Consider the following 72,089-nt stretch of genomic DNA (forward strand, 5'->3'; position numbering starts at 1 on the left):
CATCAATTACTGAATACAGAAAGGAAACGAACATCCGTATCAAAATCAAGCTTGTTAGTAGCATCCCAAATTATTAATGAAGTTATGATGGTGATTTAGAAGCAACGTGTCAATAAACATTGATAGGAGACTATAAATTCAATTCAGGACAAGTTGAACAGATAAAATAATACATGAAGTTTAGAAGTTCAATTTGAAAAATTTGCAATCCATTCTCAAATTATGGACTAAAAACAGACTTAAAGAATACCGATCTATTTAATTCTGGGTACATATCAATCCAGAGTCCTCGCAATAAACTGCATCAACTCGTATAAATAAATAGGAAACATACATTTTCAAGTTATTAATTTAGCTCGATATTGATAATAATATACAACTTAGCTCCTCAGGGGCATGTGAGCTGTCAGATGCGCTCATGAAGCACCAAAAGAGAACCAAAATCATATAAAAATACAACCAAAATCATATGGTAAATTCTAATAAGCTGAACCCCGTGCTGAATGTCGGTAAACATGAATCTGATTCATGTTGTTTTATCAGGATTCAACTGCAAAAAATACACTGCGTATCTAAACGGATAGTACCCAATTCAGATTAAAAGCCACATATAGAACGTGGACCATATAGTGATCGCTACTGCTGCCAATAAATAGGTCCATAAAAAAATGACTGAGCACTCACTTTCACCGACTCCAAACAACTGTGTCATTGTTCCTACATCAATTCAATCTATATAAGACAACATAATAATTACAGAGTTATCTCAGTACAAAACAACATAAAGAAAAATGTCAGGAACGATTAGTGAGTTTGATTATTGCATATGCTTATGAGATCTAGTACCTTCCAATGCATATACAATTTGCTTCTAAAATCAAGTATTTATGTTTCTAATACAAATAATTTCAAAAGCAATCTTTTAAATATGATATGAACTCTGCAAAATTATTGCCAACTATGATAATAGACTTTCTGTTGGATACAATTTAAATTAAATGTTTTATGTTTCAGCCATCCAGCCCTAATCCTGCTCACCCCATAACCTTCCACTTCCCACATTGGCGCTCTACCTTTCTACCATATGTGCCTTACGTGTACAATGTGCAAAGCTTATTTAATACGTAATTAGCACACCAATAACAATATCAGATCTGGTATTTTGTGATGCAGCAATATATAACCCGTGTTCCTTAAATCATTGAAAACTACTATTTGACGTTTGTCCTCTAATTGAAAATTGTACCACATATAGGTTCAGCATAAATAATTAGTTTTTCTCTGGTTTAAATGAAAGAAATTATCAGCACACAATATCAGAGGAAAAATTAGGTTGAATGATATACCGAGGTTCATGGCAGGTGGCAGTGCAAATTGTATCAACAAGATGAATCGATACAATGGATCTGCTGGCACCGCCCCAAAGTAGATCGCAGCTTTGACTACACCTAGTCCAACCAATGGCAGCATCAAAAATCTCACAAGGATGATCCCTATAATAATTGAAGGTTTTACAGTTGCAGATTGTAGCCCTGCAAGTAAGCAGAAAATCTTAAAAAGAGAGATGATGGATACCATCATACAAGCAACTGAAATATTTCGTGATTTCCTCCTCAACTATTTAAAGTAAGGAAGAGATTACATCTAGACTTGTAATTTTCATAAACGTGTTCGTATGGTACACTAGTATATCTTCAAACACCAAGTGAGTACCTTTGGTTAAATTTCCTCCAAGTAGAAGAGTAATACTTGGTATTGTTCCATCTCTGCAATGCAAGAAGAAAATTAAATCAGCATTTGTAACTCTTGAGAATGTTGGAATCTATAAATTATCTTCCTAAAGCATATGGTATTAACAATAGTAAAAGAGCATCTAACTATGTTCCATGACGTTTTAAAGACAGGGATGGGGGGATGGCAGGGGACATGTTTCAGGGACAGTAGTCCGAGGGCTATGCTTCTAGCTTTATACCAGTAGTATAACCAGATATAAAAGCAGTATAATAGTAGAGATAGAGGAGAGATTCTCAAATTAAATCATGATAGCAAAATAACAGCAATAAAATTTAACCATGACAGTGGTATACCAGTAGTTTTTCAGTAGTATAACAGTTGTTCAAGAGTATATTATATAACAACAATATTTGATTATTTACATTTAAAGTTTAGAAATTAAAATTTAAAGTTTAAATTCAAGTCTCAAACAGTCAAACTTCAATATACAATGATGCCTCATCTGGGCTATCAAATCAAAAGACTTTCTATGTCACTTTCTAGCTGAAGTTGCGGTTTGTCCAACAGAATCCTGACCAATCCGAACACACCTCAGGCAGCCAGGCTTATTCTATTATTCATTGTAAACAGTCTAAAGTTTAAGACTTAAGTGTGTCACTTGGGGAGGCATCCACACAACTCAAACCCCCATCCCAATAAGTCAAAACAATGAAAATTGATATTGATATCAGATATTTTATCCAGCAGCAATGGTGCAGACACAGCCTCTAGTAGAAGCACAGTAAATAAAAAATTAAAACAGAATGTATCTTTTCATTTTGCATATTTGGGTGAATAAGGGACCCTTTACAATCCAATAACTATTTGCAAAGTCCTTTTTTCAAAAAATGTTGAAATATTATTCTTTACTGTAGGGGATGCCTGGCCATCCCTGGGACAGTGGCGTTGTCTGACACTTCTGAAAGAGGCAATTGATTTGAGTGACAAAATAATTTCCATTAAGATGATGGTTTCTCCTTAAGACAGTCACCTTTTTGAGGTCAATGTTGCTTTAACAGTTATCAAATCGAAAACTGTCATATGTAGCTGAAAAGTTTAAAATTTGCTCCAAGTTATTCCCTCGCATAGGATATCAATTTTTTTCAAACAAAATGCTCCACAACACCAAAAAAAATACACAATAAATTGATCGAAGACCCTAAAGTTCTAGAGTCCAAAACAGTTCTTCAATGAGTTCCACTATATAACAGATATACTTTCCACTTCTTGGTGGGAGATTTGTAACAAATCTTTTCAAATTCCCAGGTAAATTTTTTTATTTTCTATTATAATAATGTCACTCCCACCCAATATAACTATAGAGGAATTTTCATTTGAATGCAAATTCAAAGTGTTAGAGCTTCACATGCCTTCTAAGATATTGCTTCTTTTTTGCAGATAAATCTAATTTTCAACTAAGCTTTCACTTATATTGCAATGTCAAATGTCATAATTCTATGCAACAATAGAGAAGATAGGGATTGAATAATGAAAGGAGGCACTTGGTTTATAACATATTTAGTTTGTACAATTTAGCGTGTTGCATACTGGATTGCCAAGTAAACCCAGATCATGGACAGATGTAAGATATGGAGTTAATATTTTGTTATCACTGATTTTCCACCTTTGAAGTTATCATCAATATGGAAAAACAATTGGAAGCAATATGCAAGATGAGTATGATATATAGACAAACAGGGAACAGAGCCCCAATAATCATCATGAATCCATTGTTAGGTTTCTTGATGGTGTAAGTCGTTATTTGGGGAAAAAATCGTCAAAAACAAGATTGATGAATCTTTCAGAGCATGGTAGTAGTTAGTTCCCATGATCAAGTCGCCATTCTACAGTGATACCCTTGTTACCCTACCATCAATCTAATCATTTAAGATATCTTTTATTCTAGTTGTATTGTAGTTTCTGCCCTGCCTATGTGTTTAGGCATCTCAAGTGAGTTCACAATCAAATCATACTTTCAGAGGCCTATGGACATATAAGTTCTACTCACCTCTATTCCCCATTGCTGACACAATATTATATCCTTGAGAGAGCCTATGCATGATAAACAACTAAAGGGTTGTATTGGGGAGGTTGCAAGATACACGTGTATGATAGGTTAAGGGGATTCATTGAGATGACAAATTTTTTCTTTCATTGATTTTGTAGATGCATGCTTGTTTGAAATCTGCTTGTTGGTGAGGTCCAGAAGGTTTGATCATGGTTGCCATTGGGCATGGTCAGCCAAGGCCTAATTCTTATTTCTTTTATTTTTCTTTAATTGTCTCATGGCCTCATGGGAAACTCCCTCCTAGATCTTGTAAAGCCTAAAGCAAAAGAGGAGAAGCCCTACTTCTATGCATTGGCCTCAAATTGTCCTGGTTGTTGGTCTACCTCTTTGGCCAAAATGTGTTGCCCCTCTTGCCTTGGTTGTGAATAGTGGACCGTCACTCCTAAGGTAAAGAAGCCTGTAGTTTTGTGAGCCGACATAGGCAACAAATTATTTATAGAATGAAGAATAGGGGAAGGAACTTGATATGAAGAAAGTTAATACTTACCTAAGCTTTGTTTCTCTAAATTTATAAGTAGTTTTCTCGAAATCCATTAGAACTAATAGCTCTTGTCAAGAAACAAAAGCTCCTAGGATAGTTCACAAATAATTCTCTTGCATTCAGATTAATTTCCATTTAGATGAAAGTTTGAGAAAGGGAATGTGAAGCATTATAAATTTATAACAATAAATTCATCCTTTATTCAAAAATTTTGTTGAGATGGGTCTTTGATAGCTTAGATGAAGCTTGAAAACACATTTACCAAAAAGAAACTAAAACTGAAGGCTTCTTTCGGAATTTTCATTGTTTCTCAATTCTATTCCACATTACTAATTAATAAAGAATAAATTGACGACCTTTTAATAAATGATTATTGTAATGCTAAGTGTTACATTAGCCTCTCCTACGAACAATGAATCAATTTTGGTAATGCTCGCCTGAGCTTCAATATTATAAATTAAAACAAAATTATTGCAGATATTTGTTCATGAACAATAATTTACTAAAACTTTAACATGTGATAATAAAGATACTGGAAAAAAAAGTAAATTTCATTTTTTACTTGTAAAATAAAAAACTATCAAAGAATAATTTATTAAAACTTTAACATGTGATAGTAAACATACTGAAAAAAGGAATGTAAATTTCCTTTGTTGCTTGTTAACAACATTTTGATTTTTCTCAAGTTTCATTACCTATTTACTGTATCGTTTAAGTGTTAATACCCTTGAATTGGTATGAATCAAATCATAAAAAGTGCAAGATATAAAGTGTGTGCTTAGGATACACACCCTAATAAAGCGATAGATCCTTGGATGACTTGAAGAGGAGCACCCTGGCCAACAAATAATCTTTTTGTCTGTGGAATTGCTCCAACAATAAATCCCATAATCTGCAAATTGAATACACATTGAATATCAAATACAGCTTAACTCTTTCATATCCAAACGACATTGCCATCAAAGAATTGCAGTCTATTTTAATTGCATTCAAGTCTGTTCTAGCAATACAAGCAATAACGTGCCAAACTTTTCCATGAGTTTATTGTAATGTCCCCATTTTTGGAGAAAGAGTAATTAATTAATTTAATTAGTTAAGTCCAAATTATTGATATTTCTTATCGATAGCTTAATTAATTATTTTAATTAATTTAATTATTTATAAAGTTATCAAATAAATTAAAAATTAAAAGATGACTTTATATTTAATCAATTTAATAAAGTGACTTAATTTAATATTTTATCATCAAGTCACTTAAGTGAAATAATATTAAATTAATATTATTTCTAGAAGCTTCTAGAGATGGACTGAAAAAGTATAAAGGGAGATCTAGTTGAGCTTCAAGGGGTTTGTGGAACCTGTTGAGACATGGACCAGCTAGGACTCGAACCTAGGACCTTCCATACACTGTTGGAGTGCTCTACCACTGAACTACTGATCCCTCTAGGACCAATCCATTGTCGGTCCGGGTGTGGCTTATTTCCAACACCAACACCCCCCCTTAAGCCACACCTCTCGTGGGCTTGGGGCTCCTAGCCTGGACCTGGCTCTGATACCATGTTGAGACATGGACCAGCTAGGACTCGAATGTAGGACCTTCCATACGCTGCTGGAGTGCTCTACCACTGAGCTACTGGTCCCTCTTGGACCAGTCCATTGTCGGTCCGAGTGTGGCTTATTTCCAACACCAACAGAACCAAGGGGTTTATGTAGAATATTGTCTTTGGGAACGGAAACTCCCATTGATAGCATAACTAAGGGAGTGAAAGATCTTCCGAGGGGTTGCAGCTGAGAGTGAGAGATAACTCAGTCTTCCATATTGTGCCTAATGAGTTTGTTGCATCTTCATGGTGGTTGGGATTCATGGTGTTTTCAGCTTATCATATTGGATGTCCTAAATGCATCAATTTCCGTTGAAGCGGGAAGGCGATTCCATTGAAGATCCTTTGGAGGTGATAATTAGGTGAAAGCTGATCAAATTGCAGGTCTGAATCAAATCAGGTTTCACCCTCCAAACCCACGATTTTGTTCTTATTTCATTATTGAAGCATCACACCATAGTTTGGAGGACAGCAATTGCATTGAGGACTTTAGGCGATTCTTATTGATACATTTGGAAGGAGAAAAGGGAAGGATTCGGTGGCTAAACCAGATCTGAAGTCAAGTGGTACCAGACCTCTCATACCTTCGATTTTGCTCCAAAAACACTCACCTTGCATCGAACTTCACCTTTGAAGGCAGCACTATACTTGGAGAGATCAATCGATCATTTTCAGGGGTATAGCAAGGTGTTGGGAGCTGATTATTATTTATCATCAGACCTCCATTATTGCAGCAGGGGCGATTTCTGAAAACAGATACGATTTGGCAAGTTGGAGGCACCAAAAATCAGGATATTGATTGCTTCTTCAAATACCAAGCTAGGCAATTCCAAATCAGGTTCTTTGGCATCACTTCATGTACTTTTTTTTAGATAGTTGGGTAATGTCCATGGCTGTCTAATGTCTTCAGAATTCTTGAGTAATGTATGCTAAGAGCTTGGTCATTAGTGAAGATATTGTATGAGCTTATTGATCATTATCATTTGAATAAAAAGGAGAAATAAGGTTGCATGTTGTCTGAAGGTTACATGGTAATTGTTTGATGAAATGTCAGCTAGCTGAAGATATATGTTTATGTATCCAAATGAATGTAATGACATCATGAATTAGCTGCATAATAATCTAGGTGGTTATTCGATCAATTAGAAGTTGTTTGTTAGTCATCCATTGATCTGAAATAAGTCTGAAAACTCTGAGACAGTGAAACAGCATAACACACAAATTACACAAACCGCATAACACGCAGTTTGACAGCTATCTATTAGCAAATATTCCTTGTATATTCAGTCTATCTACTGCAGGAGATATTTCATTTATTATGGCTGCAACACAAGTGTCTAACATATTCATGTTCAAATCAAATGAAAGTAAAGAGGATCTGACAAGAAGATATCCGATAAGACAATGAAGTTGAGTTATTTTATTTAGGTTTTTTTAAATTATTGTTTCAAAAATTCTATAAATATTTTCACGTTCCAGTAAATGAAATAATGAACAAATATATGCCTCTCTATTTCCTAAATCCAATTATTATCCTTTATTATTTCACAATTTTTCTTTTTTATTTCATCAATAAGAATTTTTGGACCTTTTTTCTTGCTTGGCTTTACATCACTTATACTTTGACTAATCAATAATTTTATGAGTACTTTCGAAATATGAATAGTACTCATGCATATCTTAAATCTGTAAGCTGTAGATATAGTTCTTTTATAGAAATTAGTGAGGGGTGACTATGATGATTTTGATTAATCATCACTTGGTAAATACTTATTTTCAATAGTTTTGATTTAGATCTTGTCAAGAATTTCTTTTATGAATGATATTTTCTGGCACTATGAATAGAATTTTAGAATTTAAATCTATGCAGAAACATACTTCATAAACCAACCTTGACAAAATAACATTACTTGAACCTCCATCAAGTCATTTAATTCGTTATAAGCTTTGTCTCATGCTAAAATAGTGGTTATACAAAGAACAAAATGATAATATTGATGCCCCAAGAGACATGTAAAGAAAGTCAGATTTATACCGCTCCAATTGTTGGAGGTGCCATGATCTCTGTAAGGTGAAGCCCATTTGTAAGTTTCTTTAAATGGTGTTGAAAAAACTGCACAACAAATCATTATGAAGGTGTGAGGAATTAGCGTTTTCTGGCAAATCTCAATACTAATGTATAATCCTTGATATATTCACTAAATTTTTCATTAGAAATATTTATCAAAATAATGTGTCACAAAAATTTTGCGTCAATAGAAAATTACAGGCAGTTCTCACTAATGTTTTTTCTTAATTATGAAGGAGAAACACTAAAACAAAGCAATGAATTAACAAGTAACTGTTTTTTGGCACAACAATACATTAAGTATCCAAGGGGCACATGATGAAGATGCCTAATATATTTCACTAAATTACTTCAAATAATTGTCAATGTGCAAGGACCGAAAATTATAACATATAGTTACAGATTACAAGTACAAAAATATAGAAGGGGTTAAAACATAGAAAGAGCTTCCAATAAAGTGCACAAATAGGACTTGCTGTATGGTATTTTCTTTTTGGGAACAGATTAGGGACTTGATCTATGAAAGTGATTAAGAGAAGTATAGGTTTTCAGTTCTTTCCATAAATTCCAATAAGCCTCACTAAGGGATGAGAACTCTTAACGTATAGTCTGGTTGCTTGCCCAAAAATTGAGTATAAAGAAACAGATAACACCAAAGTATCATATAGAAAATTATGTAAGAGAGGATTCTGAAACACTTCAAAAGTACAGACTATTTTAAAACCAATACCATGGTTCTAAAATTTGGTGGATTCTAATAAAACTTGCAAGATTTTTGGCCAAACAAGTTAACTCACTAAAGACTTGCGAGTTGATTCTGTCAAAAATCTCGTGATATCTTTGGGATTAATTTCACAAATTTGTGTTTGCAACTCACTAAGACTAGCCAGGTTTTCAAGTACAAATCACTCAAACTTGCCAAGTTTTTGCTTGCAACTTTGCTGCCAAAAAAATCAGAAACCCTTGTTGAAACCCTGATTTTTGTGATTTGTCATTCTCAGTTTCAGTTATTGGGATCTCAGTGGTGTGCATTGATTGTCAAATGAATGAAAGGATTTATCTATAGTTGATGCACCATTAAAGTCCCTCTATCACTAGACACCATGTGAGGTGATGCCCCTTGACCCCACTGGGGACTGCCATCCCCAGACCTTGCTCTGGTTTTATAAGTAAAAAAATTGTTTTGGGCTACATCACATGGAAAAAAACTTTTACCCCTTACTTGGCTTGAAATTACATAAACATTGTTTTTTTCCCTTTTTCTATGAAAATTTTAGCAGTTTTTAGTTTCCCCACCCAAGTAATTTAATTCCATGTATACTTTTGTTTGGCCAAGTCGATCTCAATTCCAAGTAACGCTAGTATAATAAAAACTAGACTAACATGTTCTGTAAATTCATTCTTGTAATTCATACATTATTTATGTTTACTCTGTGCATATATGTACTTTTTTTAATTTGCCAATTCAGGTTTGAGTCAGAACTTTGGGCTGCCGAGTTTTTGTGACTCCAGGTTTTTGAACTATGACCAAAACAATTCAATTGGTTTCTTGAACATTTCTATGTTTTTACTCAGCATATTAATTATCATGATTTTGATGACTGGATATTAGCTGAACCTAAATCTATTTACATCCCAATATATTGATTGGATTTGGTTCATGCTAGTTTGATTTAAAGAATGTTTATTTGGCCTCATAACCACACTGCCTTAATTGGATAATCCCTCTCGAATTCTATCACTCCAAGCATAGCTCTAACAGATGTGATGTATTATCTATTTACCTTAGCTGCAAAACGAGGATTGAAGATGACTTGAACTCCCAATTATCAACAATGTGTGAATGCAATATGCCCAAATTACAAATGAATGTTGTAAGTTATTCTCATTTGGAAAGAGTTCCAATTTGCTTTTACCAAATAACAGGGTAACCTAATGTTGATAATCAATACTCTGATAGAGATGGTATTCTTGTGCAATGAACAATGTGAACTTGCCTATCCAAACCATAGAAGCAGATATCGCAATAATTCAGATCTCAGATGCTAGACCAATTTTTAAATTAAAAACTCATATCTTCGATTGACTACTATTTTGACCATTTTTTCACCAAGATTCTTCAATACATCAGCTGATGTTATACATTTTTTTCACTTTGAAGTTGGTAACTGTGATTCTATATATTCATTTCGACTTTATACACACACAAATATGCTCTATTTTTTTCTACAACAAAACAAACTGGTTTTTAAGGTCTCCGAGCACCCAATGATTTTGATATCTTAAGGATGGCCAAGGTACTTGACACAAAGCAGCTGATCAAATTAGCTCTGAGCAGAATATTGGAGCTTCAACGTCAAGGATATTGCATTCCTTCATGAGATTATTTCATGGTCTTTGTAAACTTTGGTGATATTGAGAGCACCTCAATTTATTCATTGCTTTGTTAGAATTCACAATTGGGAGTAGAAAGACATCTCTTTTTCGGACCACATATGGCCATTGTTCCTTTGATTCCCATAAAAAAATTTGTAGATTTTGATGTACTTAGTGGAAGTAAGAATGTGTGTTCAGTGTTAGTACTCCTACACATCTCTTGCAAAAGGTGTTATGATGATGGTAATAAAGAATGTTCTGAGCACCATAGAAACCAAATCTCTATTGTAAGCAAATAAATGAGACTCACCTAGACCCGTCAAAACTTGGTGAGTCGCGAGGCGAATCATGCTCATTGAATCTAGGGGGTTCAGATTCAGACTCAGCCGAGTCCTTCCCAGACTCGCCTAGACTTGGTGAGTCTTGGAGAGTCTAGGCCTAAGACTCAAAATTTCAATGCTTTTATTGTTGATGACAATACCCAAAATATACATGAAATATAACATTTAATTCCCCATCTTTGTCTTCAACTCAATCTCATTCTCTTCATCAAATTATATACATGAAATATAGCATTTAAGTATACTTTAAGTTATATTTCATGTATATATTGGCAAAATGTTTGAGAGTGGTTTCAAATCTCTAGGAGTTATAATGTGAATTCTATATTTTACAAGATCTTATAAATTTTCAGACACAGTCAAATTTCAGTAATCAGCAAGCTCCTATCAGCATTCTCTCGCTCTCTTTATCACCAACACCAACATCATGAGGAGGGAATGAAAGAGGAAATCTCCTCTAAGGAAAAGTACCAAAAAAAGATATATCCCTTGCAAAGATGAGGTTGAGAGGCTGGCTGTAAAGAAAGAGGACCAATAAATCAAACTCCTTAATAGTTAAAAGAAATGGAGATCTCTATAGGGCACTCTTTGTAGAAGATACAAACATGAAAAGAGCATCCTTTATGATATTTTTAGTTGCATCATTTCAAGTTTGTGAGTGATATTTTTATGCTATATAATCCATGTACTTTTTTTTCGTTTTGGGGTTGAGATCTGATGGTTGCATTGCTGTGGATTCCCTTTGGCATGAATTGCTCGATTTTAAAGTTATTTCTAGTGGAAATTGTGGAATTTTGGATCCCTTTGGTATGACTTCTGATGTTTTCTAATGAAGTGAGTTTTATCATCTTCTTTCCTTTGAAAAGATACTATAGTTGTTATCTTATAAAATTTCTATGAAATACTGTAGGTTTTGTCTTCCTTTGATGGACATGTTACACATGCCATGTTTCCTTGTTAAAGTTGTAGCAAGTGGCAAGTTCTTGGATGTATTAAAGGTATGATCATCTTCTAATGATATGTTCTAAATACCAACTTATCAAGGATGGTGCATATGTCATTCATCATCTACTTCCAATAGAGATGTTACAAGTCCTATCTACCTTTTCCAAGTCATTGTGAATTCCATCCTCTTGGGGATGTAGGTGTTGTCTTCATTAATCCCTTTAACTCTAGATCAAGGGGGTATGTTAGTAAAATTCATTGGTTGTGGGTGTCCCTTGATATGCTTGAGATTTGGATAGTGTCTCCAAGAGCCTCTAATGTATGATACTTTTTTGTTTTATTATATAATGGAACTAGATGGGTACAAAGTTTTGGTACATCAGGATCCATACTTATATTGAGCCTAACTCCCCCAATAGAAGGTTCACCCATTGATTATCATAATAGGTAAGGCCTTTTCAAATGTATATAACACGGGAGTTGTGTCTCATTTGTCATTTTTATTCAATTAATTAATTAATGGTTGTTTCATACCCTAGGTGCACAAGTTATTCCCTCTTTACCTTGATCACGAGTATATCTTGTGATAATAAGGGATTGTGTTCCAACATAAACCTTATATACATCTTTGTGTGTGAGAGTGCATGTGCATGCACTGTATACACACACACGCGCACATATCTGATACTATCAAAAGCATCTACTGCAGTACCGTTCTTCGTATGATCATATCATTTTCTTGTATATATTCAGAGAACTTTGTTTAATCTGTATAAATGAAGCCAAGTGAAATTTAAAGCTCAACTTTAGACCAGTGCCCTGAATATACATCCTAAAGCACATGAGAAATGAACTCAAAGAGGAACCTATACCGTAGATCAGCTCTATTATTTTATTTTTGTCATTCTTGCCTTAGGTTTTGAACCATGTGACAGATTGTCAAGTGCTAATGACTTGACCATGGGGCTAATAAGGACAGATGCAGATTCACAGAATATGAGAGCTAATGGAGGCAAACTACATGAACACAAAGTTATATGGTAATCTTGATTTGGTAAAACATAGGATCTTTCAAGAATGTATCTATATTCTAAGATTTTTCTTATAAATGATACAATCTAGGTGATGTGGTACGACAAATGCACCTTCAAATCTACAGTTCTAACTGTATTCAAGAAAAAGCCAACTTCCAAATAAAATTGGTATATCTTCAATTGATAACACAAATGCATTATATTATTCCATGGAGAAAAGGAAATAGAACTCACATTGACCTTCCCAACTTCTTTAGAAAAATCTGAATCTGATGGAAACTTATTCCCAATCTCTTCTGCATAACTTGGAACTTCAGTATGGACTGCTTGTAAGAGACTAGATTGTAATCCAGTATTTGAGGATTCTTTATGCAGGATCTTTTTATACACTCCAGGCTCAGTTTCCCCATCATGTTCATCCATCTGAATTGATGTCGACCTCACAATATTGTAGGTGATAGACCAAATATAGATGGCACCAATCTGTCCAGCAAAACATATTAGAGACGAAGATGTCTTTCTGTACAATAACATAAACTTGCTTACACAACCAAGCTACCAACTTTAGAACACTTTTTATTTTCTTATCAAGGCAACCACACCCCAAAGCATGTCTTTTTATCTGGTATGTTACATACATCCATTCAACTCAGAAGATGCATGATAATGTACAGTAAGTTTTTAATTACTTGGTTCCCAATAAAGCATAAATTTATTCAAACTTGCAAGGAAAACTATACCGCCATAGAAAAAGATGCATAAGCAATTCCATAATCCATGCAAACATCAACATCACCAAAAGGACTTCCATTTTGCTCACAAAGTGCAGGAACAATAATGAGAAGCAGATTCCCCAGGTTTCCTGTACACATCGTAAGTATAACTCAAAAGAAGAGTAACATGTTGTGATCCAAACAACACCAAACGAAAGTAATATATTTTAGAGGGACCTATTTATATTAATGAATAGTAAGATAAATCAGGCCAACTTTACTACAATGATGGTAGAGAAAAATAGAACATGCACAGGTCTTTGTTAGACACAGCATCAACTAAATAGTTTTAGAGTTTTTTAACTCTATATACCAATAGAGAAAATGTATTTACAAAAATTACATAATTTCAATTGTTGAAAGATTGTTCTTAAACCTAAGTAAAATATTAGTAAAATATTCATATAAAATAGCACTGTTTTACATCAGTCTGCACATTTAGAAAGTGCAAAACTTGTGTAAAAACATGTAAAACTGACTTCTATTGATAATTTCGTGCAATAGACATGAAATGCACCTGCCTGAACAACAGTTCCCCACAACAAGACCACTTAAATGTCTCGGGGTTCTTGTAAGCTTCACAACAATCCATCCTAAAAGTCCTCCAATCAAAAAGGTAAGAAGAATATTAACAGGCATGTACCACCTGTAAACAATCAATATAGAGATGTTATCATCAGATTAAAAGAAATAATTATTAATTAATAATCAGATTAAAAGAAACTAAGATTATCAACTTCCACTTCTTACATCAATGAATTCTATTTGTCCCTGCCTATGAGAATGATTTCCTTCACTTTTTATATGCAACTTTGTAGGCCTACGGCTACCCATATAAGCAGGGGAAAATACATTCTTTTCATGTTTTTTGTACACAACTTTGTAGATGCACTAGCTGTTATGGACCACTAAATGCAAGGTATCTTACTGTTTGATGCTTTTCGAAATGTTCACTTAAGTATATGATTATAAGAACAATATACCATTTAAATTGTACATGTAAAATAATATCTAAAAATAGAACAACTAAAATCACTAGATTTAGCAAATGAATTACAACTAACAGTTCATCAAGAATTTTAATGAAATTGCAATATTCTTTCTGTTATCTTGAAACAAGTTTCAATTGCAATGGTAACTACGTCTCCTTCATGCTAACCAACTTGTTGTCATAGCATCAATTTAAATGACAAATGTTATTACTGCATCACTTACCAAGAAATTATATCATCAAACGTCACTGATTTTGCCAAGCTTGCAAACATAAGAGCTGGTGTAAACACAATAAACACAATCTGCAGAATGACATAGAAACCATAAAAATATAAGAAGCTTCTTTTTTGGCTTTCATGATGTCCTGTTCTCAATTACACAAATTATTGAATGACTCTGGAGAATAATATAATACTAATTCATAAAGACTAAAAGCAAGAAAACTAAATACCTTATCTGACGAGACCATAAATTGTCTCATATTTAACCAAATAAAATCATCCATTTCTTCCTAATGTATTGGTGTTAAAGTGGATTTGAGTAATGATTAATAGTTTTTTAGCTTGTTTAAAGTAGAATGTAAAGTAGATATTTCATTTATTTTTAGTATTAATGTAATCCAAAATGCTTCTAATGTTTCCCCATGAGTATGTTTAAGATGCTATAATGCAAGTAAATATATCATTGAATAAACTCATGTCAGTAGAGAGATCTAAGACACTTGCAGCAGAGATCTCTAGACACTAACAACAAAGAACTCCAGACAACTTTAGAAGACTTTGAAGACATTATGAGAAGATAGAGAAAACTCTTCTAGACTTCCAGCACACTCCAATATTCTTGCAAGATCAGTGAGCATCAATCATTCGTAAATTAATGGGCAAAGTATCTGTTTTATGCAAGCTCCAAAGATCTCTTGCACAACATGTTATCTTTCCCCACCAAGGATAACTCAAATTACCACAACACTCAAATGTCATTGCATGATAGCATGTTTTTCATTATGGTAAACAATGATTTGGTTGAGTGAACTGAAGGATAACACAATACAAGAAATTCATATGGTTGTGAGCAATTGCCATAACTGTCACACGAAAATCAACCAGAAGGCAATAACCACTCTCCAGCAACAAACTAGACAAATTATGAGCTGCAAGTAATTGTTTCAAACTTCGTGACCTCAAATACACTTATATTTGTAGGGTTGAGGAGGAATGTGACTGGTTGAACCTCTCATGGATGGATATTCACATGAAGTAAAACTCTGAAGTCATCCATGACCCTTCGTTTCACTTGACATTAATTTTCACTTCATTTTCCAAAATTTGTAACAAAGCCACTAATTTGCATACAACTGCCACTGACAATTTTTTTCGCCCTTCTTCATAACAAAGAACAAGAAACAAGCCAATGGAAGAAAAGGAGAGATGATCAAAGGAATGGACTAGGGGGCTAGTCATCATGTGGACAAAGTCAGAAAAGAAAAAATGTATAGAGGCCAATTGACTTGTCTAAAAAATCCATCAAGGACTCAAAGTAAGTAGGTGATGGTATGCATTTTTAAAACATACTAAGATCATAAATGGACATGAATATGGCACCATGTAATTCATTTTATGGGCACATAAAATCGCTTTCTTTTGCATTTGCAATATGACATCTCTATGTGATGAAAACTTATTTAAGATCTTTCTTTTACAAGTTGGTACCATGGCAACAATAGTTAAAAGAAATTAGCCATATGCATCTTAGTACATTGGAAGCTCTTGGTCTAGACTCTAAGCTATATTTTTTTAATATTCTATATCTAGCATGAAAAGCATTTGATCCTTAGAAGAATTTAATGCCAAGTAAAATCAAAATTTTATTTCTTTTCATTATTCAATCTTTGGTGAAAATATATAAAATTGGAGGACATTTTTTGCAATATACTTTTTTTAATTATTGTTTTGTTTGAGGGGATGGGATATAAGGAAATTCTTTATGATTATATTGTGAAGCTGTGACTATGTTTCCTTTCTTTAACACGATAAGGATTTTAGTGCTATTAACCAAACTATTGAAGTTGCAACTAATAAAATGTAAATTACATGATCAGCATAAATGAATTAACCACAAGAATTCATTTAGACTGAAACAAACAAACAAAGAAGATCAGCTGAAATACAAACTCAATTATTGTTGTAATTTTTCCTCTCAGCCACACCATTTTTCTTTAGATTATGAGGAACCGTGTATTGTTTAATTATACCATAAACCATTTTCTATACAATACTTCAAAAAAAAAATATGAAGTATATTCCCCCCCTTCATTAGATTTAAGAACCTTAAAATTGTGTTTTAAATTCCTTGAAGCGTTCAGAAACTTCACATTTTTTGATAAGAAATAGACCCATGTTTATAATGCTATCATCAACAAAAATAATAAAATAATAAGCTCCCCCAAGTAACTTGATTTGCATGGGACCACACACATTTGTATGTATTAATTCAAGAACTTTTCTTTGCCTCTGATTTGTCTTTATTGGAAATTCATTCCTATGTTGTTTAAATGCACAATCATCACAACTAACATGTTCATTCTTAAATCCTAGAAGACCTTGCACCATCTCTTTTATTTTTGTAGAGAAATAAGATCTATAAGATTTAAGCAACCATAGCTCATGTGTCATAGTTCTTTAGTTGATACACATGTTGCTTGATGACTTTCTACTACTACATCAAGTTTGTACAAACATCCTATTATGATTTCCTCAACAATCACTTTATAGGTGATATTTCATATCCTTTAATTGGCAACCTGTCTTCAAGGATTCAACTTTGAAGCCTTGATTAGTACTAGCTGAAATTGATATTAAATTATTCTTAATTCCTGTAACATACAATCTTACATTTCCATTAGGCAATAGTACACATATCACCATAACCTTTTATGTCATGAGACCTATCATCTCCCAAATAGATCTTACTGCCATCAAATTTTTCTCATGGAAGACATTAAACCAATCTCTATGACATGACATGTAAATAGATTTTCCTAATTCTATAAACCAAGCATTACAATCATATGTTTCAATTGAAAGAGCAACATCTAAAATAAACAACTTGTTACACCCCATTTTACAAGATTGGCAATATTTTTCACTTTACTGTTATGGTGTGGTAAATATGCATGTGAGAATTAGATTACATCAGATGGATGTTTTGAAATTAGCATATGGATATCTAATGTTTAGCATTAATGTATAATGATATGATTGTCCCTTTTGTTATAATGTATATGATGATGTTAATGAATTGGGCAAACTACTGTTGTGGTTGCTAAGTTGGATGCAAGACAATCCACCCTGCCCTCCAGGATAGAGAGGGAGAGCATCACTGGAGAGAGGGATATAGATGCAGTGAACAGGCACGCAATGCCATCTGAGTTTCTACACACACATACGTAGGTTCAAGTTGTTACTGTTTTGTGATCAAGTTATTGATTGGAGCACCTTGTGTCTCTTCAGGTATAGTGTTGGTTTGAGCCTATGTCAACCCTATGTTGTGAAGACCTAGCTCTATACGTTGGTTGGTTAAAACCTGAGTCTAGTTTGTTGTTTTCTTGGTTTATTATTTATCTATTACTGATGTTTATATTACTATTGTCTCATCAATACATATATACGTATATGTATAGTTATGTGTAAACGTACATATGTGTATGCATGTGTATATGAAAATATACATATAAGTACATGTACATAAATGCATACAAATTTATACATATAAATACATATGTAAAGATGAGTAATAAAGATGAAGATTTATTAATACAAACATATTGTATTGTGGGATTAAATTCCATGTGACAACATTGCCAAACTTAATAACTTATGAAGTTGTGATAATATGGCAAAGATAAGCCAATTACCTACGGCTTCAACAAGCCTTGCATTGAATTGCATATGTGTTTTTGAAATGTGTTTTCCTTGGCTGATATCGGCAGCTTAGTATTGATATGTTAATGATTACATCAAAGTGTGTAGCCAAGTGGATAATGATCCATGGTGGCTTAAAGTCATGAGCTTATTATTGTTGCATCCTAAATATGTTTAGAAAGATTTTGTTTTGGTATATATATTATGGAAGCCGCAGTGTAAGGCATGAGGAGAAAGAATATTGAGCTCTTAACCATTTCTTTATAGCATTTTGGCTTATGCTCATGAAAGCTCAATAGAATTGCTATCGACTTATTCTTCTTGATATGAAAACCGTTTCCTTGCCATCAAGTAGTGGGAAATGAATAAACTTTGGGCTCCAGTTCAAAGTAAGGAACCATCTTCTTGAAACCATTTTCATTATTCACTTTGGATACTTCTCTTTTCATCTTGGGAAAAGACATTTATTATTCAGGTTAGTAAGTTGGGAGCTCAAAAAAGGATAAAAGTAGAGAGAATGTTTACTCTCTATAAGCCATACAATTGTGAGAGACTCGATATCTTCATGCTAGAAGGATAGCAATTAGTGTGCAAGATTTATGTAGATTTCAAAAGACGATATTCCTTTCTTATGTTTGGGAAAGCGAATAAGTTAGAAGTTGTAATGTTGTAAATTGCACATCGTCACATAAGGGCCTTCACTTCAAGCTGATTGGAATAATTCCTCGCCTGCTTGTCCTTTAGTCCACATGGATTGCCTTGTCAGCTCAGAATTTGGCTTCTTGTCAAGCATGTTGACTATTTGACTAATGGACTCTAGCATGCCGCGGAGACGTCCCGCAAAAATGTCAATCCACAGGTGGTCGTCTGAGTGTTATGCCTATGCCTTGAAGACTTCGTAACGCCTCTATTCGTGGCCACCGACATCGGGATTCCTCTTTGAAGGCTATATCTCGCGCATTTTGGGATTTGACAAGGATTCCTTGATCACCCAACGGATTTTCTAAGCTCGGGGTATACTTCTACATCTCCATTATAGGTTTTCTAATCAATTTATGCCATTATCACAGTCTTTGGAGAGCTCTTGGAATTCAACTCCACTCATCCGAGTGAAGGTTCTTTGAGTGTCAAAGGGGAGTTTCTCTCTTTCCATCTTTACTTCAATATCTATTGCTTCTATCTAGTTTACCAATCGCTTATCTATTTTACTTCCATCTTTATCATTTTATCTTTCCATCATTGCCACTATTTGGGTTGTCTGTGGAGGCGGAAACACCAAAACAGGGCTCTGACTGAGGCAGACCTCTAAACACAACCCCCATCATTTTCCTCTCACTTGTGTATAGGCTCTTGATTGAGGAAAGAAACTCATTTAGTTGTAGGCTTCAATTGTGGGCGGGTTGCAAGCGCGGGTTGTAAGCTTCCTTCATCTTGTCCTATCTTATTTTAGCTTTTCCCATTCTATATCGCTTATTTTACTTATTATAATATCATTTGTTTAGTTGTACGGTCGTATTTGTACCTTTCATATGGTCTTTGTACTTTGTTCGTACAAGACAGTAGCACGCCGCACTGGTGTCATAGTTCTGTGCACTCGTCCCGAAGACGAAGGCTTAAAAGAGTCGTTCGGAAGTCTTGTCTATAGTCTATTCATTTAATTTTGTATTTTGCATCCCCTGGCTCACCTTTAATGCTAGTTTAAGTGAGGTAGAGCGAAGCTCGGTTTGTTTCCTTGGAGTTCATCACTTCAACGGTAGCAAATCCTGTCCTCTACAGAAGCGATTACAAATGTTTTCTTCAAGATTAATCTTGTTGTGTCATGGATTAAGTTGAAGTGTTCTTTTCTTGAGCCTTTATTAGTAGTTGCATAAGAGTTAGTTTAACTCTTAGAGCTTAAGTATAAGACAAAGATGTTGGCAACAATGCAGCAAACTCAAAAGGGGGGGGTGGCGGGGGCGCATAGGTGAATTGGTTTGCGCCAAAAACTACTGCAGCTTAAACCACAAAATAGATCTGATAATTAACAATTAAAGCATTAATCAACACCACATCAATAACACACATAACACCAAGATTTTTGACGTGGAAAACCCGGTTAAGGGAAAAACCACGGTGGGAACCTACCCACAATGAGATAATACCCTGTTAGGAATAAATGTGAATATTACAATGGGAATGCACATGCATTCAAGCACACTGCCTAGAGCTCACTACTCAAAATAAGAAACCAAAAAAGGCTACAACCTAAAGGGAAGGCTCACTGCCTTACAGGAAGTCTCACTGACTTACAAAAATATTCGGACTACAATCCGGATCATATGAACTGTGAAAATAGCATCTCCATATGCTTGAGTACAGTTTTGGTTAAGCTCACTGTCAAATCTTCACTGCAACTGGTGCAGGAGCACTTGATGGACTTTATGCCTCCATGAGGCAATTTTGTAAATTTTGCTTTAGCATTGTGTTTTGATAATGTAATAAGGTATTTTAGACCATTTTCGACTTATTTGTATTGAGTTTGAGTCTTAGGAGGTCATTGGTGGGTTATATGGAAAATCTTGTAAAAAGTTATGTTGTCAAATGTTGTCATGCAATTTTGCATTTTTGGTTGTATGTGGAAGGTGAAGGGTCAAGTCATTTAAAAGTCAGTTGTAAATTGTAATTGATCATTTTTGGTTGGAAAAAGCATAAATATGGCCTCCAACACGAATTCCATGAGTTTTTGAAGGTTGGAGAAGGATGGAATAAAAAAGGAATTTATTTTTGTAGCATCCTTACATTGTTTTTTTTAAGTTTTTAGAATTTGCAGTCTAAAACATGCTATTTTATGGCCCTCTAATGATCTCATATTGTGGACTATAATATATGGATGGAAAGCTATTTGTTTCTAGTTTCCAAATATTTTTGTCTCATAAAATTTTATTGAGTTTTGTGTAAGATATGGCGATTTTGGTGAAGGCTCTCCAGTTTGATAGTTTTTGGTGAAGATAACAATCTACAAAATCTATGGTATGGAAATTGTCGGTACAATAAAATCCCTCAAACGAATTGGAAAAGTTTAAAAAATGATTCTAGTTTAATCTAAAGGTGTTTTGGTTCAATCTCATTAAGTTTTTCACAAGTTATAAGAAATTTGGTGCAGGTTGCTTGGAACCCTACCTATGGTTAGCAGTTTTGGTAAAAGTATCATAACTTTTGTTTTAACCGTTGGATTAGGCTATAACTTGGAGGAAATGTTTGTATTTAGGCTTTCTTAAATATCACTGAAGCGATTGGCTTAATTATGTCTCTAGTGAAAAGTTATTAAGAGTTGTTCTCAAGTGGCAGATTATGTCCTAGTGCATTGATATGGTTAAAGGGTTACAAAAATCAATATATTGTGTTGATGTGAATCCTCCCTCTTGCATCAATTGGTATCAAAGCTCAGAAGGTTTGGGCAAGAGAGTTTGGTATTTTTTTGTTGTGTTCGTGCAGGTTGAGAAGAGAACCTGGTTGCCAAATGACTAGGTAGAGAAGAGAAAGACCTAGGTGAGGCAAAAGACAAAGTGGAAGCAAGGTTAAAGGGACTTGATTGAAGAAATGGAATTTTTGAGGAACTTCTTGCAAGGTGAGGGTTCACAAGAGGATAAAAAAAAGAAGAGACAAGAAGAAAAAGAGAGGAAGAGGAAAGAGGAAAAGATGAGGAAAATAGAGTTTGAGGAAGAGATAAGAGAAATAAGGCAAGCTATGGAGCAAATGAGAAAAAGACATAGAAGAATTGGACAAAAGAATTGAGATGCAGCAACAAAGTTGGCACTTGGCCATAAATAAGAGGGTATTATGGCCCATTAAGAAGATTGTTTAAAGAAGAAAACAAGCAAGGACAACAATCAATGATGAAGAAGAAGATTTATATGCAGCCATTGAGAAAGAATGGAATAGCAAGGATAGAGTTGGACAAACCAAGCAAACTAAGATGATGGTAGAGGAAGAGAAACCCATGAAGGAAGCAGCCATGACAAACCATGAAGATGTTGAAATAGCAGGTATCAAGCTTGATCTGATTTCAATGGAAGATGATATTGAATTGGTGACAAGATGATTTGGTTAAGGTCAAGGATGACTTAATTTTGGAGGATCAAAGTTGGTTTCAAAGGTATGATGGTATGATGTTTTCTTCACTACTTTTCAAGGAGGATAATGGATTTTCAGTTTTTTGCACTTTAGAGGTTTGTGATCCTAACAAGGAGGCAAGGTTGAAGGAAGAGAAACAGATGGGAAAAGTGAGGACCAAAGGTGAAGAGATCATATCTACACCAAAAAGGAGAAAGAGTAAGGAAGGAGTACACAATTCTTGTTGAGATTGTAAACAAGGGCAAACCAAAGTTCAAGATGAAATCCAAGGTAAAAGGGCAAACCATAGAAGGCATCAAGGAGAAGATTTTGAAGATGGAGACATGTTACTTTATTTACTCCAAGAGGACTTGGAGATTTCATTTGGTTGGGAGTATGGTGCAGGAGCACTTGATGGACTTTATGCCTCCATGAGGAAATTTTATAAATTTTTCTTTAGCATTGTGTTTTGAAATGTAATAAGGTATTTTAGACCATTTTGGACTTATTTGTATTGAGTTTGAGTCTTAGGAGGTCATTTGTGGGTTATATGGAAAATATTGTAAAAAATTGTCATGTTGTCAAATGTTGTCTTGCAATTTTGCAATTTTGGTTGTATGTGGAAGGTGAAGGGTCAAGTTATTTAAAAGTTAGTTGTAATTGATCATTGTTGGTTGGAAAAGGAATAAATATGGCCTCCAACACAAATTCCATGAGTTGTTGAAGAGTTTTGAAAGTTGGAGAAGGATGGAATGAAGAAGGAATTTAGTTTTGTAGCATCCTTACATTGTTTTTTTTTAAGTTTTCAGAATTTGCAGTCTGAAACATGCTATTTTATAGCCCTTTAATGGTCTCATATTGAGGAATATAATATATTGATGGAAAGATATTTGTTTCTAGTTTCCAAATCTTTTTGTCTCATTAACTTTTATTGAGTTTTGTGTAGGATATGGCGATTTTGGTGAAGGCTATCCAATTTGACAGTTTTTGGTGAAGATAACAGTCTACAATTTGTGTTATGAAAATTGTTGGTACAATAAAATCCCTCAAACCAATTGGAAAAGTTTAAAAAATGATTCTAGTTTAATCTAAAGGTGTTTTGGTTCAATTTCATTGTCTTTCCAAAGTTATAAGCAATTTGGTGCAGGTTGCTTGGAACCCTACCTAGGGTTAATAGTTTTGGGAAAAGTATCATAACTTTTGTTTTAACCGTTGGATTTGGCTATAACTTGGAGGAAATGTTTGTATTTAGGATTTCTAAAATCTCACCAGAGCGATTGACTTAATTATGTCTCTAGTGAAAGTTATTAAGGACTGTTCTCAAGTGGCAGATTTTGTCCTAATATGTTGATATGGTTAAAGGGTTACAAAAATCAATCTATTGTGTTGATGTGAATCCTCCCTCTTGCATCAGCAACACACTTCTTCGCACAACTTCCCTACTACTAAATGATTGATACAATATTCGCACATAGCATGATCACTTACAATGATTATTACATATATTTATACAAACCCTTCAACCTGTATTTCAAGGTCAACTAAACCCTCAATACAATTTACAAAATAATGTCCTCACACGCTACAACAATACATGCAGAACAAAACAATGTCGGCTAAGACATAGTCTGGACCCAAATCAATACCGCAAATACGAAACACCTCCAACAATTATGCCTCGATCATCCGCAACACACTACAACCACCAAGAACATCGCATAACATGACGAACATCACCGGACAAGGAAAATCTTCAATACCGTCCACAATAATCAATGTGGACCACCAATATGCATAGAACACAATCTAAAGACATTCACAAGCAACATGAATTGCATCACAACAACCGCAACAACTCGGATCACCAAAATCATTATCATCTCTCTACTGGAGCTCAAAAACATCAACATAACTATCTGTCAACCTGAAAGATTCGCTTGTGGATATTCAAATCATGAACCAAGCTAACAGAGGACACGCATCAACATCCAGAACACATTCCACTCATCCGCAACCAAAGATATAGCAATTTCGGAGCAATACGAAGCACAAACCAGAATACCGAATAACATGAACGACTACATAACATCCCAATACCGGATCTCATAACTCGATCAAATCATCATGCAGACCTTTGCAAATGGGAATGAACCATCTACAGAAAACATACAAGAAACCCTTTAAACCACGTCAGCTCATCTGCAATACACAAGCTAAACCAACTCATCCAATCAAACTACAACACTGGAATACTCAGAAGAAAACTTTCCAACAATCTCCTCATCAACAATCTCCACATATGTTGACATCAATGACAACGTATCAGCCAATATCCAACAAAAGAAGAGAGTACTATTCAAGGAAGGGAAATTCCCATCTAAAAGGAACTTGTAGCTTCAAATCTCTTATCAACTCCACATCCTAATCTCCAGACATGTGTTCTCTCTTATTGTTAGGCATTTCTCTAAGCAAATTGTAAAGTTCAAGACTCTTACTGCACTCAGTAGTATGAATAGACACGTGAAATGAGCTGCACTATTATTATTAAATTCCAATTTATGGAACATAGTTTGAATTGCTTATGCATACATACTGAGTTAAGCAAGGTTTGTCAATTCTTGTGTATATAAGCATTATCTTTATTTGATATAAGAATATAGTTTTAATTATTCTTAGAAGATAATACTAAGAGTATATACTCATGCTTGTATATACAAGTAATGTACATGCATGCATGAGTATATGATATAAAAGTAATGTACATGCATGCATGAGTATATGAATTCTTCTATATATGTAGTTTTATTTGTGAGAGACATGTCTTATTTGTAAGTTCTATTAAGAACAACAGTATAGTCTTTATTGTTTTATCACTCAATCTTTTGAAGATGAGAAATGAATATATCCTACCATGCTATGAGAATAGAAAACACATAGTTTTCTCATAACCCCGTATGTATACTAATAAGTGTCAGGGATGTACTTCATGTACACATTCGAGTATATGGAATTCTATGATTTCTTACTAGTGTATTATGAATGGAGAATCAATGAAAGTTGAATTAAGAACCATTAGGACAGCAAGTTGTACCTTATTCAAGACTTTCTTAACAAAGAACAATATACATAGTAAACCCTTGGTTTCTAAATGACTATGAACTTTGTATGAATCATACGGGTCATTTAGCTGAAATTAAGCCATGGACTAGTTGGATATCAGTCAACAAGAACATAGGAGAAGTTGTTTGGTATAAACAATAAGCCTTCTATCCTCATTGAGTGCACTATAGCTCACCAAGTCACAAGTATGTGAAGGGTGATTGTTCTTACAAGTTCTTAACCAGTTTGCAAGTTAAGTTGAATTGAGTTGAGACTCTCTCTCTCTCTTTTAAAGTAATTGTTATTTTTATGTCATGAGAACTAGTGGCAATTGCCAGAGTGAGTGAATAAGAGTATGTATGACTAGAAGTTCCATGTCAACTCTTGATTGTTTCTAAGTCATGAATTTGAACTATAGGATGATTGTAGCACTCTAAGTCGAGTAGGGGTGTGTGAACATTTGACTACACTTTCATGGCCAAAGTGTCGCAAATGTCTTCTTGTGCCTAGTCAATTCATTGTGTTCTAGTTGAATAGTCAATTGAGTTGGACATACATAGTTAGAAGGATGTCTATAGTTGTATGGTCGATTGGAAATGTGTAGGACACCACACTAGACTCAAATGGCATACCTTGACCAATTCCCTTGTCTATATTCTTGTGAAGGGTAGGGTCACTTCTAGTTGGAAGGTGTGCGAGGGACCATCGGTCTATGGTTTGAGGAAAAGAACTCAAGTGACGCTCTCCCTCTTGCAAATACACGCCAAGGCTTGAGATATAGATCAATTTTTCCAAATACCAGTAGACTCTAAAGTCTTTCACTTGCTATGTTATTTCTTTTGCTTAAATTGAAAGTATGATATTAATTGAAAGGAAAAGAATATGTTTAATTCTTGATAAGAAATTCATTTTAGTGTTTCTTATGCAATACAATGAATCATATTGAATGTTTCAAAAGGATATATTGAAAGTTAGAAATTTTTCATATGGGTAATTTCAATCATAGTTTTACTCTCATACCTTGATATTCAATTACCTTTCTATGTTAAGTAGAGTGAGATGTTACACAACTTTAGAATCTTAGATTATGAAGATCGTCATTTATCTCATCTTCGCCATTCATAAAGTTACCTACAAATTTATTATTTTGGACTCATCAAACTTCCTTAACCAACATTCATATGCAAAGTGTCCACATTTATCACAATATTTTCTTCGTATTGGAATTTGACTTAGATGATGCCCCATCTTGTTATTTTTGTCATCTCTATACTTTTGTTGTCAAATTTATCTCCTTTGTTTTTTGCCCATTGCTTTCCCTTGGATGGCTTCTTATCCTTGGCCATCACTGCTGAATGTGCAAACCGAAGTCTATTGTCCCCATGTTTCCTCCTTTCCTCTTCTTGTAGAAGTATACCTTCTAAATGTTCAAAAGGTGCATTTTCCCTTGCAACCTAGCCAATGTGACTATTGATTAATTGATGGTGACCCAGTTTCCCACTACCCATCAGATTTTCTATTTTGTAGAAATTTGTAGTTATTGGGTTGTAACTGTCAAAGATGGCAATTCCATTTTTTGGTCTTTAGTAGCTACTTAGAAAGTTTTTTTTGGGTGTTGTTTTAGGGAAGACAAAGAAAAGGGTTTTGTTGTTGTAGTTTGTTACTCTCCATTAAAGTTCTTGTGCAATAAAATATTTTGATTTTCACTTAATGAAAAAGTCAATCAATATTGTTGATTGTCCTCCTTGATGTTCGTACGTATTTGGATTCTATGATTTTGGGTTTTTTTTGGTGGATATATGGAGATTAAAGAGATGGACAAAACATCATTACTGAGGCTTGCATGAGCTTCATTAGTTTGTTTTTATCAAAGCAATTCGTGATGGCTTGAGGGGAGTCTATGTGAACTAGGGAAGAAGGGGTAGGAGGAATGTACGCCCTCGAAGAAACACAAGGTAAGTGTTTAGAAGGGTAGAGGCCCTTGAGGCCAAATTAAAATTGGATGAGTTTGAAGACAAACCAAAGAACTTAGTAGATGCAACTAGGGCTTTAAACCCTCTAGAGAGACTTATTGAAGCATAATTGACTGAAACAAAATCCCAAAGTAAAGGTAGATGTTTCAAATTTTAAAGTTGAACTCAATCCTGTGTATTCCTAGATTGGATCCAAGAGTTGGAGAAATAATTTGAGATGGAAGACATAGATGAAGATGATCCAGAAAGAGTAAAAAATACTACATCAAAGTTGAAGTCACATAAAGCCCTATGGTGGGAAAACATGCAAAGTTCGAAAAGAAGACAAGGAAAAGAAAAAATTGAACTTTTGCCTAATATCATATGTTGAAACATCTAAGAGCTCGATTCTTGACCTCAAATCACCAACAAAAATTATTTATAAAATTTCAAAATTTAAAACAAATGAACCAACCAATGCAAACTTATAATGAATAGTTTATGAGGCTTCAACTTCGGATGGATATACAAGAGAGTGAAGAACAAGTGGCAGCCCGATATGTGAATGGACTCACCTTTTAACATCAAGATGAGCTTGCATTGGTGGAAATTCCTATCGTAGATGAGGCATATGAATATGCCTTAATGGTTGAGGATAAACTAAACTAGAAAAACAAAATAGTGAGTAAAAGGGTTGATAGCAATCAAAATAAAGGGCAGAGAATTCTTTGGAACCTACCATGATTCAAGAGCCAACAGAAGGAAAGAATGTGAAGGGTGACGGTAGCTTTTCAATAATAATTGTAGAAATTGCTCTCATCATGTTGGTGTGCCATGACTTGCGATCTCTTGTTGACGGTTCTTGTTTCACCTTTGGCAGAAGCTCCTTCCTTTGGTGGCACCTAACTTCCAGTTGACTTTAGCATGAACCACAACAAAGGCCTCTATAGCTGATTGGTCTATAGTTAGGCTTGGACTCCTTGGCAATTAGTTCCTTCCACTACTCGCTCTTAAACATAATAGAGTTTGAAACTGTGAAAAGGCTTACCTCTTACACCGTTCGAACATAGAATACCAAAACAAATCCCAAACAAAGAATTAAACAGAAGTGTTCAAAGAGAAGGATAATGATCCTTTCCAAAAACACGAGAATCAAAGACAAAACAACTTGGTTCTAGAAAGGGATGATGACTCACCGAGGCAAAACAGTGATGGAACCACTTCAGGGGCTACTCAAGCAACTTTAAATAAAGAAGTTGATCGATATATCAAACATGATATGTTATCTGAAAAACATGACTTAAGGGTCTGATCACTAGTAACAAGTCAATGAGCTTAAATGTCCAGTCTAAGTATCTCTATCACTTCTTCCTCCTCCATCTCTCAAATTGATAACAGATGAGAGCAGAACGATTTAGAAACTCCACAAATCAAATTGTGTGGAGATCTTTTAGCTTTCCTAGAGTTAAGAGGCAAGAGAACGGGCTCCCAAAGAATCCCACAATGCAATGGAATAGAACATGGGTGGCTCCTTCAGTAGCTTAGTTGTCACTACATGATATCATGACTCCTCTCCAAACCTACCTATCAAATCCGATGGCCGTTGTTCTAACATACCTGTTCTGCACATGTAGTTCCAACACCATTCCCAAGTAACGACAATATAAAATAATCTAGCTAGAGTTCAATAAAGCAGCAAACAATCCTTTAACTACCAAACGCTCATCACCCTCCTACACTTGTATTAGGATATGCTACCATTCTTTGTAGCAGTTAGGAAGTAAGTTAACAAGTCAGTGAATTATCTAGCTTAATGGTAGAACAGGTGATAGCCTAAGCATTGCAAGAGGTCCTTTTTAATCAACACTACTTACTGGGGTACTTAAATATCTGCAGTCGTGAATTCTTGAGGAAAATTAGGCTGATTGCTTAGTCTATAAATGGAAATGTTCACTATTATAAAGCAAATGCTTTATTGCAAATTAAGTCCCTCTGGGAAACTATCTCACACAAATCTTAAAAGAGGAAAGCTCTAAACAGCAAACAGATGAAGAATACAACAGCTGACTCCACCGAGGCAAAAAATATTGACAAAAAGAGTCAGATGACCATAATACTGGATGATGAAATCAAAGCAATTAAACAGCTTAACACCAAAGCAGCAGAGACATCTTTGTCCTAGGTCATTCATAAGCAAGGCCGGATTGTAAAAAAGGGTATTCCCTCTTTTGTTTCCACATTTCTCTTCCCTTAATTCCATTCTAATCACCTACATCAGGCATCCCATGAAAATCAATCTTTAGCTCTAGAACTCTGTAATCCAACCTTATTCGTTTCCATGCCTAGGATGAAATCTTTTGCACTGAATAGGGATCCTCGAGATGGTGTGCGTGCGGGGGTGCTCGAGTGGCCGAGCTAGGGTTTTGTGGCCCTAGCTCGTGAGCGGTTTGGTTGCAGGTGTGGTGGGGAAGGGTTGTGCAGGGCGTTGGGGGGGGCGTAGCAATTGCGGGGGTGGTGCTAGGCTCGGCTGTGGGTGTGGGGGGAGCTGCGGGGGTTTGGGGGGCGGGGCTTTGGCTGCGCGAGGTAGGGCTTCGGCTGCACGGGGGTGGGGCTCCGGTTAGCTGCGGCCAGTAGTTTTCCCGTGGGTCTAGGGGTGTCGGCAGACCCTTACTTTCGGTGGTGTTGGAGGGGGGTGGTGCCTTGGGTGTTGAGCCTCCTTGTGTGGCCCTTTTGGGGTGTGGGTTCTTGGCCCTAGTGTTTTATTTTTTTGGTGCTCCGATGTCGAGTCTGGGTGGCGAGGCCTCGCAGGTTGCGTCAGTCATGGATTTCCATGCTGCGGTGGGCTCAAAACCCTCACTTCAGAGTATGAAGACTTTTAACAATAATCTTTTTTCATCTCATTCTGGGCTTGGGAGCGCTGGCAGCTCTCGCATTATGAAGATTAATGGTTGTTTGGAGAGATGCAGCGAGAGGCCGAAGTTGGTTATTCCTCCTGAGATGATAGCTGAAGACATTGAATATTTTTCAAAACACTCCCTATATTGCAAGCTTTTGGGAATGAGGGTGTCCTTGCAGTTTTTGGAAAACTGGACGTAGAGGACTTGGGCACCGAAAGGGGAAATGGAGATTATGCTATTGGCAAATAACTATTTCATGGTTACTTTCAATTGCATGGAGGATCGCAATAGGGTCTTTGAAGGCGGCCCATATTTTTACAACCAAGTGGGTTTGTTCATCAAACCTTGGCATGCAAGGTTTAATCCTTCTGAGGAGCTCCCAAATAGGGTTCCAGTGTGGGTTCGGCTACCACGTTTTCCTGTGGAATGTTGTCGGGAGGATGTGCTACAGATGCTTGCTGCTCTGCTTGGGAGGCCAGTGGGATCTTCAATGCAAACCCTGGGGAGAAAGGTAATGACCTTTGCGCGTATTTGTGTTGAAATTGATCTTAGTAAACCATTGCCAGATGCTATAGATATGTGCGCAAGCTCTTATTCTTGGGTTCAGCAGTTAGATTATGAGACTTTACCATTTCATTGTCGTCTGTGTCATGAGTATGGTCACTTACTACGTAAGTGTCCTAGATATAAACCGGTGGTGCGTCAATCTCAGCAGTCGGACCCAAGCATAGATAGGGTTGAGAAAGGGAAAGTTGTCATGTCGGTCGAGGTTGAGGGTGTCAATGGTTTTGTCTCAGTTAAAACAAAGAACAAGAACCGAGGACAAAAGAGGCCCTTACAAGAGAGACAGGGGGAGTATTCCTTCAACAAATTCGAGGTCTTGGATGATCTTAACCACCAGGAAGTAAATCCAAGGTTAACCCCTCTGGATTAAGGTGCATCAGGGGGGGCTCCGGAAAGTGTAATCGAGGACTCTACTCAAGCCTTGCTAGTGGTTGGAAGCCAGCAGATGGTGATGGATCAGCCGGTAGGGGTCCAGTTGGGACTCACTCCTGGTTTGGACGGGAATTTGGTTGAGGGGAAGGGTTCTCCGATAGCTTTGAATTTGGATCCGACTGGGGTGAAAAGTAATAATCCTCCGCTCTTCTGGGTCTGCATCAGAAAGATATTAAGAAAAGTGCTTCAAAGAAGAGCTCAAAGGTTGGCAGAAAGAAGGATCTGGATAAGATCAAATTGATGGGAGAGAACTTGGTTGAGTCAGGGTCAGTAAAGACTTTGGATTCTCACTTTTCCAATCCCCCAAAATGATTGTGCTTTCATGGAATGTGAGGGGCCTGAACAGTGGCCCTAGACAAAAAGTTGTTCGGGATTTGATTAGGAATCATTCACCTGATGTCCTATTCTCGCAAGAAACTAAACTTTCAGTGGAGAGTATGATGGGTCTAGTGCCAAATGTTGTGGGGGAGAGGCGAGTCTCAGTGTGTTGGGGCAGCTGGTTCCTCTGGGGGGGTGGCATGTCTTTGGAACCCTTTAAGATTTCGCCCTATCTAGTGGGTTGCCTCCAGATCTTCTTTATCCGGGGTTATTTCTAGTCTTGAGACTGGGGAGTTCATCTTGTTTTCTAACATCTATGCCCCTACAGATTTTCAGGGTAAGCAAAACTTATGGTCTCATATTTCTTGTATGCGAAGGCAGGCCCCTTTTCATCCTTGGATTATGGCAGGAGACTTCAATGCCATCCTTGAGTTGAGTGAAAAGAGGGGGATGTCATGCGGTTGGAACCTTCTTCTGTCCTTTTTCAGGATAATATATCCTTGTTGCAACTTGTTGACATTAAGCTTGGCAATGGTTTGTTCACTTGGAACAATAGGAGGATGGGAGAGTGTTGGATTGCAGAGAGGTTGGATCGTTCCTTGGTCTCTAGTTTTTGGATTGGTGGGGGGTGGTCCACAAGTACTGAGATTCTCGACTGGAGAGGGTCAGATCACTGGCCCGTCAAACTGGTTTCTTCTTCGCCTCGGGTAGCTCGCTCTCCTCCTTTCAAATTCCAACTTATGTGGCTTCGGGATCCTTCTTTGCAGGTTCTTGTAGCGGAGTGGTGGAGGAAGGGGAAGCCACCCTTTGGCACTGTCATGTACTCTTTTGCCAAGCAATTACAATTTGTTAAGTTTCAGCTTACACAGTGGAACCGCTAGGGTTTTAGGAATATTTTTCATGCTAAGAAAGCTGCTCAACTTGTGTTGAATGGGATCACCAGTGAAATCAGAGAGCATGGCCTGTCTGAGGAGTTGCTTAGGGAGGAGGATAGGGCTGTCAAGGTGGTTGAGGAATGGGAGCTTAGGGAAGAAATATACTGGAAGCAGAGAGCTCGTATTGATTGGCTGAAGGAGGGGGACAAGAACACTGCTTTCTTCTTCAACTCAATGAAAGCAAGAAGACATGGAAATTCCATCCCTGTTTTGGTTAACGATAGAGGCGAGAAGTGCTTATCCTTGCAGGAGATCTCTAGGGAGTCGTTACAGTTTTTTCAGGCCCTCTTCAGGGAGGACCCCCCGAGGGATTCGGTGGCGGAGAATCAGGTTCTTGATTGCATTCCTTCTCTGGTCATGGGGGAGATGAATGAGCAGCTTTTGTGTCCTATTTTGTTGGATGAGCTTGAGGAGGATTGTCTTTCATATGAGGAAAGGAAAAGCTCTCGGACTAGATGGGTTCCAAGTAGAATTCTTTCAAGAGTTCTGGGATATTATCAAACTGGATTTATTGGATGTAGTCTAGGAGTCCCTAAGGAATAAGCAGATGCTTCGAGCGTTGAATGCGACTTTCATTGCTCTAATCCCCAAGTGTGATGGGGCCAACCGGTTAGGCCAATTCCGCCCTATCTCTCTCTGCAATGTGACTTACAAGATCATCTCTAAGCTGATAGCGGATAGATTGAAGAAGTGCTTGGGGAATGTTATCTCTGAGGAGCAAAGTGGATTTGTGGAAGGTCGCCAAATTCTGGATGGTGTGGTCATTGCTACGGAGACCATTCATTCTATGGCCTCATCCAAGGAAAAAGCTATGTTTATCAAGTTGGATATGGCTAAGGCGTACGATAAATTCTGGTGGTCCTTCCTTCAGAAGATCCTCAGGGCCTTTGGTTTTGCTGACGAGTGGGTCCAGTGGGTTATGAGTTGTGTTACATCTACTTCTTTCTCAGTGCTTATCAATGGAGACCATACTGAGCTATTTGGTGCTTCCAGGGGTCTTCGCCAGGGGGACCCTCTCTCACCTTATTTATTCATTCTTCTGGCTGAGGTTATGGGGAGGCTAATTAAGCATTATGTGGGTTTGGGTATTATTCAAGGTTGGAGATGGGGTAATGACCTGCAGCCGCAGTCTCATTTGCAATTTGTGGATGACACAGCCCTTATGGGGCTGGCTCGAGTCAAAGAAGCTACTAATCTGCGTAAGGTCTTGGATGTTTATCTTGCGGCCTCGGGCCAGTTGATCAATGAGGATAAATCTTCTATCATCTTTTTCAATACTCCTGAAACTATTCAAAGGAGGATTGCTCTTATATTGAGATTCCAAGTTGGCTGCATGCCCTTGATTTATTTGGGTATTCCTATTTCTCCTGGCAACCCTCCTAGGGAGTCTTGGCAGGGTATTTTGGATAAATTTCGCACGAAGGTTGAACACTGGACTCATAGATGGCTATCCTTTGCTGGGAGGGTTCAACTGATTCAGTCGGTGATTCAGGCTCTTCCGATCTATCAATGTATGCTTCATGTGGCCCCTAAGTGGTTCTTGAAGGGTTTGGATTCTCTGGCTAGGCAATTCTTATGGGCAAGCAATCTTTCCTCTTCCAAATGGAGTCTGGTCAATTGGGACCTGGTGTGTAGCCTCAAGCAGTGTGGGGTTGGTTTAAGGCAGTCTATTCTTTTTGGGGAAGCGTTGGCTACTAAATTGCACTGGAGGTGGTGTGTGGAGCAGGATCGAGGCTGGGCTAGGATTTTGGCCAACAAATATATGTAGAGGATCCCGATGGAGGAAATCCCTAGATATCCGCTTGAGGGAAAGGGCTCATCGATCTGGTATACTCTCAAGAGGGGAGATGCTCTCATTAAGGTTGGGTTTTTTTGGATTTGCAGAAGGGGGAAGAGGTCCTTTTCTGGAACGATTCTTGGGATGGATATCCTCCCATCCTTGATCAGTTTCCTCACCTTGGGAATCTGTGCCAAAGGTTTTTGGAGATGGGATGGTCAAGGGTGAGTGACTTCAAGGTTGTTTATAGGTGTGGTAGGCTGGATTTGGAGCGGTGGAAGGCTCCTAATGAGTGGCCAGTTGCTGGGATGGAGGAAGAGTGTGCAGAGTTGCATGGCATTTTGGCGAGTAGACACTGTAGCTTCCTCAAGGGAAGGGATGGGCTTGCTTGGTCTCCAAATCCTAAGGGATTTTTTACTGTGGCTAGTGGATATCGAGAATTGTTGAACCGAAGACTTGAGGAAGGAGAGGTGAACTGGTGGAAACAGGTGTGGAATAATGTTTCTTGACCGAAGTGTAACTGCTTTGCTTGGACCTTGGCTTTGAATAGATGTCTAACCTGGGACAATATCCGCAAGCGGGGATTCTTGGGGCCTTCTATTTGTATTTTGTGTGGTAATGGGGAGGAAGATTCCTCACACCTGTTCTTCAGATGTCCCTTCTCTATGCTTATTTGGCATTATTGGTGGGGGGTGTGGAAGCATCCTTGTGTCCACGCGGACGCTCTGGTTGAGTTCTGGAGCAGTTTGGGCAAACCCCCTATCTTGTCCTCCTTCCTCCAGACTGTCTAGTATATTGGGCCCATCTTCATTCTGTGGTAGATCTAGCTCGAGAGGAACAGGAGGATCTTTCGCAAGGTCAAATTGTTTGTTCAACAAGTTTGGAATAGGATCATTGCTATGATCCAAGAAACAGTGGAAGCTAAATGTGAAGTGAATTTTCCGCTGAGTAGAGAAGAGGCAGATATTGTGAGTAGGTTTGGCTTGCAGGAGTTGTCTCCTGCCTCAGCTTGTGTCAGGAGAGGTAGACGAGCTATGAAGAAGGTGCAAAGGGTGGGAAGGTGGATACCCCCTCAGGATGGGATTATCAAGATTAACATTGATGGCTCATCTAGGGGTAACCCAGGCCCTGCTAGAGTTGGTGGTGTTGGCAGGAATAGTAGGGGGGAGGTAGTTTTCCTCTTTTCGGTGCATAAAGGGAGGCAGTCTAATAATTTATGGAGGGATTTGCAATTCTCTATGCCCTAGAGCGAGCTTGGGAGTTGGGACGAAGGCAGGTGATTTGTGAATCGGATTCACAAATTGTTGTTAATTTGTTGAATGAGCAGAAGGTGAATGCGATCCAGTGGCAGTTGGCAGGGATTGTTCAGCAGACTCTCCATATTCATTCTTTAATGGAGCAGGTGTCTTTCATCCACATCCCTAGAGAATGGAATAGAGCAGCTGATTGTTTGGCAAAGTGGGCCTCGGAACATGGTAGTGATTGGAAAGTTGAAGGTTGGGAGCATCTCTCCGAGGATCACTCTTAGGACTTGCAGAAGATTTTTACTGAGGACATGGATGGTTATGTAGCTGGATGAAGTGGGGCTGGTTTGATGGTTCTTTTCTGGGGCCCCAGGGCTCTGGCTCTCTTTGTAATTCTTGTGATTGAGATTCAATAAAGTTTTTTCCCCTTTTATTCAAAAAAAAACTTTTGCACTGAACCAATAAGCACTGACCAAAAGAAACCAGCCCCTTCCATTTGTGTGACAAGGGCCATTCTGAAATCCCTCCCCTAACATGGAGGCAAGCAATCAAGCTCAAGACAACAAACCACCCCTGGAACAAATTTCCACTCAAATTGTACTTCAATCCATACTGCTTTAGCTAATCTAAATGACTTTTCATGAATATACAAAACTGGCGGAAACCAAAAGCATGGAACAAGCTAGCTAGCAGAAGTGTATTAATCTGCTGATTGACAATGACTCAAAGACAACCAAATTACCATCATCGACTGTTGAAATAGGCAAGAAGGGTATCTCATGATACCAAGGCACTGTTACCAGAGCGTTCCCAGTTTGAATGAAAAGGCGAGAAGATAACTTCCTACAGTTGTCCAACATAATCAAAATCAAATAGAACCCGAGAGGTCAAATGATGCAAAGAATTTCCCAACGCCTGAGAATCATGTATCTTCGGATCGTGCCAAAGGAGTCATTGTTAATGGTTGACCTTGGAGCACTAACGGAAGACACAAGGCTGGTCCTCATATCACCAAGTGCGATGGTGCATCAGACATCCCAGCTTCTAAAAATATGCAGCATAATGCTGCATTACACAGGTTATCTTCATAATACCAGCTAATATTTCTATATTTTGATTGTTTATGGCTAAATGTGTTGGCTACGTTTTCTTATAGCTTCTTATTATTTTCCTCCAGACTGGACATCTGTATACCACCCACACGTTTGGTCTAGATGACCAGCCTCTGATGTTTTTGTATCTATTAACTTTATTTATATTAAAAATATATTTAAAAAAACAGAAACTTTGAACTAGACCAGTCATACACCATGCTTTTCACATTGCAGTTAAATAATCCCGCGCCAGATTATCGCAAATGACAGAAAACATGATTCGATATTCTTCTTGCCAAAAAAAATCTCAATTAAAGTACAAAAAATATGAAGTCGGAGCTCATAGCAATCTATGAAGAACACGTGAGACATTGGAGAAATACAGAACCATGTTATATTCCCTAATTTCTTTTAGATTCCAAAGAATAAAGCGCAAATTGTGAGTGCAAGTTAGGCATGAATTGTTCATCATAAATTTGCAACAGCCATATATAAATGTATTCCATGGCATTCAACTGAAAGCTTTAAGGAAGGCTACTGACCTTAATATAATGAGGAGCCTCTGCAGTGAGCACAGAAATGTATGAAGTTGAGAGAAAAGCTCCTAAACCACTGATTTAACAGGAACCTTCACACTGGCATAGCTGCCACCTCCAACAGCACCTAGAACGCCATGTTTCTTTCCTCACTCCTTATCTCTTACCAGTGGCTTTTATTAATTTACAGACGAGCCCTGTAATTGGAGCAGACCTTGCATTACCAGTGCAGGCAATGCAGCTATCACATTGCCCAATTCAGCAGCTACTTCTAGAGCCTATATAGAGTACTTCTACTTACTCTTGTCTACTCCCACGAGTTTCATGAGTGTATTGTCACGGCATGACATGTCTCACATCTGTCACTAATCTCGATTCAATACCTTGAATGTAGAATCGAATCGTATCTGAACGAGGGCAAAATCAGGGTAGAGGGTACAATTTTGCTCGTGATATATTGGTATTTAATTCTTCTAAATACTGGCTCGTACCAGTTGTATATCAACACACTAATAATAGAAGATTAAATACTAATTCATTATTAATTGTATCCAATGTAACAGTAAAATTATACGCAATGGAAATTTTGAACAGTTTTTTTTTAACGATGGAATGCTGATTATAATGTCTTTTTATATTCTCCATTATTTAGATGTCTTTTTATCAACTTTGTTATTCTTTTTGTTAATTGATTTTTCTTTTGTTTATTGATTAACTGGAGGTGATCTATGACTTTAATATTCTTCTTTAATAATATTTATAAGGGAAGAAATGTTAGAGAAAGGTTGAGAATTACAATTGTCTAACAACAATTGTTAGCGAACACACTAGAACATCTGATTTTTCAAATATACTTTAAAATAACTTGTCTAACCAGCAACCACATTATTATGCAAATTGAAACTCAACTTAACTTGTTTCCAATTCAGCTCATGACAAAAGATAGCAAAAAAGTTTTTAAAATGTTTTGTCTAAGTTAAAGAGTAATTCATTTGATGAAATGAATGTATCTTTCAGTTTTCTAGTGGTTGCTTTGTATTTATGATTTGGTTGGGTTATTTTTCTTTCAATCCATTGTACACAACTTTGTTCAATATTAAAAAAAAAAAGGTTTTCTTTTTTTCTCACTTCTTTTTTAGGCATAAAGGTGAGAATTACTTATATATTGACAACATGAACAATCTTCAAGATCATAAGGGTTTATATCTTGTCTATGGGATTTGGAGGGTTCCTCCTCTTATTTTGATTGTTATCTTTAATCTATTAGGATTTTCAACAATTTTTGGAACTGTCTTTTTAAGAGTTGGGGGATCTTATAATTAAGTAATATAAAGAAGTTATGGATGAAGCAAAACAAGTGGCACATTTGAATGCTTGTCTTAATAATAGTAAAAATAAATAAATAAATACATTTATTTTAGATAAGTAAAACAGAGATCAAAGATTCTCATAGTTCAATTGAAGACTAGTTTACATTGTCTATCATGTGGTACAGGAAGATGAATAAGACCAAAAAATAAATAAAGAAAAAAGTAGATCTTTTGTAAAATTAATACAGTCAAAATAAAAAAATATTTTATTTTAAAATACTTTATCAAATTAAATTCAATTATAAAATTTTATAAAATAAAAATAACAAAAAGTTGCTATTCCATAAACTATCTTTTAACATGTGAATGTCAACATCCTTCTATTCTATTTTATCCTAATGATTTAAAAAAACTTCATTGGTTGTAGGCACCTCTTTAAAAACCAATCAATAACATCCAATACTCATTTATTTACTAAAAATCGTTGATCATTAAAAAAAAATAGAACATAGTTGGCCATCTATCAGAAGCATTGGGCGACCCTACAAAATCGATTTGCCATATGGTAGGAAAAAATTTCCAAATTGTTTAATGGCGTACATACCCCGCGAATAGATTGATTGGTGCGGGCTGTCAGTAGTTGATAGGAGACTAGGCCGGAAATACAGATAAAAACAAAGAATTGCCTTGTACAGAACTCCGATATCCCGATCCCGCGAATGAATGTGACAGCTTACACTATTTTCGGGAATAAAACTGCACCTTACACTATTCGGTTAAGTGATCAACATTACTGAAAGCTGAAAAATAAGTTATGATGTGAAAGTTACAGGGAATCTGGGTAGGTAGTGCAATAAAAAGTCAATGGAAGGAGACATGACTTTAGAGAAGAGAACGAAAAGTACTACACGCGGCTGAAATTATTGTAGAAGCGGAGCCCACAGATTAATTTCCAGCTAGGTATTTCACACGCATTAAGTAAAGGTTTGTTCTGTTGCTGTAACAGGTTTGAAATACGAACGTAGATTGCGTAGCAGTACGTGTCTGTCTACCTTCTTCTTGTGTCCACCTGTTTCATGCGTGCATATTTTTGAAGGGTCAAACATTTTGAATGTGGCAGTCTTTTCATTGTTATTTTCTCATGTCTTCGTTGGTTATTTGTTAGAATAGAATACAAAGCTTTTTATGTTTTGAAGGTTATTAAAAGATACTCTATAGTAATAGAATAATATATTTTTTTTTATTGAATGAATGCAAGTGATTAATAAAATACAGTTGTGTCTAAAGATAGAACATAACAGGAAACATATAATTATAAGAAAACATGTTTACTAACATAAGACTGAGAAGAACAGTTACAAATAGACATGAAAAACAGTTACAGCAAACCTATAGCTGTAAGAGAACATGTTTACAAATATATATATATATAAGACTCAGAAAAACAGTTACAAATAGACATAAGAGAAACGGTTAAGAATAAGTATTGATTTTTTCTATTGAAACTGATGGTGAGTTTTTACATTCATTGAATAGAAATCAGTCATCTTTTATATGTTGTTGTTTAGCTTTTATTTTGTATTATTCTGAACAACTGTTAAACATGTTTTACATAGTAACCCCCCAACACAACAATCCTGACATGGATACTAATTCCTACAAGTCATCAAAGATCACCAGCAGCAAGGAATTCTTTCAAAGTCTTGTCCATTGATAGCAGTTTGCTTGATTTGTGTCATTCTCTAATGACCCCAATCTCTCCTCTCCATTAATTCCTCATGGGATCCCGTTAAGGGCATAAGCAATGAGGTGCCGGATACATTATCCATAGTGGCCAAAAGACTCAGTTCCAAGGAATCCAGCTGTTTGCATTTGGCCTCTACATGACAATGGCAGAGTGCAGTGAAGCAATGAATGTTCCAGATCTAGGCATTATAATTCAACAATCTATAGGTTATTAGCCATGTCATCGTCTCTGCATCCATTGCTACCACTGCAAGAGGACTCTGCTTTTTTCTGTTTTTAATCAACGCCACTTACTGGGGTACTTAAATCTCTGTAGTCATGAATTCTTGAGGAGCATTAGGCTGATTGCTTAGTCTCTAAATGGAAATGTTCAATATCATAAAAGAAAATGCTTTATTGCAAATTATGTCCCTCTCAGAAACTATACCACCAAAATCTAAAGAGGAAAGCCCTAAACAGCAAACAGATGAAGAATATAACTGCTGACTCCACCGAGGCAAAAATTATTCACAAAAAGAGCCAGATGAACATAATACTGGATGATGAAATCAAGGTGTTAAAAGAGCTTAACACCAAAGCAGCAGAGACATCTGTGTCCTAGGTCATTCATAAGCAAAGGCCGGACTGTAAAAATGGGTATGCCCACTTTTGTTTTCCACATTTCTCTTCCCTTAATTTCATTCTAATCACCTACATCGGGCATCCCATGAAAATCAATCTTTATCTCTAAAACTGTGCAATCCAACCCTACTCGTTTCCATGCCTAGGATGAAATCTTTTGCATTGAGCCAGCAAGTACTGACCAAAAGAAACCAGCTCCTTCCACTTGCGTGACAAGGGCCATTCTGAAATCCCTCCCCTAACATGGAGCAAGCAATCAAGCTCAAGACAACAGGCCACCCTGGAACAAAATCCGACTCAAATCGTATACTGCTTTAGCTAATGCAAATGACCTTTCATAACAATACAAAAGTGGCAGAAACCAAAGCATGGAACAAGCTAGCCAGTAGTAGTGTATTAATCTGCCGATTGACAACTCAAAGACAACCAAATCACCACCATTAACTGTTTAAATAAGCAAGAGGATCATCTCATGATGCCTTGAGGCAATATTACCTGAGCGTTACTAATTTGAATGAAAGGCGAGAAGAGAACTTCCTTAACAGAATCAAAATCAAACAGAACCCAAGAGATCAAACAATGCAAAGTATTTTCCCACGCCTGAGCATCATCTGTCTTCGGACCGTGCAAAAGGAGGCCGTGCTGGTTGGCCTTGGAGCACTAATGGAAGAAACAAGGCTGATCCTCATATCACCAAGTGCGACGAGCATCAGACATCCCAGCTTCTAAAAATTTGCAGCACAGTGCTGCATTACACAGGTTATCTTAATGATACCAGCTAATATTTTTATATTTTGATTATTTATGGCTAAATATGTGGCTACGCTCTCCTACAGCTTCCTATTATTTTCCTCTTCAGACTGGACATCTGTATACCACCCACACGTCTGGTCCAAATGACCAGCCTCTGATGTTTTTGTATCTATTAACTTTATTTACCTTAAAAAATATAAAATAACAGGAACTTTGAACTAGACCATTCCTATACACCATGCTTTTCACATTGCAATTAAATAATCCCGCGCCAGATTATCGTAAATGACAGAAATTATGAGTCCTTAATCTTCCTGCCAAAATATTCTCAATTAAACTCTGGAAATTGTGAAATCGTAAGTCATAACAATCTATCGAAACCCTGTGCGACATTGGGGAAATACAAGAATCATATAGTCTTCCCTAATTTCCTTTAGATTCCAAAGAAAAAAGCGCGAATTGTGAGTGCAAGTTAGGCCTGATTTGTGAATCATAAATTTGCAACAGCCATAAATAAATGTATTCCAGAATCATATCATCTTCCCTAATTTCTTTTAGATTCCAAAGGAGAAAGCGCGAATTGTGAGTGCGAGTTAAGCATGAATTGCGGATCATAAATTTGAGAGTAATAATAATATTTCAATACATGTATTACATGGCATTTTTTTGAGACCTTAAAGGAAGGATACTGACCTTATTAATATGATGGCGGGCTTCTGCAGTGAGCACAGAAACGTATGAAGTTGCGAGAAAAGCTCCCAAACCACTGATTAACAGGAACCTTAACACTGGCATGGCTGCCACCTGCAACAGCATCCAGAACGCCATTTTTCTTCCCTCACTCCTCCTTATCTTTTACCAGTGGCTTTTCTTAAATCAAAGAGAAGCCCTGTAACTGGAGCAAACCTTGCATTCCCAGTGAAGGTAATGCAGCTTTGATATTGCCCGATTTCAGCAGCTACGTCTAGAGCCTATTTATAGTCCTTACATACTCTTTACTACTCCCACGAGTTCCATGCGTATATTGTCTCGGCATGGCGTGGCTCACCATCTTTCACTAATTCCAATTCAATGTCGTTGAATAGAATCAGATTGTATCTGAACGAGGCCAAAATCGGGGTATGCGGTAATGTTTCGATAGTGATGTATTCGTATTTTGTTCTTTTAAATACTGGCTCATTTTTACTTGCATTAAATGTAATTATGAACACAATGATTATTGAGTTTAAATACTCGTTCACCATTAATAGTATTCAATGCAATAATACACATAATAGTTATTTATATAAATAATATGTAATAGAAAATTTTAACAGTGTTTCTGTAAATGATGATTGTAATATTTTTCTAGATTTTTTAATTCTCCAGGTGTCTTTTATGTCAACTTTTTTATTCTTTTAATTAATTGATTTTGTGAATGATGATTGCAATGCCTCTCTAGATTCTTAAGATGTCTTTTCTCTCAACTTTGTTATTCTTTTTATTATTTGATTTTTCTTTTGCTCTTCAGATATCTTTTCTCTCAATTTTATTATTCTTTTTATTATTTGATTTTTCTTTTGCTCTTTCATCAGTTAAGCCTATCAATGAGTTTAGCATTCTTATTTAATAATACTTGTAGCTGAAGACAACTATCAAGTAAAGTCTAAGAATTAGAGTTGTCTTACAACAATTGTTAAAGAAGAAAGGAGAACATTTAGTTCACATTATTATTATGAATGTATCTATCTAGTTGATTTGTATTTATGGTTTAACTTTGGTTACATTAATTTTCTTTCAACTACCTATTGGTAATTCCTATTCATTTAAATTGCTCTATTCAACATAAAAAAATTGGTTTTTATTTTGGCTCAAATTTTTAGCATAAAGTCAAAAATTACTTATGATGCTACATGAATAATATTCAAGGTCAGAAGAGTTTGTACCTTGTCTATATTCTTTGGAGGTTTCCTCATCTTGTTTAGATTGTCTATCTTGAGTCCATTTAGATTTTCAAGATTTTTTGAAATTGTTGTTTGAAGAACCTTTTTAAGACTCGCGGACTCAATTTGCAATTAATTGTTTTTAATATATATTATTTTACCTTTATATTAAAAATTAGTTAGAAGTCTTATAAAAGTCTATGTATATATTCTAAATTTTGAGATACATGTCTATATTTTTTATATTGTTCATTTATTTAAACTCTTTTAATAAATTACTTTTGACCTTATAAACATTAAAAACTTCCAATTGTATTTGTGATCTTGAAAGAGTGCATGGGTATTAAGCCCAAAGTGTTCCTGGACCATATACATCTACTTATAGGTAGCTTAGTTCAACATGGCAAAATCCTTCAAAATTGATAAGTAGGAGAAAAAATATAAGAGGGAACTTGTCCTTCAATGAATATAGGACAGGGTGTGCCCTTCAAAGACCTCGGGGTCATTGATGGGGGAGGATGGGCCACCCACAACAAATCACTAGCTTAAAGTTATTTTTAAAGATTTGTTGAAAAAAAAGGTATAGATAATCAAGTAGATGAACAAAGAGCATATTAATTTGAATCTTTATCTTAATAATTGTAAAAAAATAAAAAACATTTGTTTTTAAAAATTTAAGCAAATATGTAGAAAAAGAATTCAAGAAGAAAGAAGAAATATTACTTGAAAGAATTTTATGGCTTTGGAACCACCTATATATTTAAATATCAATATCTTTTCAAGATCAAATATTCTCATTGTGTAATTTGAGGACTAGCTTGTGCTCGTCTTCCATGTGAAAAGAGAGATGAAAAAAGAAAAAAAAAGGTATATCAAGAGAGTATCATTTGTACAATTTATACAAATATAAAAACATTTTATTTTTAAAATGCTTGTCATATTAAATAAGATTTAAAAATAAATAAAATGAAAATGATAAAGATCTACTACAGCATAATTAACATGTGACGTCAAATCTATTCTATTTTATATTCTAATGGTTGAAAAAAAATCATTGATGATAGACACATTTTAAAAACCAATCAATAGCATTCAATGCTCATTCATTTACTAAAAATAGTAGATCATAAATTAATTAATTAATTAATTAAAATAACTGGTCATCTAACAGAAGTATTGGACGACCGTACAAAATCAATTCAGCTTTATGCAGAAATAATTTTCAAAATTGATTAATAGAGTGAATAGATTAATTAATAGGTACAGACTAGGGGAAAGGACCCAGTAGTCATGCACCCTAACTTCACGCTTCTCAAAATCCTACTTGGAAATTTCGAATCACTCCGATTTTTTTACAGCAGCTTACTTGGCAAGTCCCCTGCTTATAACTAAGGTTTCAGGGCCACATCATCAAATATGATGCCACATCAGCATGCTTTTTGCCAAGGTGTCCAAAACAGCCCCAAAAAAAAGTGAGACCAATAGGCGTGCAAAAGAGACCCCAATAGTTGTGCAGCCGATGTGGCATCACCTGATTGGTTACTTTTTACAATATTAGTACATTTCTTAACAACTATTGGTACATTTCCTAACAACTGTTGGTACATTTCCTAACAAAAATTGATATTTTTTGTTTCAAACAATAGGTTTTATTTGTTCAATTTTTGGAACAAAAGGTATCAACAACCCTCACAACGATTGGAACATGCTCAACTACTGGGTCCTTTCCCCTAGTTGATGTGAGACTCTACTAGAAATACAGAAAAAAATAAAAAATTAATGTACAGAACTCCCAATCCCATGAATGAATGTACAACGTACACTATTCTCGTTAATAAATCTGCACATTATACTTTCCAGTTAAGAAATCTTCTTTACCAAAAGCTGATTTTGACAGTTAAGGGAATCTGGGTGGCGAACAACTTTCAAACATACGATGCAAAATCAGTGGAGGGAATTATAATTTTTGAGAAGAGAACAAAAAGTACTACACGCGGCTGAAATTATTGTGGAAGCGGAGCCCGCGGAATCATTTCCAGCTAGATAATGTGGAAAACTTAGACAAAATAGTTATAACATAAAATGTAGGGTTTTTTTTTTTTTTAAATGTCTGGAATAAGTTAATGTAACATGTCTGAAATATCAATGGAGGTTGTGTAGCCGTTACAATAATAGAGCAGCTGTACAAAGAGGATTATAATAACAGCTATTAGCTAAATAATAGGGGAAGAGTATCAATTATTAATTATTATTGTTTCTGTTTTAATAATAGTTCTTTTTTTAATAACTAATGTCTTAATTATTAATTTTAAAGAAATAAAAAGAAAAACTAAAAGTCTATTAATAAATTTCATATGTATCAATAGCAGTCTATTTTTTAATATTTTTGGATAATAATTGAAGCATTAAACTAAAACGTCAAGTAGTGTTAGTTTATTACAAATAGTACCAAAAAACAATTGTTTTTGATATTAAAAGCAGCCAAAAAACACAAAGGGGCTGACCCATGAGAAACATAGAAACAGTGGTAATCCCACTGTCAGTAGATCATTGGCAAAATTACAACCCTCTTACTTTCCTCTATCAAAAACTATGATCATTCTACGTAAGTTCAGCAGATATAAAAAAGTTTTGATAAAGATTTTAAACATTTGCCATGCAGGGCAATAGGTATATGAGTTCAAATATAAACAGAGATTAAAACTATCCACCCATAGGCTACTAGGACTAGACAAAAAACCAAACTTCCGCGACATAGAAACAGATTATTTCTTTTTCCCATGGCTCCTCTTGGGGAGGAACTTCCTTGCCCATTCCTTTGTGAGGAATTTGAAAAGGGCCTTGTAGTCCTCATAGTCCTTGCTTTTGCCTTTGGAAGAACTTTACTGCAGAAGGCACAGGGTGGTCGTCGAGCAACGCATCACATTCAACACAAATCTCGAGGCATTGTGCATCTTGTTTTCCATTGCCTCCATCCTGCTAGTGATTTCCTGCACATTATCAAACAGGGCCTCCACTTTCTTACCCAACTCCGCCAAAATGTTGTCATCCTCCTCCTTTATGTTGCTCGCTTCCTCCACCACCATCATCTTCTCAAGCATGAGAGTCGGGGAGGGAGAATTGGTTTGGGACTTTGGGCCAATCTCCGAACTCCTAGAATTTTTAGGGCTTTCAGAGACGTGGGTGGAGCTGACAGAGTGGGGGGTCGAAGTAGAGTGGAAGAGGACCACATTCTCAACAGGGCTTGAGTTCCCAGTGTCATGCGAAGAGGAGTGTCTCTTAGTGTTTTTTCAGAGGGTTTGGAGGCCATTCTCACTGCACGGCGGGGGGTGTTGGCCTCGTCGGTGATTTCTATATCAGAATCAATCTCCTAGATTCTGACTTTCTTGGGGGTTTTAACATCTTCAGGGGGGCACTTTTAACTTTTGTTGCTGCAAGAGCCAATTTCCAGTAGCCAAGGAGGGCTAGCATCAGGTTTAACGGTAGCAAAGGCAGGGGGACTGTTATCAGCCACATTCTGGACAGAGATAGTACGGAGCGGGCAAAGGGCCAGGTGGAAGTTGTAAAGATGCAGGATGAGGCCCTAGTGAAGAATGGGGAAGTCTTTTCCTTTTTTCTTGGCCTCAGCTATGTCCTTGACATTAGAATCCAACGAATGCAGCAAGAAAAACGGAATGGAAATGTAATCCTTATTTCTCAAGTGGTTAAGGAACGAGAAATGGTAATAATAAAAGATTCCATACCTTCCCTCCAGAGTGAAGTATTTCATCACGATGTAGCAAACCTCATCCCACGAAGTTGGAAGCTCCTCCCGGTTGAAACTGCCCGCCCTCTTCATTGGGTTTTCGCCTTCACAAAAGAACCGGTTCAGACTGGTGGTATCCGAAATGTGGCTCTGCTTCTTCCATTTCCTCCCCTCCATAGATAGACCCATCGCTTGGGCAATAACTTCTTCATTTATTTCGAAGGAGATCCCCCCATGGTAACTCTTTTGTCCTCCCAGGAAGCCACAAATTGCTTAGACAATCTCTCATCATTTCCCTTCATGATTCCATGAATTTGTCTACCCCGCCTTCCGAACAGACAAGCCACACCATCGACTTAGCTTTAAACTCATTAGTTTTGTCAGGTTCCAATCTAAGCCTGTCACCCCCCACTATCACTTCCTCTAGCTTAGTAGAGCAGAGGTGAAATAGGGTAGCAGAAACACAGAGTCGAGACAGGACCAAAGCAAGGTTGTGGTAAAAAATTTGCCAATCTTGAGGTAAAAGAACGTAATAAACGTTGTGATTATTACATCTTATGTCTAAGTAGATATCGAATTCATGAAATCTACTAAATTTGTGTGGAACCTCAATCCAGCCAATATGATTTGACCTATCCCATCTATTGCCTTTATCATTGCCACTAAACTCCTTCTAGATAATAATTAGGAAATAATTATTCTCGATGTCAATACTATCATCATAAACACATCCCTTTTGAGAGTGATGACAAGGCCCTTTGTGGCTACATGGCATACCAGGCCCATGATGGGCGGGATTCCCTTCTAATTTTAAAATTTGAATATTAGCTCTCTTCATCTGGTAGAGGTTATATGGGTTCATCATTGGACTTGGTTTTTTTTTCTGTCTCCAAGATCACCTTGGTGGTTACTGGCAGCAAATTGGGGTTCCTCCAACATCGTAAGTCATTCTGCAACCTTCCCACCGCCGTCATGGAGTGTCCAGCCGCATTCTTTTCTCTAAAGACATGTCGGATGGTGAAGCCATCAAGATTAGCCATAAGTATCCTGACATCCCTCAAAATGGAATCAACTTTCCACCCAGCAGTAGATCTCCCACTCACCGTTTCCAGTATAATTTGCGAGTCACCTTCAATTTCCAGTTGTTTAATACCAATGGAATTGGCAAACTTCAGACCCCATAGGAGAGCCATTCCCTCCACTTGGATGATAGTATGGTTCTTTAGGTTGCCAACATAAGCTGCCACAGTGTTCCCTAAGTGGTCGCAGATGATTCCACCACCAGCCTGGCGAGCATTTTGGGCAGACCCATCAAAGTTCAATTTATACCAATGGGGTTTTGGGGCTAACCACTTGGTCATTTTTCTTTTATTTTTAGCACTGTTGTTGAAGACTTCGAACTCCAGGGGGAGCTTCCAAAGTTCAACATTTTTTTTCTCCATCTCATTAGGAGGATTGAGGGGGGGTTTCCACTTTGTCACAGATATATTATCTAAAATCATCTTGAAGAAATTGTGGAAGACACTATCCGAGGGGGCTTCAACATCTCTAGAAAATTTTGTTGTTTCTTTCTTTACATACCCCCCAGCAAATGTGTGGCGGCATCTATCTCCATAATTGGAGGATGAAGGGGTGGTGGAAGGGGGGAGTCCATCTAGAAACAAACTTATTAATGTTATTCTGAAAGACCCATTGCAGACCACATTTCTCAAGGGTTCTATTCCACAGATGTTCAGCGAAGGGGCAGTGGACGAACAGGTGATCAATTGTTTCCTCTTCAGCTTTACAAAGAATGCATCTATTGGAAAGTTGGAAGCCCCTCTTTTTTAGGTTGTCCTGAGTTAGGATTTTTCCATGCATTAGGGACCACCAAAAGAAGTTGACTTTGGGGATCAGTTAAGAGTTCCATATCTTCTTCCAACACTCATCATTAGCAGTGGGTCTCAAGAGTTGTTTGTAAGAAGACTTGACCAAGAAGGTCCCTGACTGGGTCTCTTTCCAAATGAATCTGTCTTCATGAGGAGCAAGGGAGATTCTACAATCCAACATAATATTCTACAAATCCCGAGCCATGGGTAACAAGTTGGGCCGGTTAGAGAAGATCTGGACAATGTTCTTCCATCCTCTTCTTCCCAGTTCCATATAATCAGCAATATAATCCCCCAAGTGTTCCTTTAGGTGGTACATAATTTGGTGGAAGCGAGTGTTAACCAGAGGTTTGTCTTCCACCCAAAAGTCTTCCCAGAACCTAATCTTTCTACCATTTCTAATTTTCCATTTCAGTCGTTCTTTGATTACCAGTCTATTTCTTAGGATGTTATTCCATAGTTTAGATCTCTGAGGAAGGTCTCTCGTACTCAAGTTACAATAGAATTGCTCCCTATCCAGATACTTGGCCCTAATAATGTTACACTAGTCCGCCTCACCTTTAGCCAGGGTCCAACCAACTTTAGCAATTAAAGCCTTATTCAAGGCATTTATCTTTCTGATACCCAGTCGTCCCATGGATTTGGGTAAGCACACAGTGTCCCAATTGACCAGAGCAAGGCGTCTTTTTTCCTCCATACCCGTCCATAGGAAGGTTCTTTGGATTTTCTCAAGTTTTTCCCCCATGGTCCCAGATATTTTGAACAAGGAAAGGAAGTACATCTGGATGCCCTGGAGGAAAGCAACAAGGAGTTGAAGCTTACCCGCACTGCTAAGGAATTTCCCTTTCCAACCAGCAAGTTTCATTTGCATCCGCTCAAGGATAGTGTTCCAAAAAGTGGGAGTGACCTCTTTGACCGTGAGAGGGAGACCCAGGTAAGTTCCCAGAAGAGAAGTAGTCTTGCACCTTAGTATAGAGAGGATTTTAAGTTGAAGGTCATTAGGGGTGTTGAAGAAGAATATAATACTCTTCTCATAATTGATACATTGCCCAGATGCCTTGGCATACTCCACAAATAAATTATTCCATTGTTTAGCCTCCATAACAGATGACATACCAAACAGAAAGGTGTCATCGACAAATTGTTGGATACTAGAGGGGGGATAGTAGAAGCAGCTTTAAATCCATGCAGTCTTCCATTGATCACCAAATCAACCACATTTCTACTCAAGAATTCCGCAATCATGATGAAAAGATAAGGTGATAGAGGGTCACCTTGTCGGATACCTTTTTCATCTTTAAAACATCCCCTAGGGGTCCCATTGATCAAGACCAAGAATTGAACCGTAGTAACACATTCCCGTATCATATCAATAACCTTCTGGTTGAAACCCATTTTTGAGAGAGTTTTGAATAAAAAACACTGGTTTAATTTATCATACGCTTTTTAAATGTCTAGTTTGAAAGCCATACCTGGGATTCTACTCCTATCCATGGAATGAATTATTTCATGAGTGGCAATGGCAGCATCTAGAATTTGGCGTCCAGGGACAAAACCTTTTTGGGAAGGACTGATCAACTTTCCCAGAAGGTGCTTGATTCTATTCACAAGGACCTTGGAAATTATTTTGTAGATGGTGTAGATTAGAAAATTGAAAATCATCAAAACAATAGCAATTAGGACAACCACAAAACCTAAAGCTGCTATGAAAGCAATCCTAAATCCAATCAATGAAGACATAAAGACAAGATATTCAAATCAAATGAAATCGAAGCAAATCGACACAGATATCTCCTTCATGTGGCTCCATTGTTCTTCTTTCACCTTCAAATTTGATGTGGATCTCACCTACAAGTGCAAAATGCAAGTGGAAAACAAGTTGTTGAGAGATGAAATTCACAGCATAAGGTTACTCGAAAATGTGATTGATTCCCCCTTTTCGTTGAAGAAAATCATCCAATTTATAGACAAATTGGAGAGAGGACAAGATTAGCATGAAGAGATTTGAAAGGAAATTCAAATCAAGAATGGCAAAATTATGACAAATGTGTGACATTTTCTATGCAAGGTGTATGACAAATTATGCACAAATTATGACAAGTTGCTATGCAAGATGAATGACAAATTATGACAAGATTGAAATGCCATTCCCATGACAAAAGGGAAGAGAGAAAATAGCCTCCATGATTGCAACAAATGGAAGCATAAACATAGGAGAAAATGAGGGAATGAAATTCGGGGAAATATTAGAAAAATTAAAGAAAATAGGAGAAATAGAAATTAGGAATTAGGAGAAATTAGCAAATTAGAAAATTGAGGAAAAAGATGAAATAGAAATTAGGTGAATTGATTAATAGGTTTTCATCCATTAATTAATTCATGAAAGAGACCTAGGACTAAATAAATAGATTTATTTAACCCACAAAGAAGAAGAAAAGGATTAAATGAACAAATCATAAAACCCTAGAAATAAGAGGACAAGGAATTAGGTCAAGACAACAAGAAATTAATGTAGGTTCGATCATGATTCTAATTAATAATTGACCAATGTTGATAAATGATTGAGATTGGTTGACAAAAATCAATGACAAATTGACCAAGATTGACAAGGAGATCAAATTGATAGGCGCCAATTGATGAGGAACAATGACCAATCGATCCAAATTGACATGATTGAAAAGGACAAGGATCGATGACGAATCGATCGCAAAATGACAAGATTGACAAGGACAAGGATCGATGACAAATCGATCGCAAAATGACGAGATTGACAAGTTGATAATCGCAAATGATTACTAACAAGCTAAAGATGATTGAAAGATTGACAAGAGGACAAAACCCTAATTCTATCATCGATTAGGATTGACGATGTCCAAAATGATGATAAATGAGCACGCACCATGATGCGACAGGATAAGATTGACCAAAATCATGACTGAAGATTGCTATCGACAAGACCTAATTCAAACGCGATAAAAATGAGGAATGCAGAAGAAGGACTCAATGCTCGCAAATGATAAAGACCAAGTGCGCAACATAGAAGAAATGTTAATGTGACGCAAGAACCCTAAAATAAGACAATGCGCAAATGTTAAAGTGTGACTCCACAAGCATTCACCATTTTTAGACGTCTACATTTTGCCCCTCTTTGAGACAATGCAATTCTAAGCGTTGTTTCAAATAACAATAATGAAAATGCCCCAGACAATAACAATGACATATGCATGCCCCCTCGAGGAATTGGCTGGAAAAATCTAAAAAAGAGGCCAAGTGATTGATAAGAATGACAGAAGATGATAGGTTCGAACGGATCAAAAATCGAAGGTCGGATGCACAAAGGACAAGCAGTGGAAGGCGCAAAAGACCGCGACCATCATAAGATGGAGAGCATGCACGTCCATCTAGGTACTGACAAAGATCTATATAGGAGACAAGGAGAAGGAAAAGAGTTCATTTGCACTGGCCAAAGTGGAGGAGTTATTGCTCGGGAAAAAGGACCCTTGCAGAGAGATGGCGAACATTCCAATGGAAGATCACCTTGGGGAACGTGTACACATCTATAGACGACCGGACGATGCGAGAGCAGTAGTATGTAGCTCAAAAACCCATATGTTCAATTTCATGAATTTTGCTTGATTGCGGGACATTGCGGGGCCCACAGGGGAGGGAAAAATGCAAATCTGCGCTTGTGTAAGGTACACAGGCATAGCTTGATGCTGCACAAGCGCAAGACAGTGTGCACAAGCACAATTGTGCACTTATGACTCTAGTTTGACTGAAAGCAGCGCGCAGATGATCCTGAAAAGAGGGATAAGGGTAGGATAGATCAAAAATAGATAAGAAAACCTTGATTGGTGTATGAAACAAGGAAATGCACCCCTTAGGAAAAAAAAACCCTAAAACTAACAAATTGTGCCCCAATTGTGATGCAAAGTTGACAGTATCCATTGATCACGCAGGAGAACAAACCCGACTGCTTCATGTTGCGATACAAACTCAGGAGTACTGATAAAGACACATTAGCAGGACTTGGATTATACTACATTACGTACATGCCCGAGATTAGGGCAAACATAGGACTTCTCACCGCATTGGCAGAGCAATGGCATTCAGAGACTTCCTCATTCCATCTTTCGACTGGAGAGGCGACTGTGACACTAGAGGACGTGTGGTGTATCCTCCGCATTCCAATTCATGGGGAGATGGTGGTGTACGACCCAGCGATAGGGAGAGACTCTTTGTGCAAATTATTCGAGTGCGACGCAGATGACCTTGATATCATAGAGAGGGAGATCCACTGGGAGACCATGGTAGCAGAGTATGATCAACGATATGTGGTGATAGCAGTGGTTATGGCATGCCTATTAGCAGGTGACAGATGAGGACATGGATTCCCTATTGGATGGGGAAGAGTGCTAGAGCGGATGGCGACAGAGGAGACTGTATACGCATGGGGACCATGTGTGCTTGCCATGCTATATTTTCAGTTGCATCAGATAGCATATCAGAGGGTACAGACTTTGAGTTGTGGGGTCACACTTTTACAAGTATGGGCATTTGAGCACATAGCCATATGTCGGCTGATTGCAGAGAGACAGGTAGTACCACATCGACCATATGTGTACTGCTATGGGGGAGCGCTGAGACAAGGTCCATTCGGATACATATTGTATAGGTGACATGAGCTAGACAAGTTGAGAGATTTCACATGGAGGCCATATCATGATTGCCCTGGATGGTCAAATGATGGCGATGAGCTACCGTATTGTAGATAGGAAAGATACCTGATTGGGCGACCAGTGAATCGCCCGAGAGTGATTGAGATGTATATGCCAGAGAGAGTCAGATGACGGTTTGGAGAGAGGCAGGATGTACCGATAGGGACTACACACTTTGTCGATCCCACAGAGAGACGAGGCAGTGGGGGAGGATGATTTAGCCACACATAGCATATGCCAACTTCATACAGCTACAACGGAGACAGTGGGATTAGAGATCAGATGTTGTAGATGTCAGGACGACAGAGGAGTATGAGCGATGGTTTGCACGACAGCGGCCAGTTCCATTGATGGATCCTGATATTCCGGTACTTAGGAGACAGGAGGACTTCCCACTCACTGGAGAGGAGGAGGATGACAATGAGGGAGAGGGGGAGGGAGATGTTGAGGAGGGAGATGATGAGGCTGAGGAGGACGATGAGGGAGAGGAGACTCCTAGGTGCACGCAGAGAGATGAGTCAGATCCAATAGATCATGAGTCATTGCAGGATATACCCATAGGGCAGGAGACAACTAGCATAGAGGAGATGCATATATGTAGGGCCACCATAGCGAGTCAACATGATTACATTGCGACATTAGAGAGACAAAATGCTATCTTGAGGATAGAGCAAGATTAGTGGAGAGTAGAGCAGGAGCAATGATCAACTGAGAGGGATAGGTACAGAGCAGAGATAGCCAGGCTGACAGTGGCTCAAGATACAGTGATAGCCCAGGAACATCAAGCAGAGCAGAGAGTGACCGAGTATGTTGGGTCGATTAGGGATGCTAGTGTGCATGAGATGGCACAGATGTTATTAGAGGCGGGAGATGAGATACACCATTTGATGACTTTATATGAGAATGCAGTTCCACCAGAGAAGAGAGCAGCGTCATATCGGTCACGATCAAGGATAGAGAGTAGGCCATGCTCTCGGAGGTTAGTGAGCAACATGGGGGTGAGTGGACCTATGAAACCACCACAGCCAGGACCAAGGACAGGAGGGGCTTCATCCTTGAGACATGGCAGGGATGAGGAGGACAGAGGGAGCACCCAGTGACAGAGGCACGTGCTCCTTATGATGGAGACTTATATAGTTTGACATTATGTACTCAACCTACGGGCCATACGTAGGACAGACAGTCCAATTTTGTACTCCGATATTTTTCTCTCTCTCTCTTTTTTTTTTTTTGATATATGATATGATATGCAGATATATGATGGGATACAATGTGTTATGGCTTATGTTTACTTTCCATGTATGGATGTCTTATGCACTGTCTATGTACTATCTTTGGAACATGTATGAATGTTGTTTATGTTTTTGATGCATTTATAAGATGAAATGGATAAAATGCTTTGTATGGGCTTGATATAATGCAAATGTACTAACCAATGAATGCAGGATGCAGCTTATGTTTTTTTTTTGTTTTTTTGGAGATCGGAGAACTAGACTGAACGGACCGCCAAGACTGACGGAAGAAATGTTAATAAGAAGAAATTAGACAGAGGACAGTTAGAGATGAAGGAAAATTTGCTTTCACAAATGCACATAAGTAGGTGAGAACCTTTTTTTATTGTAGCAAAGCGGATGTAGAGCATCATGGCATTGAAGGCCAGAGCTGGAACGCAACCCCTTGTGCAAAAGACAGACACATTGCACACAAGGAATGAGTGAAGCATCCTAGGGTGCATACATCAAGGGTCAAGGTATGTGTGGTGTTCACAAAGCGAACGTACTTATCACAGACACCCAATGATATAGTTGCCCTAGTTTATGACAAAAATTCCACAAACAACAAACACAAAAAAAAGAAAAAAGGAAAGGGACCATGAACCATCCCGGTCACTCTAAATCACTCAGTCACATCATTGAGCAACATAGGAACATGATCGAAGCCAAAGATAAATCAATAAAAAGATAAGACGCACAAATTCAACCAAGTCAAACAAACAGTCTGATCGTCATTGTCAAAAGTGGAAAACAAGAATGATCATGCTATCTGGTTTCAGGGAATGCGGCACCCTATCGAAGACAGGACACAATCTGGTTTCGAGTATACCACACCTTGTATAAGACCCATGATAATGTTGACAAGGACCAATGGTAATGTTGATGCTATTTTTATCGATGTGACAACTGTGATTAGGTTGAATGCTTGCTTGGTCGAACAGTTTATCTGTTAATGCGTGATTTCATTAAAGCACAATGTTTGATTGATTATCGTTGGATGTATGCTCAATGATCTGTCTATGCACAAAGGGGACCATTTATTGACAAGTTTTATGTCCTTTTGATCGATGGTATTCACAATATGCATTATCATTCCACCAATGCGGCTTTACCAATGGTTCTTCCTTGACATCTGGTAACTTGATAAAATTTGCTTATATCAATTGTTTCATTACTGATTCAATAGGCTCTCCCAATGGCGTAAACTATCAAGGAGGCCCATCCCTTGATCTGAAAGGTTTTCGTTGCTAACCTTGTTGTTGATTGTACTATTGGTATTGCGGCTGTTGAATAACATTGCTTGCTTGTGTCTAATTTTGTTGCATAACCGACATATTAGGAGCACTCAATTTCTTTATCGTGAACTTGGGTTGATTTGCATTCACTGCTCTTGCGTCGACAACTCCATCATTAGTGACATTCTTGTTTTTGTACCAAAATCTATTTTTGTCCCCTGAATTGTTTGTGTTGTCACTGTCTTTGTTGAGCTTAATGAGTCCCTTAGCTACAAGAGCATTTTCAATGTTCATCCCTTTCTTAATGAGCTTCTCAATGGTACTAGGACTTTTCAGTTTGAGCTCATACATCATTTCTGGGACCAAATTTTGAATAAATAAGTTCACTTGTTGTTCTTCAGGTATACCTAGGGAAGAACAACTGTACAAGCTTCACCATCTTTGTAAGAAAGTCACTAATGGTTCACCTGGCTTTTGCTTTGTGTTTCATAAATCTGACATGGTCACTTCATTGTCAATGTTGAATGCGAAGTGGGATATAAACTTTTGAGCCAATTCCAGCCATGTCTTTATGTTCCCCGGCAAATGCAAATACCAATCCATGGCTTGTCCTGTGAGACTTCATGCGAATAAGCGCATCAAATATGTTTCCTCATAGCTCACTTCAGTACATGTTGCGAAAAATGCTCGAATATGGTCTTTTGGATTGCCTTTCCCTTTATATTTCTCAAAATTAGGTGCCTCAAAATGCTTAGGGAAGGGAGGCATGTACAAGCTCTTTTCAAATGGATTAGGACATAAATCTTGATCTGTGTATAATTTCTTTGTCCCTTTGGTTTGCAATGCGTTGATTTGTCATTGCAACTTCTCAAGTTGTTGTGCAATTGTGTCAGATAGTGAAGATTTTGGGAGTTCATCATTCATTCTTGGGTGTACTCTTTGTCGATACATCGTGCTCTCCATTGGTTGTTGATGCTCTAAAATTGTTGTCTTTGGTGTCTCTGGCATATAAAGTTCTTGATACAGCTCTTGTTGCTATGGTTGTGCCATGCCTTGACATTGACCCTTTTGTTGTGCTTCTTGTGATGGGATCGTCATTTGTAGCCTTGGTTGATATTGCAATTGAGGGTGTTGTTGATATTGCATGGACATCAGTTGTGGTTGTGATGTATGATAACTTGTTTTTCCTGGCACATATTGAGGCACATGTTGCTGTTGATGCTGATGAATCAGAATTTGCTGACTTTGTGCCAATTGTTGTTGTCCTGATGTAAATCCCATCATTTGCAAAAAAATTTGTTTGGGAGGTTTCTGTTGTTTCTCCTTTAGATGGGGTATGGTACTTGCATTGACTTGCTATGTTGTTTGTCCAATCCATTGTGGTGGTTGCAAGTTTGAATTGACTTGTAATGGTGCAGAAGACACTACAACTTATTGTTGAATGCGATATTGTTGTTGTTGTGCATTGCTTGTTTGCACATTCGATTGTGCCTTTTGTGCATTCCTCAATTGTTGCAACACTTGTTGTTGGTGCACACCACTATTTGTGGCTCTTTGTGTTGCCACTATCGAAGGATCTGTCACAATATTTTGCATAACGGGTACTTGAGTATTTGGAAACCATATTGAACTTGATGGGACATATGAACTTTGTTGCATTGTAGAATTGTTTTGAACATTCGTAAGATCAAGCATTCCAGTCGTAAAGCTTTCTTGCATCTTAGATTTGGATCCACTTTTAGGTATTCAAGGAATCGCTTCTTGTTGAGGGACACCTGTCAACATTTGTGTGGCCATCATTTGATCTTGTGTTAAAGGTGTTGCATTAAACAATGGATTGTTTATTGTTTCGAATGTTGACTTTTGTGGAATAGTCACTGTCAAAGTTGTTGAAGCACGCTTACTCAACAACGTGTGTTGAGGTTCTTGTTGCACATTTTCTTCATTTGGATGTGGAGAGAAACTTAACAGATCACCGCCTTGTTGTTTTTGCACATTAGTTTGCTCATTTGAGGAGGTCACATTACTCATCATATCAAGATATTTTCATGGAAACATCTTAAAGACCTTGTTCAAGAATTTATCCATCCTTTTTGTCACCTTCGGATCTTTAAGGAGCATATCAACATCATCGGAAGCATCGGAATCTGATGAAGAATCTGGTAAAACATTTGGATTTATTTCTTGTTGAATGCCTTGATCTAAACCAAATCCTTGTGAAAGAGTTTGTTCCTCATGTAATGTTTGAGTTTGAATTTCATGTTGCAGGTTCAGTTGATTCCAGTCAAAAGGTGCATTTTCCCTTGGCATTGGTGGAACACTCCCATATCCCGATTTCATGGGTACAAACACTGGCTCATATAATGGAGGTGGTCCAAGTTGAATCATTCCATATTGTGGTAATGATGTGTTTGACGAACCTTCAATTTGTAATGTTTGACTAGGTTGAAACTATGAGTTTGATACATTGTCAATGGGTTGATATGTTGGTTCGCCCATCTTCTTAGATTTTGACCTTGTTTCAATAGGCATGTCACTATGCAAATGCAATATTTTTGGGATTTTTTTAATTTTAAAAGGATGATGTATGATATGCAACTAAATGCAACCTGAATAGATTAAAATGCAATCTATGGCAAGAATGCAACCTATGTTTTTGTTGTTTTTCAAGATTTGGACAAACTTTTTGGAATGCAAACCTAAAGACTCAACCTTGAGAAGTTGAAATGAAGCCAAGACCTTAAAGGACAAAGGACCAAATGACAATAGGACAAATTGACAATGTCTCACCTATATGCTTGGATATTAAGCTAGGTTTGACAAAAATAATATTAATGAAAGGACAAATTTTAGACAAGGTCAAGACTCCCTAACAACAACTTAGGGTATCATCCAAAGTTTTGATTTTTCAAGTTTGACAAACCAAATTTTTGAGACTAAATGCAAGAAGGAAATGATTATGACAATGACTTAGGATATGACATGAAAATGATCTAAGGATATGATATGACCAGATGAAGCCAAGACAAGATGACAATACAATGATAAGGATATGTGAAGACCAATGACTTGGAATATGCAAAATGCAACCTAGGCAAGACCTAATTTTAGCATGACAAGGATAATGCACGAATGCCACCTAAATGGAAATCTAGCTTGGATATGACAATAAAACGCAAACTTAGGGAAATGATTTTGAACCTAAGTGCAAAATGAAGACGCTTGCAATGAAAAGGACTAAAATGAAGGGAGATGACAATATGCCCTAGGACCTAAGTTGGACTATGCAAAACCTAGCCTAAAGTGACATGAATTTTGAAACAAAGATATTCAATGTTTTGACAAGCCATGTTCAAATGTTGGATGAATACTTGGACAAATTTGGACTTTTGTTTGGATTTTGTTTTGAATTGAAGGTTGTTGATTTTGAAAACCCAAGTTGATTATGAGCACTTTTGAAAGTTTGTTTTTGATTTAACCTTTGACAATCATGGAAGACAAAATGTTTGTTTGACTTTGACTCAAGACAATCAAGCACATTCACAACAAATCCTATGGCTGGCAAGGGCAATATCTGTTGAATCCTCTAACCATAAAATACAACACTCAGTCGGATAGCTAGACGCTTGGTAGCACTGGCTCCCCCTTACAATGCACTCACTTCTCAAGCATACCAAGCTTCGAGTTCAAGGGGCATCACTTCCCAAGAACTTGCTATCTCTAACTGAGGAGTACATGAGAGGTGTCTTCAGCATGTGTGTATCACAACGCCTGAGCCAACAGATAGAAGGATTTTGGCATCTAAAAACAAGAGATTCTAGTAAGGGCATCCATTCAGGTGGGTATTGATCCGACGAATAAATCATCGCAATACCATTCCAACACCCGTTGTCTACAACTTTCGTTGCATCCATAGTTATTTAGAGTGGTTCAAAAGAGCTTGGCTTTAGCTCGTCACCACTTTGGGTTGTTCCCTCTCACCAATGCCTATGCGAAGTGCCAAGCAAATCAGGAGGCACGCCCAGTTCTAAGGGTTAAAACATGCAATCAAATTAAAAACAGACAAAGCATGCATGGTGTTCATTAACCTTTAAGAAATGAAATGTGCAACTACTTTAAAAATCGCAAGCAAGATGTTTTAATGAGAACCTTTGACCGCGTCCTGCATAAGCTTCGTTAGTAGTTGCATTTTTAGTCTTCGTCACACATAACGCCAAGATGTTGCACAAAGAATTAGTACCAAAGAAAAACCAGAATGCAAGAAACATAATGAAAACAAACAAATTTGCAAGTAAAAACAACTGATTTCACCTCTGTTTCTGGCCTTTCACAGGTGCAGAATGCCTCAACACAGGCGTAGAACCAATCAACACAGGCGCATAAAACTTCAACATAGGTGCATAATTATTAACACAAGCGTATAAAACTTCAACACCAGCGCAGAAAACTCAAACACGGGCACAAGAAACTTAAACACAGGCGCAGAAGTGTCCAGAGAGCTTTGAGTCGCCCTGTTTCTTAAGTTTTTCACCTGCAAACAGCTCAAAAGCACTCAAAACATGGTTAAGGGGTTAGTTCACGTCGGGTTCACCAGAAAAAGGTAGACTAGGAAATTGAAAATCATCAAAACAATAGCAATTAGGACAACCACAAAACCTAAAGCTGCTATGAAAGCAATCCTAAATCCAATCAATGAAGACATAGAGACAAGATATTCAAATCAAATGAAATTGAAGCAAACCGATGCAGATATCTCCTTCATGTGGCTCCATTGTTCTTCTTTCACCTTCAAATTTGATGTGGATCTCACCTACAAGTGCAAAATGCAAGTGGAAAACAAGTTGTTGAGAGATGAAATTCACAGCATAAGGTTACTCGAAAATGTGATTGATTCCCCCTTTTCATTGAAGAAAATCATCCAATTTATAGACAAATTGGAGAGAGGACAAGATTAGCATGAAGAGATTTGAAAGGAAATTCAAATCAAGAATGGCAAAATTATGACAAATGTGTGACATTTTCTATGCAAGGTATATGACAAATTATGCACAAATTATGACAAGTTGATATGCAAGATGTATGACAAATTATGACAAGATTGAAATGCCATTCCCATGACAAAAGGGAAGAGAGAAAATAGCCTCCATGATTGCAACAAATGGAAGCATAAACATAGGAGAAAATGAGGGAATGAAATTAGGGGAAATATTAGAAAAATTAAAGAAAATAGGAGAAATAGAAATTAGGAATTAGGAGAAATTAGCAAATTAGAAAAATGAGGAAAAAGATGAAATAGAAATTAGGTGAATTAATTAATAGGTTTTCATCCATTAATTAATTCATGAAAGAGACCTAGGACTAAATAAATAGATTTATTTAACCCACAAAGAAGAAGAAAATGATTAAATGAACAAATCAAAAAACCCTAGAAATAAGAGGACAAGGAATTAGGTCAAGACAACAAGAAATTAATGTAGGTTCGATCATGATTCTAATTGACAAAGGACCAATGTTGATAAATGATTGAGATTGGTTGACAAAAATCAATGACAAATTGACCAAGATTGACAAGGAGATCAAATTGATAGGCGCCAATTGATGAGGAACAATGACTAATTGATCCAAATTGACATGATTGAAAAGGACAAGGATCGATGACGAATCGATCGCAAAATGACGAGATTGACAAGTTGATAATCGCAAATGATTACTAACAAGCTAAAGATGATTGAAAGATTGACAAGTGGACAAAACCCTAATTCTATCATCGATTAGGATTGACGAGGTCCAAAATGATGATAAATGAGCATGCACCATGATGCGACAGGATAAGATCGACCAAAATCATGACTAAAGATTGCTATCGACAAGACCTAATTCGAATGCGATAAAAATGAGGAATGCAGAAGAAGGACTTGATGCTCGCAAATGATAAAGACTAAGTGCGCAACATAGAAGAAATGTTAATGCGACGTAAGAACCCTAAAATAAGACAATGCGCAAATGTTAAAGTATGACTCCACAAACGTTGACCATTTTTAGACGTCTACAGATGGTATTGCATAGGCTTATGGGTTGGAAGTCCTTCATGCAATTGGGGTTCGTTGACTTAGGGACAAGAACAATGTAAATGTTATTTAGTTTTTTCAGTAATTTGCCAATCTTGAAGAAATCTTTCACTGCTTTAGTAACATTATAATTAGCAATGTCCCAATAATCCTAGAAAAAAGTCGGGGGGAAGCCATCCAAGTCGGGGGTCTTGTAAGCACCCATCGCAAAGACAGCCAAAGGAACCTCTTCCAAGGAGATAAGAGCAAGTAGCTGGCAGTTATCCTCCCCCCCAATGGCATTAGGGAGCTTACTCAAAAGACTGTCTTGGAGAGACACATTGCTCCTTCTAGACTCCGTGTACATTCTTATGAAAAAGTCAGTGGCACTTTGACCAGTGATTTCCTGATCAGAGTCATCCCTTAGACTTTTGATGTAGTTCCTTCTTTTATGGATGCTTACCGATTGGTGGAAGAAGGCCGAGTTTCTGTCCCCCTCTTTCAGCCATTGAATTCTGGATCTTTGTTTCTAGTATATTTCCTCCTTAGAGAGGATTTCCTTCCAATTCTTATGGTACTCCTCTTCCTCAACCAGCATAGAGTGGGGGGGGGGGGGGGGTTACCTGCAGCCATATTGCTCTGGAGTTGTTCCAGTCTGGAGCATAGTTCCTTTTTTCTGAAGAAGATGTCACCAAAAGTAGCCTTATTCCAACCTTTGACTTCCATGTTGATGAGTTTCAGTTTCTCCGCAATTCTGAACATAGTCGTCCCTTGAATCGGGGTAGCCCACCAACTCTTTACCAAGTCTCTGAAATTAAGGTGAGAGGCACACATAATCTCATAGCGAAAGGGGGGGGGGGGGTAGGGTCTATCCTTCCAATGGAGTAGAAGGGGGTTATGATCATATGCAATCCTTGGGAGAGTTTTAAGGAAGGAGTTATGGCCAATATCCCAATTGGTAGAGACAAGGAATCTATCCAGTCTTACTTGAATTAGTTGATTGCCTTTCGTATTATTCGACCAGGTGTAGGAGACACCCTGAAGATCAATATCAATGAGGTTAGAAACATTAATGAGGTTGGCAAGATCTCCCATGCTATCAATAAAATCAACAAGACCACCACACTTCTCAGAGGGGTAGAGTGGGGTATTAAAATCTCCCGCCAGCATGCATTGAGCCTTCTGGTTCGCCAGGATGAGTTAAGAGATTTCCTCCCACACTAGATGCCTTCCCACTTTGGTGTTTGGGGCATATATGTTGAACAAATGCCATTAGTGTTCACCATGCTAAAAAGTAACTGCTAAGACATTCTGGGTGCTAATATAAATCTTTCCTTGGATTTTGAGGGGGTCCCAGATGGTAGCAATTCCCACAGAGACCCCCAAAGCATCAACATACAAAAAGGCAGCCCCCGGCCAAAGTTTACCAGCAATGGTTGCAAATTTTTGGTAAGACATTTTAACCTCCTGAAGAAGACAAATATCAAGTTTCATTTCCAAGATGTACTGCTTTATAGCAAATTGCTTCTGGGGACTGTTGAGACCCCTTATGTTCCGGGAGAGGAACTTCATTTCTTATTTCTGTTGTTTCCATCAAGGGTCAGTTATCTGCCCCTTGCAATGTCCCTTGCCATAACTTTATGTCTCAGCACCCTCTCTGAGGATCTTCCAACTTTATTTTTCAGTATCCCCCACATCTTCTTTCTTAGCCTTGGGTTTCTTCTTCTGGGTCATCCATTCTTCATCGTCTGCCATAGGAGATTCGGGTGGTGATAACTTCAAAGGAGGAGTCGGTATGGGGGATTTTTCTATTTGAACAGATGTCTCTGCCTCGCTAGGGGAACAAGGGGGGGTTGAGATTAGCAACTTTTTCACACCTGAGGGGCTCATAGCTCCATCAGGGTTGGATGATTGAGGGGTTGTGGGGATAGAAATAGCCAGGAGCTTGGGGGAGAGGTATTTATTACTCATAGCCATGGAGGGGGATGGAGAGGGATCAGAGGAAAGTCGGATGCTTTTCACCGGAGGGATTTCACCCTCTTCCAAGGGTATAACTAGGCTAACATTCTTCACAGAAACCACCGAAGTTTTTAAGATCTCAAGGATCTTGTTCGTGTGGGGGTAGTCATCTGGGATTTCATTCACACTAGGCAGTCCCAAGGGATCAGATGAGGAGGCAACACTTGGGCTAATGGGTTCATCAATAATAGCCTTTTCTTTCAGCTTGGGTTTCACAGACTCCTGATTCTTACACTCAGTATAAGTGTGACCTTGTTTATCACACTTTTGACAAAAAAGGGTAGCATTTTCATAGACAATGGCCTGGGACCATTTTCCCCATTTTGATTATAGAGAAACAAAATTGGGGAGAGCTTTATTAATCGCAACATTGACACAAAAACATACATAAACTAACCTAGATTCAACAAGAGTGGTCGAATCTGTTGTACCATAGTTTCCGAACGAGTTTCCGATCCAGCGAAAGATTTGTTCATCCCGGAACTCTAGTGGTAGGCTAAGTAGTCTAACCCAGACAAGAGCCATGCGGTTGAGTTCAACTGAGGAGTCAAAGCCAGGCTTCCATTTAGCCAAAGTTAGGAAATGCTTCCCATAAGCCCAGGATCCTGAGAATACAAAGATCAAGTCTTCTTCCACAGTGAACTTAAACAGGAAGAGACCCCCTGGCATTTCTGAGATATCAACACTACCCTTTAGTTTCCATCTAGACTTTGCCCATCTCCTAATCATGTCAATGGATGGCCTGAAGGAGAAGAAGTGACCAACAATCGCCAAGTGAAGAGATGAAGCGATTTTGTCCATGAGACTATCTAGGAGCTTGATCTTCGTTCCTTCATCAGTTTGGGTAAAGTTAGCCAAAGTCGCTTCCAAAGTCATATTAATGGACCCAAGAAGGGTGTTCTTCCAGTTAGACTTGGAATCTTTCTTACCATGCTTCGCATTCATCTGACCGGCAGCAGATTCAGGCTCGGGGAGGGGTAAATTCTTCACTCCATCATTCAGGCCAGAGTCCTTCAGAACTGGAGAGGAGGAAGGAGTGTCCAACTTGGTAGTTTCTTTCGTATGACCCACATACCGTGGGGTCCCAACAACAAAACCAACAGCATGTGAACCGACCGTGGTATCGGGTTGGGGGTCCGGTTGCAGGGAGGAAAGGACCTCCCTAGAGGGGGCGGTCATTTAGAGGGATTAGATTCAAAACACAGGGAAAGGCGGGAAAGTTGCAGAGCATGTGATTTTCCTGCTATAATAAAAAAAAAATTGTTATTGAGTTATTGAGTTTTTTTTTTAATGGCATGTTATTTATATTATGTATTTGATTTAATTATATAGAAAAAGTTAGACTAAATTATACATTTTAAATGTTAAAATATATTATTTCAATTAAAAATTATAAAATAGTATATTTAACTTCTTTTTTAATTACAAATAATATGAGAATAAATAGAATTGAATTTATATTTGTAGAAGTGTGACTAATATTACATGTCATAGTTTATTACAATCAAAACTATACATTTTAAATGTCAAAATATATTATGTCAACTAAAAATAATATAATATATATTTAATTTTTTAATTAAAAATAATAAATCTCTTAATTAATTAAATTCATATTTATAAACGTGTGATTGATATTATATCGATAGTCTATTACAATATCATAAATTCTTAATTTGTGTGAATGCCATCTATGTGTATGGTAATGTTATCAAACGTGCAAAAAATAGGTTAGTTTCTTCCTATCATTTCAAATGGTTTTTAGCTCACTAAATTATTGACAATGTTGTAAAATTAATGATGTAAAATTGAAACATGTTGCTGTGTCTTCCTTTAAGGTAAAACAGAAGAACCATGTTATACATGTAACGTGAATATTTAATTGAGTATGGTATTGATCATGATTTTCTTATAAATTTTTATATAATTTGTTAATAAATAGATTAAAAAAAATTTAATAGTCAAAGTACATATCAAGGTAGTGGATAAATAGAATTAAATATAATTTTGTAAGAAAATAATGATATGTTTTATCTAATAAATTGTGTAAGATTAATAAAGATAAAGTTTCACATTAATTGTTAAAGTTTTTTATTAGGTAGATTGGTTTCAAAGGGATCAAAAATAATATATATCAAATGGAACAACTCAAAGCATGTGTAACAATCAAAGAAGGGGAAAATACAACTCTACTAAATGAAAATCAATGCTAACCAAGTTGTTAAGTTCAAAAGAGTACCCAAGGAACTAGTCTAAATAATGTCGGACCCTACCTTATTCAATCTCATAATCTGTAATGTCTCATTTTTATGTCAACCTGCTCTACAAGCATTGGCTATTTTTTAGGGTTTTCCATAGACTTCTTGATGCATTAGGGGAGGGTTCTAGTGTTTTTGGTGAGCTCAGTTCTCAAGTCTAGTGAGTTTCGACAACAAATGCTATTTGTAGTAAGTGCTTGCATGGCACCGATCTTTCTGAGTTTTTCTAGTTTTGTTTTCTTTGATTTTCAAAAAATACTACTATTTATAGTATCTACTCATTATGACATTGGGCTTCATTCTTGAGCACTAAAAACGTACCAGATTTGAATTTTTCAATGCTTTGATATGTCTTTTTGCAATATGCTTGGAATTAATTTAATATTTGCTATTATAAAGTTATGTTTTGATATTTTCTTTAGTGTTAAATATTATAAAGTTAAGTTATGTAACTCAAAAGTGGACACTTAAGAGAGATAAGGGGGATGGGGGGATTTACACATGAATTGTTTTTTATTATAAAAGCAGTGAGAACTAGGGAACTAACCCTTTACATAACATGAACTATCAACAACACCATTACAGCACTAGAACAACACAAAAATAGTTAAAAGCTAAAACCTTTTAGAACCAAAAAACAAAAAGAGTTCGAACCAACAAAACACAAGGGACAACAACCCCATCAAAAACCAACAGAACAAGACCTAAGGGGTCGAATTGCAAACCCCTGTCATATCTACAACCTTGTTCCATTCATTAAAGAGGAACTTATACATTTCCCTGGCCTCCTCCTTATCAACATCATTGTCCGCAGTACGCTCTCTCGGGAGGGAGAGAGCCAGAGCCGAGTTGTGACGAACTTGCAGGCAAAATTTGTCAACATTGATAATCTGACTATCACGAACCTCCATCCTTCGTTTCAACTCTTTAACCTCATCAATGATGGCCTTCACATCCAGGAGCAGTGCCAGGCTTTCAATCTGGTCCAAGATCGTCTTGACCTCCTTATTGATACTCTGGATTTGCTCCATGGTAGGGATCCCTTGGGGGAATTCACTCTCTGCAACACTACCCTCCATGTTCTGCTCCTGGTTATGCATAGTCTCCGCATCCAGGTCCACTTTGTCCTCCTTGGTAATTTCAACCGTTTTCACTACATCCTCAATAGGGGCACTAACCACTTGGGTTCCCATATCCTCCAGGCCCACCATTTTCATGACCTCCTCCAGGTCCACCAGGTTGATTGAGGCCATAGGTTCCCCTTCCAACTTAGCATTTCTAGTATCCATAGGGGGCCCAGAAGTGTTCACATCCTTAAGATCTTCCCCCTCCTTGTCATCAATATGTTCCTCCTCAACATCAAAGACATATTGGGTTTTCCCTTTTTTCACCGAGGAGCCCTTAGACACAAGTTTGTGGGATCTCCTCATTCCTTCTATGTCTGGAGAGGGGTTTTCCTCCTCGAAATCATCTGACGAAGAGTCATCATTAATGACAATTCTTTTACGCTTCGTCAAAGATTTCCCTTTGCCCTTGGGAGGAGTATGAAACTTCTTTTTACCAGTGGAAGGAGAGGGCACAAAGTGGGTAATTTCAGTGATAGAAATAGAGGGGGAAATTGGGCGGTCGCAAGGGCATTCTGCGCAAAATGGAGAAACCTAGGAAAATCAAGGTCAAAGAGAAGATCGTGAAAGGGTTCGAAGCCGAAGCAGAGGTTTGAACCAACATGAGGTTCCTAGGCGAGAAGAGAGACCGATGGAAATCATAGAGCCTGTAAATAAGGCCTTGGTGGAAATAGGTGGTTTATCCCCATTCTTGGGGTCCAAGGCTTCTCTAATAGAAGTTTCTAGAGAATGCAATAAGAAGAAAGGTAAACAAAGTAGATCATTATTGTGGAAGTGATTGAGCAAAGGAATGTGGTAGTAATAAAATACCTTGAAGCGGCCTTCCAACATAAAGTATTTCATTATCAACAGGCAAATTTGGTTCCAGGGGTGCTTCAGTTCTTCATGGGAAGAACCACCCTACAATTTCACCAGCTTCTCCTTGTTTCTGAAGAATCATTTCAGACCTTTGCTATTAGACACATGGAAGGTCCTCTTCCATCTTCTCCCTTCCAACGAGAGACTTGTCACTTGAGCAATAGAATCCTCCAAAACCTCAAAAGAGACACCCCCAATTCTAACCCTTTTGCCAGACCAAGAGGCCCCAAACTGAATAGAGAGCTGCTCATTGTGGCCTGTAAGGCGCTCCATGAAATCAGAAACCCCACCTTCCACACAGTAATTCCAGAGCAAAGCATCTTTCTTAAAATCGTTAGGATTATTAGGTTCATAACGCACTCTATCACCCCCCATAGCCAAGTCAGAGAGCTCTTGTTTAGCAGAAGACATAAGAAAAGCCACACAAAGAATGTTTAGGATGCAACTTTTAGAGGAAATATAATCAACAATTTCACAAGACTCAGATAAATTAAGCCTAAGGCGACTAATAAGGCACCAAAAATCAGAATTATTGTCATTAATGACCTTGGAAATAGGGAACTTGTGAGAGTCATTAATCGTAACAAAAGAGAGGACCTTAGGCATGTATGAAATTATCAAGTAATTGAAGCTAGTTTGATTAATGATACTAGTGGCATGTGGCTTTTGCATACGGTGAGCCTTGAGAACAATCCAACGAGGCCAATAACCTAACATGTCATCACCCTTCCAGATCATCATGAAGAAATGACCCCAAAAAGTGTACCCAAAAATGATTGACGCATACACCTCACCTTTGGTGACCATGTTGACAGTACTTGACATATTCCCCTATTGATTATTTCATCTCATCCAAATGTTGGCGGTAGTCATCAACATATTCCCCATTTTCAAATTCAAAAAATAATTCCTCTCAAGACTCCAGAGTGTCAAGAGGAAGTACCAAAGGAGGCTAAACAAGAGAATCATCATAGGAATGAATTTTGGTATCTTCGCCCTTCAGGGGGGAGTTCACATGGGAAGGCAAAGAATTGTGGTTCCCCCAACATCTTAGGCCAATGTTCGATAATCCAAGGGCTGTCAAGGCAACCCCATTTCCTTCCCTGTACACATGCATGATGCGGAAGGAGTCAAACCCAGTTATGAGCGTAATAATATCCCTGATGATACTTTCAATAGTCCAGTTGAGTTTGTTCTGCCCTTTGACAACATCAACAATGAGCTTAGAGTCCCCTTCAATGTCAAGATTCATTATGCCCATGGAGAGGGACAACCGGATTCCCCAAACCAAGGCCATAGCTTCTGCTTGATTACTAGAGTGGTCGTTCAGATTCCCAACATAAGAAGCAACCAGGGCCCCACTATGAGTTCTATTAACATTGCCCCCAGCCGCAAGGCCCAGATGAGCAGCCCCATCAAAGTTGATTTTGTAGCAGCCAGGGAAAGGGGGGGACCAAACGGTATTCTGCCTTAGGAGATGTTTAGAGCCGTCAGAGTGAGCAAAGGAGCTAGGGAGGTTCTAGATGCTAGCGATCTCCCAATCCCATTTGGAGGGAGGATTGGGGGGCACTTTGATCCTAGCAACATAAATGTTCTCAAGGATAATTTTTAGAAAACCAACAAAGATGGAATCCAGAGAGTCCTCCTTGTCCCTAAAGATCTTGTTATTCGTTTACTTCCAGATACTCCAACAGAGGTGTGGGGGGATTTGCCTCCAAAGTTGGCAGACCAGATGGTTGGAGGAGGGGCCCCCAAAACTCTTGCATCAATTACAACATATTTTCATTCATGGTCCAACAAATGTTAAGCTTGTGATAGACCATCCCCCAAAGGTCTTTGGAAAAGGTACAGTGAAGGAAAAGATGGGGGGAACTTTCGGCATCTATTTTACAAAGGACATATTTGTTGGAGAACTGAAATCCTCTTTTAGCCAAGTTGTCTTGAGTCGGAACTTTGTTGTGCAAAACTATCCACCGGAAGAAATTGATTTTAGGGATGAGTTGAGGATTCCAAACCTCTTTCCAATTAATAGGCGAGATAGGTTCCTAGAGTAGGCTGTTGTAAGCAGTCTTGACAGAGAAATCCCCGAAGGGGTCTCATTTCCAAATGAATTTGTCCTCCCTAGGAAAGAGAAGGAGGAGGGTCCTAGCCAGAAGATTTTGTAGCTCACTAGCAACAAGAAGCAGGAGAGGTTGATCTAAACAACAGTTCGCCATAGTCTTCTAGGTGTTGTTGAGGAATAAGTTAGACAGTCTTTCCCCAAAGAATATTTTAGTAATATTCTCAATCCTTCTGAGGGAAGGGGGAGCAATGAGGGGCTTTTCCCCAAGCCAACAATCCTCCCAAAAGAGAATATTTCTTCCATTTCCAATAAGTCATTTCATACCTTGGAAGATGGGGCCTCTACAACTGATAATTTTATTCCAAATTTTAGACCCTGTGGGGAGTCCATCTTCATTTAAAACAAAGAGAAAATTGTCATTGCCAAGGTATTTGGCCTTCATAATCTGTCCCCAATCTAGGTCCTTGTGAAGTAGCTTCTAGGTCGTTTTGGTCATGAGAGCCTTATTGAAATGGGTAATTTTACGAATACCTAAACACCCCTTTAGTTTTGGGTGGCAAACTTTATCCCAACCCACAAGAGCAAGCCTTTTCTTTTCCTCCATCCCAGTCCAAAGGAAAGTTCTTTGGATATTTTCCACTTTGTCAGCCATGGTAGCAAAATATTTGAAGAGGGAAAGGAAGTAGACAGGGATACCCTGTAGAGCCGAGGCCAATAGCTGAAGCTTCCCTGCACTACTAAGGGTCCTTCCCTTCCACCCAGCCAGCTTTCTCTGCATTCTTTCAAGGATAGTCATCCAAAAGGAATTAGAGACCTCCTTGACATTTAGAGGTAACCCAAGGTAAGTACCCGGGAGGGAGGCCATTTGACAACCAAAGATCCTTCAAATTTTATTTTGAAGTTTGACAGTAGTGTGAAAGAAGTAGATATTGCTTTTATCATAATTAGCATAAACTCATAAAATATTTATCTTAAAATGCTTTATCAAATTGAATACAAATTTAAAACTCATAAAATAAAACTAACAAAGATCTACTCTACCATAAACAAATTTAAAACTTCATAAAATAAAAATAAGAAAGTTCTACTCTACCATAAACTATCTTTACCAAATGAATATCAAAATCTTTCAATTCTATTTTATTATTTTATTCTAGTGACTGAAAGAAAACCCAAAAGAAAGGATTAGAAAGGTATTCTAATCCTTGAGCTCTCT

At 37.5% G+C, this 72,089-nt stretch overlaps 2 protein-coding genes across 2 annotated transcripts; both read right to left on the reverse strand.

The window, feature by feature from the left end:
* Positions 1–239: 239 nt before the first annotated feature.
* LOC131070449 (protein PIN-LIKES 7) lies at positions 240–42,707 on the reverse strand. Its single transcript, XM_058006001.2, has 10 exons — positions 42,437–42,707; positions 14,676–14,755; positions 13,982–14,106; positions 13,428–13,549; positions 12,922–13,170; positions 7,959–8,036; positions 5,114–5,214; positions 1,714–1,766; positions 1,347–1,532; positions 240–717 (listed from the first exon to the last, which is right to left on the reverse strand). The coding sequence occupies exons 1-10, from the start codon at positions 42,569–42,571 to the stop codon at positions 593–595; spliced, it is 1,254 nt and encodes a 417-aa protein (XP_057861984.2). The 5' UTR covers positions 42,572–42,707; the 3' UTR covers positions 240–592.
* Positions 42,708–48,258: 5,551 nt separating this feature from the next.
* On the reverse strand, positions 48,259–48,771 carry LOC131874228 (uncharacterized). Its single transcript, XM_059217503.1, has one exon. The coding sequence runs from the start codon at positions 48,769–48,771 to the stop codon at positions 48,259–48,261; it is 513 nt and encodes a 170-aa protein (XP_059073486.1).
* Positions 48,772–72,089: the final 23,318 nt, after the last annotated feature.

Source organism: Cryptomeria japonica, chromosome 3 (assembly GCF_030272615.1).
Source record: "Cryptomeria japonica chromosome 3, Sugi_1.0, whole genome shotgun sequence".
Taxonomy (NCBI): domain Eukaryota; kingdom Viridiplantae; phylum Streptophyta; class Pinopsida; order Cupressales; family Cupressaceae; genus Cryptomeria; species Cryptomeria japonica.

Bases quoted from the DNA above. Each gene is read 5' to 3' on its own strand.
- LOC131070449 (XM_058006001.2), bottom strand. From the start codon at position 42,571: ATGGCGTTCTGGATGCTGTTGCAGGTGGCAGCCATGCCAGTGTTAAGG. The intron at 14,756-42,436 runs GTCAGTATCCTT...GTCATTCTGCAG, and splicing joins CCCGCCATCATATTAATAAG to ATTGTGTTTATTGTGTTTAC. The intron at 1,767-5,113 runs GTGTGTATCCTA...CTTGCATTGCAG, and splicing joins GGATCTATCGCTTTATTAGG to AGATGGAACAATACCAAGTA.
- LOC131874228 (XM_059217503.1), bottom strand. From the start codon at position 48,771: ATGACCAAGTGGTTAGCCCCAAAACCCCATTGGTATAAATTGAACTTT.